This window comes from Alnus glutinosa, chromosome 9 (assembly GCF_958979055.1).
Source record: "Alnus glutinosa chromosome 9, dhAlnGlut1.1, whole genome shotgun sequence".
NCBI lineage: Eukaryota > Viridiplantae > Streptophyta > Magnoliopsida > Fagales > Betulaceae > Alnus > Alnus glutinosa.
The window spans coordinates 9,505,208-9,577,296 of NC_084894.1; the positions used below are offsets into that span (position 1 = coordinate 9,505,208).

At 35.8% G+C, this 72,089-nt stretch overlaps 1 protein-coding gene, 3 long non-coding RNA genes and 1 pseudogene across 4 annotated transcripts in view; 4 read left to right on the top strand and 1 right to left on the bottom strand.

Annotated features, from left to right (window-relative positions):
- Positions 1–5,838: 5,838 nt before the first annotated feature.
- LOC133878577 (protein DGS1, mitochondrial) lies at positions 5,839–20,071 on the top strand. Its single transcript, XM_062317145.1, has 14 exons — positions 5,839–6,160; positions 6,706–6,820; positions 6,930–7,133; positions 10,788–10,925; positions 11,870–12,031; positions 12,985–13,179; positions 14,301–14,401; positions 15,774–15,863; positions 16,710–16,782; positions 16,854–16,882; positions 16,970–17,093; positions 17,926–18,036; positions 19,527–19,627; positions 19,757–20,071. The coding sequence occupies exons 1-14, from the start codon at positions 5,934–5,936 to the stop codon at positions 19,875–19,877; spliced, it is 1,791 nt and encodes a 596-aa protein (XP_062173129.1). The 5' UTR covers positions 5,839–5,933; the 3' UTR covers positions 19,878–20,071.
- Positions 20,072–23,560: 3,489 nt separating this feature from the next.
- LOC133876741 (uncharacterized) lies at positions 23,561–31,577 on the top strand (annotated as a pseudogene).
- Positions 31,578–44,948: 13,371 nt separating this feature from the next.
- On the top strand, positions 44,949–45,986 carry LOC133878622 (uncharacterized). The gene is made up of 2 exons (XR_009901937.1): positions 44,949–45,439; positions 45,723–45,986. It is a non-coding gene; the product is annotated as an uncharacterized LOC133878622 (long non-coding RNA).
- An 8,374-nt stretch (positions 45,987–54,360) lies between these two features.
- LOC133878274 (uncharacterized) lies at positions 54,361–56,968 on the bottom strand. Its single transcript, XR_009901867.1, has 2 exons — positions 56,773–56,968; positions 54,361–56,037 (listed from the first exon to the last, which is right to left on the bottom strand). It is a non-coding gene; the product is annotated as an uncharacterized LOC133878274 (long non-coding RNA).
- A 13,735-nt stretch (positions 56,969–70,703) lies between these two features.
- Positions 70,704–72,089, top strand: part of LOC133877155 (uncharacterized) — a 4,229-nt gene continuing 2,843 nt past the window's right edge. The window contains exon 1 of the long non-coding RNA XR_009901666.1: positions 70,704–71,996. This is a non-coding gene — a long non-coding RNA (uncharacterized LOC133877155). The remainder of the gene's footprint in view (positions 71,997–72,089) is intronic.

Genomic DNA, 72,089 nt, shown 5'->3' on the forward strand with positions numbered 1-72,089 from the left:
TTTAAAGCCACCTCATTTTTGGAACGATACAATATGAACTTATAGAATTATTCCTTCTCACTATAGTCTCATACTTATCATAGTTACCTATTGCAGTTTTTTTTTTTTAGAAAAAAATGCTCTAGTGGTCCTTGAGATATGAACTTTTTATCAAATCGTTTTTTAAGGTTCAAAAGTTATCAATTTACTTCCTAAGGCTAGAACTATTATCAAATAGATCATTCTATTAAATTTTTAACGGAGTGCCATGGCATACCCAATTAGAAGACGACATGAGTCCCTTTTAATAAAAAAAAATATAAATACAAAGAACAAAAATTAAAAGGAAAAAGAAAACCACACTTTCTAAGAGTGGTTAGATCACCCCCAGATTAGCCAGAAAGGGTGGTTGAACCACCCCTAATGGCCTTGGAGTGGTGGTTTAGCCACACCCTCTGGCCGGCCTAGTGGTGACAGAACCATTCTCAAAAGCTCGGCGATTTTTTTTTTTTTTTTTGTTTCTATTTTTGTATTTGTATTTTTAGTTTTAATTTATAATTTATAATTTTATGTTTATATTTATATTTATTTTTATTAAACGAGACATGTGCCATCTTCTGATTATATGACGTGGCGACCCCATTGAAAATTTAACGGAAGATGGACGAAATGATCTATTTGATAACTATTCTAACCTTAGGAAATGAATTAATAACTTTTAAATCTTAGGGAACGATAAGTCCATACCTCATGAACTAATGAAGCATTTATCCCTTTATTTAAGTTAACAATAGAAATGTTATCCTCTGGATTTTACAACTAGCGGGCATAATCCTTTAAACCATTTAGTTTTTTTTCGTGTTTTTTTCTCTTCAATAATGCAGGTTTTCCTAGCAAGGTATCAATGGCTGGAATTTCCTATTGACCACTATAAAAGAGTACATTAACTTAGATTGTTAACTCCCCAATTTTATCATAGAAGGGGATTATCTAATTATGGTTCTTATTCTCTTAACATCGGGACCTTACATAAGATTAGAGGATTTTCTATGTAGTCTTATAAATCTTCTTTTCCTTGCTTGTTGACTCAAATTGGTTGGTAGCTAAGGTTCATCAAACCATAAATTTGTGCAAACTTATGCTCCATTTGTTTGAGCGTAAAATATTTTATAAAAAACATTTTCTGTATTTTTCGGTTTTTGGTGCAACCGAAAATGATGGTCAACGGAAATCATTTTTAGTTTGACTGTAAAAGTCTATTTAATTTTTGGAAGACAATTTACAATTTTGAAAATCGTAAATCAGTTTTTTTGGATTTAAACTCTTCATTCTTGCATGCACATTTGTGGGAATTTGCAACCACTGGGTATTGGAGTTTATTGGTAGCTTGAATCTATTGCCGAAAATCGCAAAATTTTGGTATCTGATTGCTAGAATTCGGTTGCACTGGTTGGATTCCGACGATGGTCACCTGAATCCGGCAACATTCGGCCACCGTCCCCGGATTCCGGCGGACCAGATTCTGGCCAAACTGGCCGGAATTTGACCAGTACGACCTGAATAAATGATTTCGTTGAAAATATTTTAGGTCGAAACAAACGGAACATTAATTTTGAAAAGTGGGCCACTTTCTCTCTTTTCTCGAGGAGCATTCCTATTCCTCCTCCCTCCCCTTGATTTTATGGCTAGACGGCAAAAAAAAAAAAAAAAAAAAAAAAAAAAAAAAAAAAAAAAAAACCGATGAGTCTCTTTTTCATTTTATTACCTATAAAAAGAAAAGAAAAAAGGTAACTGCCCAAAAAGAAAGTTATTTTGGAATTTACCTTGTTGAGTTTTAATGAGAGTAAAATTTCCCTGCAATTACTGGGGTTAGCAAAAAGACAAAAATGATGTTACTATTTTTTCAATAAAACAAAAATACTCCTATAAATTAAAAAAATATAGAAAAAAACAAAGTTTTAATTTCTTAAAAAAAGCAAAAATTTTAATTTAAAAAAAAAAAATAACTTTTCAATTTTTCTTTTAAATTTTAAATTTGGCCACCCTTGGTTTTTATGAATTTCTTTTTTAATTTCATTTTAGTTTTAGTTTTTTTTTTTTTGAATTATTATTATTTTTATTTATTAAGAGTATTTTCGTCATTGGGTAAACATTAACATTTTTTCATAGTTTTGGGGGGGGGGGGGGGGGGGGGGGGACATTGCCCAAATTAAAACTTTGGAGAGACATGATCAATTATTATTCATTTGGACTCGTGACCAAAAGATACAATTCTACTTATGCTTCGTTTGTTTCGGCGTAAAATGATTTCGGTATTTTCTGGTGTTTGGTAGTGGCGAAAATAATAGTCAACCGGAAAATGATTTATGTTTGACCAAAAAAGCTTTGTAAATTTCGGAAAATGATTTACGTTTTTTAAAAGCGTAAATCATTTTTCGAAGACGCCAGATGCATTCGACCCCTTTTAAACGACATAGTCGACCTTCACGTTAAAGCAATCGACCATCACGGAAATCTTGCCGGTACCGAAATCCGACAACCTCAGGTCAATGTTGCTGGAATTCGGCAACGGAATCCGGCCATCTTCGCCGGAATCCGGTCGGCCCAAATTCCGACGACCAAACTGATCGTATTCTGGCCACCTGGCCGGAATTTGTCCAGAAAGGCCAGATTCCGGCCAGCTGGCCAAATCTGGCCAGAATAGCTCGGCCAAAACGGCCGGCCGATCGGATCTGGCCAGAAAATCCCAGCCAGAACGACCGGCTAGTCGGATCTGGCCAGAATATCCCAGCTAGAACGGCCGGCCGGCCAGATCTCTGCCGATTGGCCAGGATCTGGCCAGAACGGCCGGATTCCAGTGGTTCTGGCAGTTTTTGGCCAGTATGCCGGAGTTCGACAGTTCTGGGCCGGATTCCGGCAGTTTTGGTCAGAATCTAGTATTTTTGTTGGAATCCGGCCAACCCAGATTTTGACAGGACTGTCCGGATTTCGGCCTTTATCCTGTAGCCAGAATCTGGTAAAAGTTGTCTGAATCCTGTCGGTCAGTGACGGAATCTCGTCTCCGGTGATTTTTATATTATTTTACATTAATATTTATATGTTTTGAATAAAAATATAAAAAATATTTGTGATTTTCCGTACACACCAAACACCGAAAAATGTTTTCGGCGAAAAATATTTTTCAGAAAAATGACTTCCCTGAAACCATTTTATGACGGAAATCATTTTACGTCGAAACAAACAGAGCAATAGTATGAAATAGTGTGGAATACCATTTGATGAACGTTCTTTGGATTTCACACACTAAAAAAAAAAAAAACATCTATTCTAATATAATGTAAATATATATACTACATTAATGTCCCCGGCATAACTTTCATGTCTCATCTTATGCAGTTCTCTCTCTTTCCGTTATTTTCATTTCCAAAGTCTTTTATGAAATTAGCAGAATGTTTAAAATTTACTTTATTAATCTAAAATAATTATCCTTATCAATTTTATTTTTTAATTCTTTTTAGCAATATAGGAAAAGGGGGAATAACAGTCAGGAAGGGAGGAAAGAGTACAAAGGGGAGCTGCATGGATAAAAACCAAAAGAACTATGAGGTAGACCATTTTGTAGCAAGATCTCGAGGTCTTTGGTTGGCTTGTCTCTGGACTTTCATTGCTTCCCAATTTCAAAATAAAGCCAGATTCAGGTGCACATCTCTGATTATCAGTTCAATTTGCCAGTCAGTGATGAGGTTTGGCCTGTTAATAGCCAAAATTGTAATAAGAGTCTCCCTCCGGTATAAGCTGCCTAGCATTGAGAGATAATGCCAAATTAGTAGCTAATAAGGCTGATTTAGCCTCTCCAACATATGATGTGTTTAATTTTTATGAACTAACAGCTATTATTTGACCTATTTCACTGCTGATAACACCCAAGGCAACAGGAACTTTAGATCTAACTGCAACATGAATCAAAAATATATATATATATATTTGTTTTATTTATTTATATTTTTATTAAATTTTATATTTTTTTTATTGTAATGGACACATGTTGACTTTCTATTGGGTGTGGCGTGACTGACTAAAGGAATCTATTAATTTGGGGATGGAAAACGTCCGAGTGACTGATTTGTAATTATAGTTTACCACAAGGACCTTCTATGAACTTTTTGAACTATGGTAATTATTTAGGCCAACTCCGAAAATCAATGGTGTAATTATCCCTTTTTATTAAATAAACTTTTCCTATAAAACAAAGGATTAATTGAAGGACAAAAATTAGCTACAAACCGGTTTAATAAGTTGACGAGTGTCCTAAAACATGTGAGATGCACATGTGACTTTAATAGGCTTTAATGGTGTTAATTTTCCAGTTTTTATTTTTCTATCTTTTTTTAAAACCTTTATTCTTCTAACCTAATCTCTCTCAAATAAACTTGTCTTTTAATTCTTCTAGCACCATTTTTCTTTGTTTTTTTCCCTTTCTTCTAACCTTTCTTCTTCTTTTTTATTTTTTATATTCTCTTTCCAATTAATTGGCTTTCACATGATGAGCAACTGAGCAAGAGTTTAGTTGTGAGAGATTTTTTTTTCCAAGTTTTTTCTTTACATTAGGTTTGTGATGGTTCTTAGCAGCAAATTTACTTGATGGTTCTTTTATGTTCATGAGTATTCCTTTTTTTTTTTTTTTTTAAACTAATTTTTGTCTTTTTTTTTTTTTTTAATTTTTTTTTTTTTGGCTTTTTCATGATAAACAGGTTTATTTGTGAGGGATTTTTTTTTTTTTTTCCAAGTTTTGTTTTTGTTTTATTTTTTTTGTTTTGTTTTTTGTTTTTTCAGTTAGGACAGTCCCCGCATGTTCTAATTTTTTTTTTCCTAAACAGAGCAATTTTTTTCTTCCAGATTTTTGTCCTAATTTTTTTTTCTTCACTTTTTTACTTGCTCGTCACGTGAAAACTAATTAATTGAAAAGAGAACATGTCCAAAAAAAAATGAAGAAAAAGGGTTAAAAGAAAGTGAAAAAAATTAACAAAGAAGAAGGGGGGTCAGAAGAAAGGGAAGAACAAGAAGAAGAGGCTAGAAGAAATAAAGGTTAAGCTTATTTGAGAGAAAGATTAGATTAGAAGAAGAAAGGTTTAAGAAAATAAAAGGGTTAAATACATATTTGTCCTTTATGCTTTACGACTTTTATTTTTTGTCCCTTCAGTTCACTTTTTATCAAATTTGGTACATGTGATGTATGAAAAGACGGAAATGGCACATTCGTCTGATTTTCCGTCCAAAACTAACGTCCACCTACGGTATTTTCTGTCATGTTGTTGTCTGGATGTTGTTGGAAATGATGTGTAAAAAATTAGGTTCTGGGCTTCAAATTTTTAGGAACCCAATGACGTGGGTGGACGTTAGTTTTGGACGAGAAAACAGACAGAGGTACCATTTCCGTCTTTTCATATACCACATATACCAAATTTGATAAAAAGTGAAACTGAGGGAGCAAAAAATAAAGGTCGTAAAGTACAGGGGGTAAATATGTATTTAACTCAAAAATAAAATAAAATAGAAAGTTAATATCGTTAAAATTAATTAAAAGTTACATATATATATATATATATATATATATATATATATATATATATATATATATATCTCACATGTTTTAAGACATTTGTTAACTTATTAAACCAGTTTTTTGTTAATTTTTGTTCTTAATTAAAATTGTTCTCGTCAACAATTGGTCAACCTAAATTAATCTATTTAACGACTTCATAAAGTAAATTTTTATTTTTTATTTTTATTTTTTTTTAAAAAAATCAATGAAAGTCAAAGCATTCAAAGGCCACCTGAGGCCTTGAAATATATGCGATGTAGCATTTCCGCTTATACATCAAATCAGTGATTCGGCGCGCCTCTACCTATCTTCTCCGGACAGAAGCCGAGAACGACGAAGCTACGGGAACTCAATGGAGGTGGTACCGGCGGAGAGCAACGAGTCCAAGGACCTCAAAACCCTATTCTCATTCTACTCCAGCTATCTCTGGAACCGAGTGGTCGGTTTCTTTCCCTCTTCGGGCTCAAACTTTCTCGGAAAAATCTCAAATCTCTATCGCCAAGCGGCTCGCGCTGGTTACCGGAGTCGCAGGAAATGTCTCCCCCTACCATTGCCTTCCAACTCGCTCGACTCTTCTCTGTATGCTAGCTACTTCTTTTTATAGTGCTTTTTCTTGTTTTTCTTATATCACTTGTTCGGTTGCCGAGAAAATGGAGGGAGAGAATTTTGAGGTTCGCATTCTCTTCTGTTTCCTTGGGTAATGAAAGATTCGACTAAATTCAGTCCTATTCTTGTGTTACATTTAATTGCTGTACGTGTTCATTCTCTGTTTGTTTTGTGTCAAGTTTTGTAATCGAATTGTAACATGCTGATGATTCATCGATTTTTAGTAGTCAGTACCTTCGAGATTTTTTGAATTTGTTAGATAGTAATTTTGATTGTTTACGAATACTGAAATGAATTTATGTGAACGGCATTTTAACTGAAGGTAAAGTTTGGGAAATTGTTTTACGTTAATTTTCCCAAAAGCAAGCTAATAAGAGATTTCCTATTTATGTTTTTTATGAAACACATCACCCTTTGTCAGCAAAGGAACATCCGTTTTCTAAGAAATTGAGTTAAATGCATTTGTTTCTTATTTTTGGGAAATATTAAACTATGGGTTAAATGCTTTACCTGCCCAGGGTTATGACAGAGGCGTCTAGAGTTTATGAGGTGTTGGAGGATATTTTGGAGCACATATTTTTGAATTTGCATAACATCCAGAAGAATTTGCAGTTTTGGCAATCTAGGGCGGAGGTTAGTAGACCATGCATATGATGTCCTCCAACTGATAGTTTATGTTACTTATTATCCTTTTTGTAGGGACATCTTATATATTCTCATTGTTTCTATGATATTATTTCAGGGATCAAATGCTCGTAAAATGTACTTCATGATTTTTGAGAGAGGGCCATGGGCTTTTATTGATGGAACTGTTCAGCTGATACGTAAATGTGTTGCTGAGGGCTCTTCCATGCAGCAGCTATGCCATTTTGCATCATATCACATATCTGAGAGAATAGATGTCTTAAGTTGCTTAAAACATGCGCTTGCTATTTTCTTGGCTCAGGTTTGCTCAATCTTATTCTTGGTTTCATTTTGTGCATTTGACTAATGATGGTCTCTTCATTAGTTTTACTTAAATTTGTATGTGTTCTTCATAAATAATCTTATGTTATTCATTTTCCTTTTGCGTTTGTTTTACTGAGAGCTTAAGCTTCCTATGATTCTGTTGCATGTGTAAAATATAATGAACATCTCTCATGATGTGTGGATAATGTCATACTACAATGTTCTTGCTCCCCATGATAGTTTTCCTTTCTCTTGGAGGAGTATTTGGCGGAATAAGGTTCCATTGAGAGTGACGTTCTTTGCTTGGTTGGCCGCATTAGAGAAGATCCTCACCACGGACAATCTAAGGAAGCAGCATGTCATTGTGGTTGATTGGTGCTGCATGTGTAAGAAGAGTAGGGAGTCAATGGATCATCTTCTCCTCCATTGTAAGATTTCAGTGCTCTTTAGAATACCCTTTTTAGCAATGTAGGGTTGTGGGTTATGCCTAGTCAAGTGGTAGACCTCTTCGCTTGATGGAGAACGCAAGGTGGTAGGCTTCAATTTAATGTGGTATGGAAGATGATATTGTATTGCCGTATGTGGTGTCTTTATAGGGAAAGAAACAATTGGAGTTTTGAGGATTGTGAGAGGATACTGGTGAAATGAAATGCTTTATTATTTAAGACACTTTACCATTGGGTAGCTGCCTTTGATTTTAATATTTCTAGCTTTAATGTTTTTTTTAGATTTTTTTTTCTTCTTCTAGTTAAATGTTTCTCTTGTATACATTTTGTGTACTTGGGTTGCACCTTTGTGCTTTTTCATGAATTTGCGATTACTTATGAAAAAAATGATGTGCGGATAATATTTAGACACAATAGTTAGAAGAAAAGCTTGAAAATGCTTCGAAAAGAAAAATTGAAGTGCATATCTATTATAACCGATGCATGTCATATTCTGTTCACCATATGAGCTGAATGATCTTAAACCAATACCGTGGTTTGAGAAATGAAGCAAGTGCAATGGCATCATTGGGGTTGGGGTTAGGAGTAGTGAATCACTTTTCTTCAAGAATTAAATGATAGGCGTATGCTAGAAACATCCAAACAATGTGCAGCCACACATATAATATGGGTGAGCAAGGATTCAATCTAAGCCCTGTCCTAGCCCCACCTTACCTTTATTGCCTAAGCCAACATCCATGGCAATGGTGTGCAAGTAGCTCACAAGGCTATATTTTGCCCATCTACATGTTCTTATTTCTGGATTTTGTACTTGTCTCCGAATTAATAGAACATTTGGGTCTCAATATGTCACATACAGTTATTGGCTTTTATCAGCAGTTACCAATTTTCTTGAACTATATAGATCACTTAATTTCTTGATTTACAATCTCTTCTTAATTTAATTAAAGAATGAAATTGGCCAGTGCTATGATAAACGTAGGTCCGTGAAAAATGGTAGAAGCTCAAACATCACTTATTGTATCAAGGGTGTAATTGCCAGTTCCTTTTGTTTTGCTTAGACAACAATCTGCTGTCACATATATTACTCGGAAAAATCAAATTCCCATCTTAAAGTGTAAATTCAAGGATAGAAACTTTAATTCATTTTGTAATTAATGCTTCACTAAATCAGAGATAGTTTCCGTTGGAGATGTGGTAATGTTGAAGGTTTGGCTCATATTTTTGGTTGTCGAGAGGCATCTTTGCCGATTAGTATTTGGGACTTCCTTTGGGAGTTTCTTATAAGGCTACATAGATTTGTTTGGAATGGTATTGTTAAAAAAATGAAGCGACGTTGGTTCGTTGGAAGAGGGTTTCTCTGTCTAAGGGGGGTAGGTTGACTTTGATAAAAAGTACTATTTCCAATTTGCCTACTTATTATTTGTCCATTTTTCCCATTCCTGTAGGTGTGGCTAATCTGATTGACAAACTTTGGAGGGACTTTTTATGGGTAGATTCGGTGACGAGTTTAAGTTACATTTAGTTAATTGGTCGAAGATTTGTTCTCTGATGCTATCCGGTGGTTTAGGGGTAAGAAAAATGGTTAAGTTAATTGAGCTCTTATGGGAAAATGGTTGTGGTGTTATGCTACGAAGAGGGAGGCTTTGTGGAGATCGGTGGTGAAAACTAAATATGATAGCATGAGGAGAGGCTGGTGTTCTATGGAGGTAGCGGGGCCTTTCAGAGTGGGAGTGTGGAAATATATAAGGAGGGGGCGGGGGAGTTTTCTCGACTTTTTTTGGATTTGAGGTGGTAGATGGGTTCAAGATCAGATTTTGGCATGATTTGTAGTGAGGGGACCAGCCTTTGAAGACATCTTTTCCGGATTTTTTTAGCATCGTGCGTTGTAAGGATGTATGGGTGGCGAATCATATAGAGTTCCTTAATAGAAATCTCCATTCAAATATATCTTTTTATTAGACTAGTGTATGATTGGGAGGTGGATATGGTTTCTTCTTTCTTTGAGCTTTTGTATTCTATTTGATTGAGGCAAGGCATTGAGGATAAAATATGTTGGATCCCATCCAAAAGGCGGAAGTTTGAAGAGAGGTCCTTTTATCATGTGTTGTCCACTCTTGCTAGTTCCCCATTTTCCTAGAAGAGTATTTTGGAGAGTCAAGGCTCCTTTAAGAATGACGTTCTTTGTGTGGACGTTGGCACTAGGAAAAATCTTTACTTTGGATAACCCGAGGAAGAGGAAAGTCATAATGGTGGATTGATGTTGTATGTGCAAGAGGAGTGAGGAGTCCATTGATTATCTTCTTCTTCATTATGAATTGGCAAGAGAATTATGAAATTCACTTTTCAATCTTTTTTTGAGTGAATGGATTATGTCTAGAAGGGTAATAGAGTTGTTGGCTAGTTGAATAGATTAGTTGGGATGCTGAAGCATTTTGGAAGTTTGGCGGATGACACCTTTGTGCTTAATGTGGTGTATTTGGAGAGCGGAATGCAAGGAGTTTTGAAGATCGTGAGATTTCAGTGGTAGAGCTAAAAAAATGTTATATTCAAATCCCTTTATACATGGATAACGGTGTATAATAGTATTCTTTTTCTGATTTTTTGGACTTTTGTTCCTCTTTTCCTCCCTAATAAGGGTTTTCAATTGTATACTTTCTGTGCACAAGGGTTGGGCCCTTATTCGTTTTCTAATGAGATTGAATTACTTATAAAAAAACAATGCTTAGTTTTCATAACATATAATTTGAAAGCATCGTACGCTATTAATCGAGGAACTATTCAGAGTGCTAGGCCATCCATCTTGTTTAACTTTGCTAGGGTACTTAAGGCCTGCAATACGACCTTGTTGAGCAGATTCTAGCCTATTTGGCATAGTGAGGTTTGCTAGTGTGTTTGAGAAACTGTTACATTGTGTTTAGCAAAGGTTGTGGTTCCACTCTTTCTCGCTTACTGCCCCTTCCCATAGCATACAATTTCGCATACATGCACACATGCACAATACAACATGCTTAACCCATATTTAATATATATATATAGACATATGTATGCTACCTACTTAGCTTCATTGTTATGTATTGTAGGATAACTACACAAATGTTTATTGCTTTTTTTTTTTTTTTTTTTTTTTTTTTTTTTTTTTTTTTTTTTTTTTTTTTTTTTTTTCAAGAGTGTATAATCTGCTTATGATTCAATTTCATTTACAGATTTACATGGAAGTCGATAGATTTGGGGAGGAGTTATTCAAGGATCCTGATAATTCACTGCCCTCGTTATTGGTTACAATTAATGGTTTATTTTCAAATTTGGAGGCATCAATTGGACATCTACATGCAATGTCTCAGGTGACTGTATGAACATAAGACCTATCCTTTTTCATGACTGTCCTTGTTGTGAATGCGGTTTGCTTTTTTGCATTGTTCACCATTTAGTGTGCAGGACACTCAGATAAATTCTGTCATTATTGCTATTAATATTTAGGGAAATTGCCCGAAAAGTCCCCAAGTTCTGCTCTTATGATGAATAAGAGTAGACGTTTCTAATTTTGACAATTAAAGGTCCAAGTTTTGGCTTTGAGACAAATAATTCTTTTTGCTATATTTTTCATCCAGCTTTTAATGGAAGACTTGCCGGTTGTCATCTTCTCCATGTTAGACAAATAAAAATGTGCCACGTGTATCCATATCCACATCATTATGCCACAAAGGCAATTATGCCAAAAAAATAGAAAGAAAAAAGAAAAATGAAAAAAGAAAAAAGAGAGGGTGGAGACCCCACAACCTCCATCCCTACAGAGGTGGGTGGGGGTGGGAGTGGGGGTGGAGTCACCCCATTCCCCTCTCTATGGGGTGGGGCCACCTCTTCCCACCCCCTTCTGCAGAAGTAGAGGGTGGTGGTGGGGGTGAATCTCTTCCACCTCCCACAGCCCATCTCTATCCTTTCTCTCTTTCTTTCTTTTTGTCCTTTGTTTGATTTTTAATTTTTTTTTGAGCACAATTGCTTATGTGGCACATTGACTTGGATATGGATATATGTGACATGTTTTATTGGTTTGATCTAGAGAAGATACCAGCTGGCAAGTTTTCAATTAAAAGCTGGGTGGAAAATATGACAGAATGATTTATTTGTCACAAGGCCAAAATATTGAGTTTTTAATTGTCAAAATTAGAAATTCAATCCCTTATTTGTCACAGGGCAATACTCAAATACTTTTGGGGCAATTTCCCTATTATTTACTTTGAACTTCTAATTTTTTTCCCCTCCTCCTTATACAATGAATACTATGCAGAGTGATTCTTCTCTTGAAGAGAGCTATTCAATCCCACTACTATTTGAGATGCTGCCCAAAGTAAATCAAGAAGGGTCCCAGTGGACTGATTCTGAAGTTAGAGTTGCTATCAACTTGATTTATCAAAATCTACGGAAGTTGGACTCTTATATATCTGATCTTGTAAGAGTTCCTGTGGTATTTTTATTTTTTGTATAGATTTGTATTGTTAAATCACCAATTATTCCAAAGTTCAAGCCTATGATGAGTATAATAATTTAATTAGTATTCTAATATTCCCCCGTTACGTCTAGTGCAACTTTTTTTCATTGAATGGGTCCATCATGTAGAATATTTAACTTAAATGGGGAGTATGATGTGGAGTCAACGTTTGAACTTAGGTTTTCTGGTCTGATACTAAGTTGAATAATGGGCGAAAAGAAAGGGAAGAGAGAGAAGATGGGAAAAAAGAAGAAGAGATGGAATGGCTGTCAGAGAGAGCAGACCTCAAATTAGGGTTCCCACTTTACTAAAGTATTATTTTATAATGGGGGGAGGAGCTCTTGTATATCAAACTCAAAGATTTATTTTCAAGATCTTGTATGAATGGCCGACTATCTTGGGCAATTTCCCGCCTTCCTTTTTTATGGATTTTTTTTGGTTCATTAGATTTTTGAGTGCCATAATTAGAGGTTTTATACACATCGTGTGTACTTGAAGAACTCATCCTGATCTCTGTTAAAAATACTTTCTACTTATCAAAAAAAAATTTCTACTTGAAGAACTCATCCTGATCAAAAAATATTTTATACTAGATATTGCAGGCTTTTTTATTTTTATTTATTTATCCCTATAGAAAAAGAGAGAAAAGTCTGCAATATCTGGTATATCTCATAGTGAGATGCCTTAAATGGACTAGACACATTCAATTTATTAGTTGAAGGATGGTTGTCAGGGCAAATTGGGATATTGTTAAATTTAGTTTGATTATTGTTGGATGTTTGATAGCAGAGTAATTATCCAAACTTGTTTCTTTCGGGGTAAATTTGGGTGATTGACAGGCTTATGCTATGGTTTCTTGTGTAGTTTGGTCAGGTTTGAGACATGTTGTGTGCTTGATTTTTAACTTCTCTTAGGTTGCCAAACATCGGAAACCCAGGAAGATAACTTTAAATTGGATCCACTATACATGTGGTGCAGTTGGCCTCTCTGTCTGTTCTATGTGGGTCCTACGCCACAGTAGTTTGATGGGAAGTTCTGACATTGACAGATGGATTCGTGAAGCGCGAGACTCAACAGTTAGCTTTTTCAATGATCATGTAGAGCAACCGGTATATTAATTCTTGCTGTACTCACTATTAGCTCCTTTCACATTGGATTTTTTTTTTTTTCTTTTTTGCTATTTATAATCATTGGATGTTTTGGTGGCTTGTAACTTGCTTTTGTTGTCATGAACGTATTATTGATCCCTTGAAAATTAAGTTTAAGATGTCAAACTGTCAGTTTTTTGTAATACTAGATGCACAGGTGGAGGAAAGGGCCACAAATGTCCAGTCCTAATAAAAATGGCCCATTGGAAAAGAGGTATCCCTTCCCTGCTGATGGTGAAGAATATTTGACAATCAAAGGGGTTGAGCAGTTTATTAAAAAAAAGGGTAGAGATTAAAAGGGATAATAGTATATCCATTAATTTTGTCTTTGTTGATATGGGCATTGATCTTACTAGTCACAACTGCTACTGTTGAAAGGGCCTCTTTGTCAATATGTATTTTCACAATCAATGTTGCAACCGGTGGGGGATTAGTAATTGAATGATATCCTTGTCGTGGTGTAAGGTTGAGAAAGATATATTCAACAAGACCCTTCGACCTTGAGGAAATTGCACAATTTCGAATTTTAAAAAAGTCATCAAGGGCAACTTCATAAATTATCATCAGACATTCAAATATACTTGATAAGTAATATTAACATTATATATTTTATACGGAAATTAAATGTTTGGTTATATTTTTATTTAATGCTTATTGAATTGGTTACCCCCCCCCCCCCACCCAATGTGGTTGTTGTGTGTGTGTGTGTTTTTTTTTTTTTTTTTTAAAGTCCCAAAATGAGTGTTCACTTTCTAACAGTGAGAGCTTACCTTTCCACTTCCTTATAATACCCCTAATTTTTTATTTTTTACAAAATTATGAAAAGACTCATAAAAAATCTACCACTAATAGTGTAAAGAGCATTTTGGGGAGATTGTTCATTCCTTTTCATTAGTGATCATGTCTTTCGAAATCTAGCCAGTCATTTTAGGACGCACCTCCGGGGTGGGGGGTAACTATTCTAAATTGATGCTAGCAATTCTCTCTCACTCTCTCCCTTCTACTTATCCTTTGTGCATTGCATTGTTCATATCTCTAGAGTGTCCAAAATTTTCAATATGATTAACTCAATCTTTTAACAGCTTCTATCTATTAGAGATGAACTTTTTGAGACATTCAGGAAGAGGCACAAAGGTGTTATGGAGCCTGAAGAAATTCTGTTAACTTCCAATTCCCTGCACAGGTTATTGTTTTTATTTTCCACATTGTTAATCTTTTTTCAGTTGAATATTGCATATAAATGTTCATCATGCATGTCTAACATTTATGTCAGTGATGACTAAGAGCATCTCCAGCAGTAGTGGCTATTTTAGCTATTCAAAATATACATTTTTTCTATTTTAGCTACTAGTTTTTCAATACAAACTCCAACAAATTATTTATTCAGCCATCTACTTTCTTTAAATATCATTTCTCTTGTTTTTTAATCCTACCTTTCTCCCTCCTCTTTCTTGTCTCTCTCTCGACGAGACCAAACCAAAGCAGCAAACCGGCAACCACCTAAGCAAACTAGATCAGACCAGCAAATCGGCAACCACCCAAGCAAAACCAGACCGGACCAGACCGGCCATTCCACTGATATCACCAACCCAACCAACCGAGAATCAATTAGTCAAGACATCCATAAAACCAACCTAGACTCACCCTACAGAACAGCCCAATCAATTCGGCCAACCCCCATGCAAACTCAAAAACAGGAAATACTCTTTCTGTTCAAAGCTCAAACCATCAGAATTCCAACAACAATAATCCAAGAATTTAGACCCCCAAAATTCAGTTAACGCATAACCACTGAAGATGGTGAAACGCCGAACCACCGAAGAAGACGGCGCTTCTCATGGGGAGGTAATCCATGGTCCCAGAAGCTACCGAGAACTACTGAAGATGGCGAAACTGGCAACTCTTTCTCTGCCATGAGAGGGAGTGAGAGGCGTGTTCACCGCCTCTACACGTCCTAGATCAATGCCACCACTCTCTCTCTCTCTCTCTCAGCGAAGTTTTATTTTGAAGCATTTGTTGGAGACTAAAAAGGACTGATAATACCTAAATATAGCTATTACCAGCCTTCTAGAGCATCTGCTGGAGATGCTTTAAAAGGGATTTGTAAGCATTGATGGCTACATGAGAATCTTGAAGTGGTTGTCCCCTTCTTTTAAAAATGTACATTGTATATAGTAGACGGTTATCTCTTAAAGCATTGCATCAAACTTCCATTTTTCCATCAAATGTCAAAATTAAAAAAAAAAAAAAAAAAAAAAATTGCCATTTTGTTAGAGACAATAATGAATGACTCTGGGTCTTTCTTAAGAAGTAAATCACTAGACTTCGTACAATTTGTTGCATATATCCTTTTCTCCATCAAACAGTTTCCCATTTGTTAACTGGACTACTCTTCATCATAGATTGCTTGTGGGATTGCATTGATTATTGACATCTGATTTCACAGTGAACATAATTTGGGATTAATAGATCTTGCTGTTACTTAACCTTAAAATATTTGTCTCCTTTTACTCATAAAAAAAAAAAAAAAAAAAATTTGTCTCCTTTGTTTGCAGAATGTTGTTGGCGTTCAGTGAGCAGACCAAAGGTCAAAAGATCCCAGAGAATGCATCAGATCAGGAAATGCTTGAAATAGTTATGGCCAGGTAGGTCTCTCGTAGTGCTGCTTCTTTTAGTTACTTGTAACGGGATTTGCTATTGATGAGGTGCTTAAACATGCTTGGAAAACGGCAGTAGAGGATAGTTTTGTCCTACTTGCTATTTTTAGGTTCTATTTGCTTGCCAGAACATTTTTCTTGAAACATCTTTCAATTTGTTTTGGGTATCAACTAGGATGAGAAAATAGGAACATTTGGCATAAAGTTGTTTTTGGCCAACTTACTTAAAAAAGAGCTTATAATTCTTCCCATCTACTAGGGGGCTTTGACACTCTTCCTCATTTTATAAATATATGGTACATGCATGTGCAAGTATTCATGACCTGTTGAATAGGCAGTGTCCTCTTAATTCGCATCACATGGATATCATCATTTACTGAAATTGACTGTGATTTCAAACCTAAGAGCTTTGGCTTGGCTGTCTTAATTTTAATCTGATCCATGCTCAATTGTGTCGAATTTATAAGTACAGATGAGTAATTAGACCCTTTTGAGTTAGAGGGAGCAGACCTACTGGTGTCAGATAACCAATGGGAGATATTACTAAAGCAATAGTTTTATGAGTGTTGGAAGTGAAGAAATTAACTGATTAATTCTTGATCATAGAAAATGTAAGCATACATTCAAGGTCTTTAGATCATCCAAGGATCAAGGCGATCAGGACAGATTTACTTGTCAATAATGTAAAATAATCCAAGCAATAAAGATTTCTATTAACCTCCATATTCTTGTTAATATTTTGAATTACGTTTTTAGGATGTGATGGTATTTGTGTAACTCTGCTGATTTCATCTTTTTATTAGAGGGATAAGTTCATTGATTTCTTGGATGTAGGTATGAAAAGGAACTTATGCATCCCATTCAGAACCTTCTTAATGGAGAACTTGCTCGTGCTTTGCTCATCCAGGTAATATACGCTATCGTCAATACTTGTTGTTTATGAATCAATAATTTTACATGTGTTTTGTTACATCACAGGTTCAGAAGCTGAAACTGGATATTGAGACGTGAGTTTCATAGGGTGGCTATCCAATTTTCTTGATAGACTAGTTTTGTCTAATGTCTTAGTTCCTAAAAATCATTTTTTTAAACAGGGCAATGCTTGAGCTGGATCAGATTCTTAAGGCGAATGAAATCAACTTTGCTATTCTGGCTGCCTTACCAGCATTCTTTCTCTCTCTTATTCTGCTCATGTTAGTGCGTGCATGGTTGAAACAGGTAGGAAGATTGTAAAGCTCTTTTATTTGTATTTTTTAAGGATAATCTAATAATGTGAACCATATTTGTTGCATGTCAGCATGCGTGCAGTGTATAATGTAGTTCATTGCACTGTTTAAATGGCAATGATTATAGCTTGCTGTATCTCTTTAGTTAAGATCTTGTCTAGTGGGTTGCATATTCAGTTTGAGAATATAATAATCTAGTGTCTAGGCAAGTAGCAAATTTTGAAATAAAAATTGTCAAAAGCTTTTAAGAATTTACCTTTCTTCTTCTTCTTCGTTTTTTTTTTTTTTTTTTTTTTGCCACAAATCATAATTCTTATTTCCATGGTTATATTTTTGGTGGAAATTGTACTCTTCCTAACGTTTCAAAATTGTTTGCTTTTACTACTGACAAGTTATGGATGCCTTTTGGAATGGAGGGAATGGATTGCCATTTTTGGTAACTGGATTATAATGCACTGGTACTCTAGTTATGAATTAAAGATGAAAGATGCATTGGGGGGTGTGTGGGGGGTGGAATTCAACATTCAACACTTTCCTCTTTTCATTTCACTTCAGTTTCCATCCAGTTGCATTGCTGGACATTCTGCAGGATCGTTGTTCATTAAAGAAGGCCTGTATGGCGTTGCTGAAAGAGATTCAAAGCTAGATTTTATTTTATTTTATTTTTGTCTTTTTCTCTTTTTTAATGGAGTAACCTGTACTACCCACTGGATGGAGTTATTAGACCTTTCCAAGTTCTGTTATTTCTACACTTGGGTTTCTTTTTCTTTTAGTTTTCCTTATTTAAGGGATAGTTTAATCTGTTTTTTGCTTATTTAAATCAGGATACCAGAGCAGAAGGAAGAGGAAGAATCGCTCGGCTCCAACGTAGACTGCTCCTTGTGGAGGTTGAGAAAAGGATTGTGCAGTACCAAATCTATGTTGACCAAGGGCAGGTATGTAGCTAAATGACTGAGCAATTCTTGTCGAAAGAATGTGTGCTTGTGTGGCTATTTGGCAGTGTGCTTTTGTGCGTTTTCCTTCACATACAAGTATACAGTGACAACTCTGTTGGCAGAATGCAGTTACATCAATGTAAGGTCTCCCATTTGTGAACAACAGATTACTCATGCTATAAGCCTTAATTTAGGAGTAGTTGCATATCATAAGAATTTATTTTTTCACTCTCATTTAAAGCCATTTTCAAACAAACCAAACAAAATATATATGTGCATCAAAATGAATGCGCCAAATGATAGAAACGGGCTGACACAAATCATATGCCTAAACTTATGCTATGCTTTATTTAAAAAAAGTAACAACAATAATAATTACGACGAGTCAATAACAAAGTATCGTGGCAATAAATATATCTAGTAATTACTTTTACAACTTGATTGCTCTTTAATTTCCTTGTTTGTTTCTTCTCCCTTTTCATTTCAAATAAATGCATGTTAAACACTTGTTATTTGATTTATGTCGGCTATTGTCAAATAATTTGTTAATCCTTTTTCTAAAAGTTCACCTAGTTGTGATGATAAAGCTATCTACCTGTTCTTCACAGTTTTTGTTTTTGTTTTTGTTTTTTTTCCTTTTTTTTTCTTCGAGTAGTATATATTAAAAAGAATAAAGTCCCTCACAAGCTCTACGAGAAGTATCTTCACTAAGTGATCCTATAAAGATTAAGTAACAAGTCTGAAATCCAAAAATAGGTATCACCTGAGTTTAGCCCATGGAAGCCATAGAATCTGATCCTTGATTGGATGCTCAAAAAATCTTATTTATCTTAATCTCCACTAGTGCAGTGAAACATATCAAGACTCCCCCGAATTAATTTTGCAATCTTACATGGAAGATTAACATAATCAATAAGACTGTTTATACCGAGTTTCAAATCACATTTTATATGAATTTAACGTATATCTCAATTAATAGCCTGAATCAAGTGTTCTCTTAAAGTCGTAGTTTTAGGTGAAAAGAAATTTTACGGAGCGCTACTATAGGCTGCTCTCAATCACCATGAATTACTATTCCCACTCCCAAGTTCTTAGATGAAAGGACAACTTTGGCACTTATCCCTGATACAGGTGGCTTCTCTGACAGAAATCTGCAACTGCATCATCCATCTTATTATGTGGCCAGATCTCATCCTCATAGGAAACAAAAAGACAAGCGAGAAATAATTCAGTGACAATATATGTTTGATAGGATAGTGTACTAACAAGTTTCAAGTATTCAGTTGCATGTTATTGAATATTCATTCTGATTTCATACCTGGTATTTCACAATTATTCTTCCAAGGTTATTTAGCATACTTTATTTGGATGGCAGTTTTTTTCTGACTACCTCTCCTTGCTTTAGTTATGAATCAAGAAAAAGACGTTCAGACACACTATTTGCTTCAGTTAATCCAGAAAATCTTCATATTTTTTAATGTATTTTACAGGAAAAAGAAGCGCAGTGCATGTTTGGATTAGTGTTATATAGCCTGGATCGCCTGTACCATGCGGTCGAGAGGCATGCAAAAGCAACCGGGGAATGGCAGTGGTTAGTTTTATTTGCCTGGTTTACAATCTATTTTGCTGAATTCTTCAATGTATTATATGCTTCCGGGAGAATTGTGAGAAATCATGAATTTGGACATTGAGCTAACCACTAACAGTATTTTGAAAACAGTTTGAGACAGGATATTATTGATCTAGGAAAGCCTGGCCTTCAAACTTCATATAAGCTCATAGTGACATCGCGCATGGACCGAATATATGACTGCTTGCTGCCTTCAGTGAAACGCCAATAGCACTTCACTTTTTCCCCTATCCTTTCGCTTTACAAATTGCTGTGTGATCACAATTTTGAGAGGTAATCTAGCATTTTAAATATCGACAATGGTTAAAATAATAAATTCACTTTGTATTACATGCTCTGGATAAAGAGCTTTGAGGAGTTTTTTTTTTTTTTTTTTTCCCAAAAATGAAAATAACTTTTACTTTATTTGTGGTCATGGGACATGATGTGTTGTGTGTAGCTTAGGTTATATGTTGCATCGCCTTTTATTTTTAGATTTGGCTTAGGTACTGTAGTATTTTCAATGGTCTAGGTCTAGATTTAATTTCACATTTCTTTCTGATAGAAAAGAGAGCGGTGATTGGTTTTGTGCTGTCCCACAAGTTAAGAAATTAACCATATAGTAATCATTTAAACTTGTTGCCCAAGGCATAACAATGATTCCTATCAAATTTCTTTTTAATTGTTTTAGATAAAGAAGAATATTGTAGATGTCTTTGGGGTTTTCAACCCTTTATCAAATTGCCTTGTTTAAATTTTATCAAATGATTAGGAATGCTTCACTATCAAATAGCTTTAATATCCCGTTTTCTTCCGTATTCAATTAACAAAAAAAAAAATAAAAAAATAAATAGCTTTACATACGCTGTAAGATATATATATATAAACAATAAACAAAAAAGCGTAAGCTGATGGCTAAATTATAGACGTGTACATATTGTTCAATTAAAATCTTATCAATGTACACAACCTCTGGAATTTCAAAACAACATAAACAAGGTTTTATGCTATTTTGAAAATCACAACTCAAAAATATGCAATCATGCCAAGTCGGTGCATTAATGTTGATCATAATGCATGAATAAGATATGCTCAATGCATGAGAATCAGTTATCATGGAAGAACTCAACCACAATTACCGAGGAGTTCAAATATCAAAAGCATGCAAATACACATCCCATGACACGACAATGCATGTATTAACTCACGATACATAATGGAATCTCTTAGAAGAGAAAAATACTAAGTGATTCAATGCCGAATTGCAACATAAATTTCTTTGAGGCATTTTATCAAACATGTAGTGTGCATACCACAAAAATGCAATCAGGGAATATGTGAGAACAAGCAAATCCATCCTCAATACATATGCATTAATGCTTTAAAAGACATGAATCAACCCAACAAAGCAACACAATGAGCAAGAATCACCTTAAAACCCAATCCAAAACCTAGATTTTGATTGTGAAAAGGTGAGAAAACTAGGGTTTCACTTGAAGCCATGTCCGGACACAACTGTAAGCTGTCTGGACACAAATGTTTAGAAAACACTTTTTCTTCAATTTTATCCAAAACAAAACACTCCTGAATGTAATGCCCATCACAATGCACAAGCATAATTTCTATCAAATCACTAGTGGTTTATGAAAATTAATCACACAAATTTTTAGAATGTGTAAAAATGACTTGACATAAAACCAATAACACAAAGCAATCATGATATCATCAACTCATTCATGAATTGTGTGTGTGCAAGATTTCACAAGCAAGTTTAAAACCCTACTGGATGTCAAGGTTGGCTATGCCAAAAAGCACCTCACGAGAAAGGTTGACAACTCAATGAGTCAAAAGTCAAATCTTTTTACTAGGGCCTAGATACCCTCATTCTATCTACTCTCTCTGAACATGAGCACAAAGCTTAAATCAATGTCCTTTGTGACTGTCTATTTCCGCAATGAATTTGGTCACAACTATTTCTATAGGGACAAGACAAGCACATTTAGACAACTTTTCATTGTTTTCCAATTTTTTGGAATTGTCTTTTTTACTCAAACAGTGCTTTCAGTTCTAGGTTAGGGTGCAAGAGTTTTTGGTCATAGGTTCAACTAGCGCATTGGTTTGATTGATAAGCTTGTTGACCTCTCTTGCATGGTTGCCTACCAAACACACACGCATGCAGCCAAACTCAAGCAGATGGAATCCAAACAATGTGCATTAACCAAAATATGATTCATATGACACATTAATCATGCAAAATAAAATAAGCACTCACATTCCATCAAGATCATCAACATCTCATGTCAAATTCACATACATACATCAAAATATGTGATACCAAATCATAAAAGTGTTAAGACAACAATCCTTGCTGTCCAAGACTTCGCAGATCATGCAGCCCTTGCTGACCAAGGTGTCGCAGATCACGCATACAACCACTTGCCTTGCACAACCAGCAACCAGCATCCCAATGATTACGCAATTTCTCCAAATCAGACTAACCACGATCATGTGGATCCCATGTATCCCGAGCCTGCAATCTCGTACTTGTGATCACCTACCTAGCATGGCAACAGCATCCTCACCAGCATTCATATTTTTACCTTATACAACCAACGGCTATATGCTGCCTAATTGAGCCTTTCTTTTCCTAATTGTATTGTATTTTCTTTCCTCATATTTTCTGAACTAGCTGTATAGGAATGTTCACAAACGTTCACCTTGTAACTTTCCTTTTTAGACAGATCTTGTAAATCACTATATATAGAAGACATAGTGCAGCTTGGAAATTAAGCTTCCAAGTTTGTTTTTCCTTCCTTGTTTTTGCATGATATCAGAGCTCCATTCGGTTCACACCATAATTCTCAATCCAATGGCAGACTCTTCCAACACTGAAAAATCCACTTCCGCACCCATTTTCACACCACCTGTTCATCCCCATACTGCTCCTCATATAGTCGAAAATGCTGCTGCACCTCCCTCCATACCTAACATCCATTCCCACATTGCTCCCAAAGTGCAATTTGATGAACAAAACTACATGACATGGGTCTTCCAGTTTCGACCCATTCTTCGCACGAATGATTTGATGGGTATTGTTGATGGCTCCGAGCCATGCCCACCAAAATTCATTCTCGGTCTAATAGTGGACTCCCCTGCACAACTGAATCCCGCATTCACCTTATAGGAAAAGAAGGATCAATACCTTCTCAGTTGGTTCATTGCAACACCTCCTAAAAAAGTGCTCTCTACTGTCCATGGTCTAGACACCACATGGCAAGTATGGTGTGTCTTAGCAAATCGTTATGCAGCTCCATCCAAAACTCGAATCCAGGAGCTAAGGCGCCAACTGCAAGGATTACGCCAAGGTAATAAGTCTTGTTCTGAATAAATGCATGCTGCAAAAAACTTGGCGGATCACTTGGCTATGGTTGGAAAGCCAATGACCGATCAGGACTTCATATCCTACATAATTTGTGGATTGACTCCACGCTACAATGCCTTCATCACATCTTTTGCCCTGATGACAAAGGATGAATCCATACCTCTAGAAGACTTTCAGACCTTACTAATAAGCCACGAACAGCTTCTCAACAACCAGAATGCTGATACTAAAGTCTCATCTTTTGCATTACATGCACAAAAGCCGAGTCACAGTCATCACAAGCTAAGATTCAACAATTCTGCAAGGCAAGGCCAGCCTCGGTTCTCCAATCCAAAGCAGAACCAGACTCGGTTCCCTCCTCAGGTCTCATCCCAGCAGTTCTCACCTCAGAAGACATTCTTCCCAGGAACTTCCTCACCGGCTCACCCCAAGGTAAGTCCAATTCTGGCCACTTCGATTCTCAAGATTCTAATCAACCTCTTTGTCAAATATGTGGAAAAAGCAACCACCAGGCCTTAGATTGTTTCCATTGAATGGACTATGCCTTCCAAGGTCAACATCCTCCAAGTGAGTTAGCTGCGATGGTCTCCCACTCCAATGCTGCTTCTGAGGAAGAAGACTGGCTTGCAAACAGTGGAACCAACAATCATATTATAGCAAATCTGGAAAACCTCTCCATCAACCAACCTTAAAATGGAACAGAAGCCGCCATAGTTTGTAAATGGTGGTGGGCACTCAATTACACACACTGGTTCCACTTCTTTTAAAACACCTAATGCTATTTTACACCTTAAAAATGTTCTTTGTTGTCCTCAACCTTCTGCAAACCTGCAATCTACACAGAAATTCTGCAAGGATAATAGTTGCTTCTTTAAACCAACTGACTCATATTTTCTTTGAAGGACAACCTAATCGGGGAGATCCTCCTACAAGGGCCTAGTGAGGGTGGCCTTTACCCAGTGAACTTGAAACACTTCTCTAAGAATAAACTCCACAGGCTCATTGCTTTCCTAGGAGCAAAGACCTCGTCCTCTACCTGGCATAGAAGACTTGGCCATCCACATTCCTAGATTTTCCAGCAAATAATAAGTTCAAATCAGCTTCTTGTAACAACCTCTAAGATTAATTCAGTTTGTATAGATTGTCAACTCGCTAAGAGTAGACAACTACCGTTCCCTAAATCACAAACTGTTACTTATTCCCCCTTAGAGATTGTTCATAGTGACATTTGGACATCCCTTGTGTTTTCAATAAGTGGATGCAAATATTATGTTATAGTTGTTTCCTCTCAAACAAAAATCAAACATGCTTGAGTGTTTTATCAAATTCAAATGCTTAATGGAAAACCTGTTATCTTGTAAAATAAAGCAACTTCAAACTAATGAAGGTGGTGAATACACCTCTCATCCTTTTAAACAATTCCTTTCAACACACGGCATACACCACAGAATCACATGTCCACATACCTATCAACAGAATGGGATTGCTGAAAGGATGCATAGACATGTTAATGAGTGCCAAATATTGTGTATTTGGACCCTTTGATTTACATTAGTTAGACCTTTGGCCTTGTTGTTTTCTGATGATTTGGTTAGTTTTTGTGTTTTTGTGTTTTGTAGGTCAATAAGAGAGGAATGACAAATTTCATGAGGAAATGCTTGGAAATTCGGAAGTCCCGAAGAGTCGATCGATCGAATATAATTCGATCGATCGAATTTTCCCAGAACTAACTGTTGCAGAAGCGCGCCAGAACGCCCAGTCAGGAGCTTCTCCACGACAAAAAGCAGTTCTTCCTCTGATTTTCGCAGCAGACACGCTGGTTTCGTGACCTTGGTTGTCTCTAGCAAGAGAGGAACCCTAGAGGGGGTTTAGAGGAGTCATTTTACATGGGTTTCTAACCTTAAGTTCCTTCTATAAAGCCATAGCCATGCCTCTTTGTTGGAGGGAGTTCTCAGAGCAGTAGCTAGGTTTAATTTTGTGCATTTTGTAGTTTATTTCAGTAGCTCTTTTCTTTAGACATTTGGCTTTGTAAAGTTTTTCTTCCATTTTCATGTTTGTTCTTCAAGTTTTTGTGGTGTTCTTAGTCATGGGAGGCTAGAACTCTCAACTAAGGTTGAGGATGAAACCTCTCCATTGATGACACTCACACTCTTGTAGTGCTACTTGCACATTTAATGTTATATCATTATGTTGTTCAAGTTCCATTCATTTAATGCTTTATCTTTTGCAATGAATGTGGTTGGTGGTAGAAATAGGACATTTGATATGTTTTAACCGATGGATACATTGTTTTATCGGTTTGAAAGACGATATCCATTGTGATTTATTCTTTGAATGGATACAATGGATGATTTGATTTCAAATGGGTACTCTTTGTGATTTGTCTTTGAGTTCGATTCATTTAATGGTTCTAAGGTTTATGGTTGAGAAACTTGAATGACACCCTAAGCTTAATGTTCTTTGGGTGTTCAAGTGGAAACCAAGAGTGTGAGTTGTTGGATTTGGTTTGGTAAATTCCCTAGCCTTAGTCCCTTTTTACATATTTCATTTCTTCCTCTTTAACTTAGCATTTTTGGTGCATGTTTAACCCTAAAACTCTTGGAACTAGGTTAGAATGAGGTTGATTAAGCAAAACACTAACTTTTGACCATTTCCCTGTGGATTCGACCTCGCACTTGCATAACGCTATATTGCAAACGATTTTTGCACTTGCGAGTACTCTTTTAAACTCATATCAAGTTTTTAGCGCCATTGCCGGGGAAATCGGTTCAAAAATTGGTTTTTGTTTGATTGATTTTGTTTTTCTACTAGTTAGATAGATTTTTGTTTCATTTTTCTGTTGTTTAGCTTCTGTTCTGTGTTCTAAGTTTCTCTTTTGTTTCTCCCGGATTTGTTTTTGCAGTTGCTGCAACTTTCTGAGTGCCCTGTAAAATCGATCGATCGTTTCATAAATCGATCGATCAATCAAACTTAACTTCGATCGATCTATTTTTCTGCACACAACAGCAGCTCGAAACCAGGTAAGTATTTCTTTTCTCTAGTCTATTTTGTTCATATTTTGTTTCTATTTTACATCATTTTACTGTTTGTCTGATTTCTTTTAGTTTAATTAAAATTTTTGTGTAGTTTTATGCTTCATATTACTGTCTATTAGTTTTTGATTTGTGCAAAAAAAAAAAAAAAAAAGAGAATTTTTGTTCTGTTTCTGTTTCTGTTTCTGTTCTTGGTCCTGCAAAGTTTCAAAGATTCGATCGATTGACCAAGGATTCGATCGATTGACAATTGATCGATCGACCAGTACATCCGATCGATCGACTTCAACACAGGAGGCAACTCTTGGATAAGTTTAGTAGCAGAAATTTTTGCCAAAACATTTTTTGGTCCAATCTTGTAAGTTTTAATTTTTTTCCCTTGTTGCTACCTTTGTGTCATTATATGCATTTGTGTTAGTCTTTATTTTTCTTAATTTGTTTGTGCTATTTTTCTTTTAATCTTCAAAAAAAAAAAAAAAAAAAAAATTTTTTTTTTTTGTTAGTGTGGGTCTACTTAGCTATCTAAAGGGCAATGTCAAGGTGAATTCTGGCAAGGAAAGGTCTTAGAATTTAAGTGTGTCTGGTGTAACCCCCCTCACCTACCTGGGAACTAGCCTAGATTGTACTTTGGAGAACTTTGTTCCCCATTTGCAAAGTCTTTTCTTTATTTCGGTTGTCTTTTTGTAATAAATAATTGTTTGTATGTTAGTGTATGCTTGGTAGAAGATCTTTGAATCTAGACTTGACATCTTTAGATCCCGAGATTGAAAAAACTCTTAGGAGAAGGCTTAGAAATTCTGTTGAGATGGGAGATAACATGCATGCGGGTAAGAATGAGAGGAATCGGGGAGAAAACGTTGATCATAATAGGACACTTAGGGATTTGTTTGCACCCGTTGCAACAAATTCTCCTTCATGTATAGTATTACCCCCAACCAATGCCACTCACTTTGACCTTAAGCCCCATGTCATCCAACTCCTACCCGCATTCCATGGCTTGGACCTCGAAAATCCTTATAGCCATGTGAAGAAATTCAAAGACATCTGTGCCACCTTCAAATTTCAAAATTTTTCTGAAGAGTCTGTGCATCTTAGGCTATTTCCTTTCTCACTCCATGATAGAGCCAAGGCATGGTTGGATTCAAACATGCCTGGTTCCATCACTTCTTGGGAGAACTTGCTGAACAAGTTCTACAACAAATTCTTCCCCATGTCCAAAGTCAATGAGTGTAGGAAGGAAATAAGCTCATTTACTCAAGAAGAAGATGAGAAATTTTCTGAGAGTTGGGAGAGATTTTAAGATATGTTGATTAAGTGCCCTCCACATGGATACGAGAAGTGGAGACTCGTGTAATTTTTCTATCAAGGATTAACTCAATCCAACCGTAGCATGATCGAGTCGATGAACGGAGGCGCATTTCTGAGTTTGAAGGGAGAGGAGGCGTATAGGACCTTGGATTAGTTATTCGACAATTCCCAACAGTGGGATTTTTCAAGCTGTCGAGATAAAGCTGCTCGCATTCAGAAGAAGGGAGGCATCTATGAGGTGAAAGAGGATATCGAGCTGAAAATGAAGATAGATGCCCTCACCAAGAAGGTCGATGCCCTAGTTGTAAGCAAGTCCATCAGCGCTGCCAACCCATTCCACGTTGATTGCTGTTCCATCTGTGCTAGTCCCATGCACTTAGCACAGACTTGCCCATCTTTGCCAGCTTTTGTCGAGGCACCAATGGAGCAAGTGAACGCTTTCAACGACTATAGGAAGCAAGCCAATAGACCCTTTTCTGAGACCTACAATCCAGGGTGGCGAAACCACACTAATTTCTCATGGAAGCAGAACCAGCCTATGACTCAAGGAGGAGTTCCTCACCAATCCCACACTCGATACCCCCTGGATTACATCAGCCGGTTCACCAGCAAAGTCGTCCTACCCAGCCAATACCATCATATCAAGCCTCTGCCTCTTCCTCACAATCCACCCTGGAAGACACTCTCAAGGCCTTCATACAGCTTACAGGGCAATCCATCAATGATGTGAAGAATGCTACCATGGTGAACACTCAAGCTATTGCCAAGATGGAGACCCAGATTGGGCAAATTGCTAGTCACTTGGGGGAGAGAGAGAAGGGAAAGCTCCCTAGTAAGCCTGTGCCGAATCCAAAGTTGCAGTTCCATGAGGGAAGTTCATCAAATGCAGTGCATGGGCAGGAGCATGTACAAGCTGTTGTCACACTTAGGTCAGGGAAACAACTAGACAACCAAGTGGTTCACCCTGAGGAGAACCCTGCTGCACAAGAAGGACAAGCAAGCAGGAGCGCAGAGAAGAGAGATGCCGAGCCATCTACATTAGCTCTGACTATAGAGACTCCTCCTAGGTCTTTTATTCTTACGGCGCCTTACCCTGACAGACTTCTCGCGCCCAAGAAAGGAGGAAAGTTCAAGGACATTTTGGAGGTGTTCAAGCAAGTGCAGATCAACATCCCGTTCTTGGATGCCATCCAGCAAGTGCCGTCTTATGCTAAGTTCTTAAAGGACTTGATCACCGTCAAGCGGAAAACCAATGTCCCAAAAAAAGTTTGTTTGACCGAGCACGTCAGCTCAATCCTCCAATGTAGGCTGCCTATCAAGTACAAGGACCCTGGATGTCCTACTATCTCTTGCACGATAGGAGTCAGCCACATTGAGAAGGCTCTGCTTGACCTTGGAGCCAGTGTCAATCTCCTACCCTATTCAGTTTAGCTGCAATTAGGGTTAGGAGAATTGAAACCCACCTCCATGACATTGCAGTTGGCTAACCGGTCAGTTAAGATACCACGGGGAATAGTGGAGGATGTTTTGATTAAGGTGGACAAGTTTTATTTCCCCATGGATTTTATAGTGCTAGATACTGAGCCGGTGCAGAACGTTGGAGTTCAGATACTGGTAATCCTAGGGCGACCATTCTTAGCCACGGCTAACACCCTGATCAACTGCACAGGGGTGATGAAAATTTCCTTCAGCAATATGACAGTGGAGTTGAACATCTTTGACATCAGCAAGAAGCCGAGGGAATGCGATGAGATCGGAAGTGCTTGCTTGATTGAGGAGATCATAGAGGAAGTTATTGAAGAATCAAGCACTGAAGACCCCCTAGAGGCATGCTTTGCTCAGTTCGGAGAGGATCTGGACTTGGATGTATTACTTGAGCAAGCCAATGCCATTTTGGAGTTTGCTCCTCTAGAGAGCAATGAGAAAGAGGAGGCAGCAGTATCTGAGCCTCTAAAGAAGGAACTTAAGCCCCTACCGGACAATCTCAAGTATAAGTTCCTCGGTCCAGCAGAGACTTTGCCTGTGATCATAGGAGAGGTTGTTAGACGTCTTGAGAGAGCACAAATAAGCTATAGGCTGGACCATAGAAGACATTAAGGGAATCAGCCCTTCGGCAGTGATGCACAAGATACATCTGGAGGAAGGCACCAAACCATCGAGGGAGCCACAGAGACGGCTCAACCCATCCATGCAAGAAGTTGTGAGGGGAGAAGTAATCAAGTTATTGGATGCATGCATCATCTATCCAATTTCTGACAGCAAATGGGTGAGCCCTATTCATGTCGTGCCCAAGCGAGCTGGAGTAACGGTCGTGCAGAATAAGGAGGGCCAGTTGGTGCCAACTCGAGTCCAGTCCAGATGGAGAGTCTGCATCGACTATCACAAGCTGAACACCGCCACCAGGAAAGGCCACTTTCCTCTTCCATTCATTGATCAGATGGTAGAGCGATTGGCTGGGCACAAGTACTACTGCTTTTTGGATGGTTATTCCGAATATAACCAAGTCCCCGTGGGCCCTGGAGACCAAGAGAAGACAACCTTCACTTGTCCGTTTGGGACGTTCGCCTACCGATGCATGCCTTTTGGGTTATGCAATGCACCCGCTACCTTTCAACGGTGTATGATCGGCATCTTTTCTGACATGGTGGAGCATTTTCTTGAGATATTCATGGACAACTTCTAGGTCTTCGGTTCAAATTTTGAGGAGTGTTTGCACCACCTCACTCTGGTCTTAGTGAGGTGCAAAGAGAAGAACCTAGTGCTCAATTAGGAGAAGTGCCATTTTATGGTAAAACAAAGGATCGTACTTGGGCACGTCATCTCTCATCGGGGGATAGAGGTTGACAAGGCAAAGGTGGATCTGATATCCAACCTTCCACCTCCACGAACGGTGAAAGAGGTTCACTCTTTTCTGGGCCATGCAGGGTTTTATAGGCGATTCATCCAAGACTTCCCCAAAATCGCCAGGCCCTTGTGTAAGTTGTTGGTAAAGGAGGCCCCATTTATTTTTGATGAGGATTGCAAGAAGGCATTTAGGGCCTTGAAGAAGATTTTGACGTCCACACCTATCATTCGGCCCCCCAGCTGGGGCACACCTTTTGAGATCATGTGTGACGCGTCAGACTACGCCGTTGGAGTTGTTTTGGGGCAGCGCATTGATAAACTCCCCCATGTCATCTACTATGCGAGTCGGACTCTGAACGATGCCCAGCTGAATTATTCGACCACTGAGAAGGAGCTGCTGGCAGTCGTTTTTGCTTTAGATAAGTTTCGATCCTACTTGTTGGGATCAAAAGTCATCATCTACTCGGATCATGCGGCATTGAAGTATCTTTTTTCCAAAAAGGATGCTCAATCTCGCCTCATTCAGTGGATTTTGCTTTTACAAGAGTTCGACATTGAGATTTGGGACAAGAAAGGTTCCGAAAATGTGGTGGCCGACCATTTCTCGAGGATTACTGTAGATTTCACTCAGGAGGCCACCCCTATCTCTGAGACCTTCCCTGATGAGCAATTGATGCATATTGCTCATACTCACTCACCGTGGTTTGCTGACATAGTAAACTATCTTGTCACCGGTCAAATGCCTCTGCATTGGGGGCGGCAAGATAAGTCCAAATTCATGGCCATGGTGAAGAATTTTTTCTGGGACTATCCTTATCTGTTCAAGTATTGTCCCGATCAGATCATTAGGAGATGTGTCCCCGAGCCCGACCAATCTAGTGTCATCTCCTTTTGTCACGATCATGCTTGTGGAGGCCACTTCAGCGCAAAGAAGACCGCTGCAAAGATTTTACAGTGCGGATTTTATTGGCCGGCCATCTTTCAAGACGCTCATACTTATTGTGTTTCATGCGAGCGCTATCAGAAGCTAGGGAGTATTTCACGCCGAAATATGATGCCCCTTAACCCCATTCTTATTGTCGAGATCTTTGATGTGTGGGGCATCGATTTCATGGGACCTTTCCCACTCTCTTTCGGCTATCTGTACATTCTGGTTACAGTGGACTACATGTCCAAATGGGTGGAGGTGGTTGCCTGCAAGACCAATGACCACAGAGTTGTGGTTCAGTTTTTAAAAGACACTATATTTGCTCGTTTTGGTACTCCTTGAGCAATTATTAGTGATGGTGGAAAGCATTTCTACAACCGGGTCTTTGAGCAGCTGATGAAGAAGTATTGCATCACGCACAAGGTTGCCACTCCTTATCACCCTCAGACAAGCGGTCAAGTGGAGGTTTCAAACAGAGAGATCAAGAGGATTTTGGAGAAGACGGTGAACCCATCAAGGGAAGAATGGTCTCTTCGTTTGAATGATGCATTATGGACGTACCGGACAGCCTTCAAGACCCCAATTTGCATGTCACCCTACCGTATTGTATACGGAAAAGCATGTCATCTGCCAATGGAGTTAGAGCACAAAGCCTATTGGGCCATTAAGCAGCTGAATTTCAATCTCACAAAGGCTGGCTCACTGAGGAAGCTTCAACTCAACAAATTGGAAGAGCCGAGGAACGATGCTTATGATTGTGCTAGGTTGTACAAAGCACGGATGAAGAAGGTTCATGACCAGAACATATTGAGATGATCTTTTGAACCTGGCCAAAAAGTCCTTCTTTACAATTCACGTCTGCATCTGTTTCCAGGGAAGCTCTGATCTCAATGGACAGGCCCATTCATTGTTTGTTCAGTATTTTCTTATGGGACCATTGAGATTGAGGATCCAAAGAATGGCAGTACTTTCAAGGTGAACGGGCAAAGACTAAAGCCATTTTTGGAGTTGCAGAGCCCGAAGGTTGAGACGACCCTTTTGGAGGATCCGAGTTGCTCGGAGTGATTGTCGTCAAGATGGAGAGTCTGGCTGAAGACTGAAAACTTAGCGCTTGTGGGAGGCAACCCTCATTATTTTTCCTTATCATTTGATCTTATTTCTTTTTGTTTTAGTTGTGATTTTCAGGACGATGTCTGCCGTTCAAGTTTGGGAGGAATGTTCTCTTGCAGTGTGCCCAGCTTGCATCACCCACTTCGGTATTGTATCTCTCGCCACATTGGGGACAATGTGTCATTTTAGTTTGGGGGTGGGATAGACATGTCTGTTTGTTATCATTTATTGTTTTTGTTGATATTTTGTGTTTATTCATCAAAAAAACTTTTATTGTTAGTTGAACGTGGTTACATTTTACTATGGTTTGTATATTATTGGTTTGTCTAACATGTTAAATTTTGCATGTCATTAAAATCTGAAATCTTTTGACTCATCTGTTGGATTATAGAGACTTGACATGTTTAAATCATTTATCACAAGCACGGTAGCATAGGATTTGTGAGGCATGAAATTTGATTTGAGAATGTGTGCCTTGAGACTTGTAGGATGACTTGTTGATGAAACCTTGGCTTATTATCAAAAAAAAAAAAAAAAAAAGGCTTAGAATAATATCACCAATTTGAGTTTTCATTGAGTAACCGAGCCCCTTGCCTCATTAAGCATTGGGTGTTCGAGTAAAAAGATAGAATTTTAGGTTGGTTGTTTGTTTGACTAGTTTGACTTCGTAGCCTTTTTGACTTGAGTAATTAAGCCCCTAAGGATGTTTTTACATCTAGTGCCCTAAAACCACTTGGTTTGGGAGTCACTGACCCAACACTCGTTACATGGGTCAATTAGAAAGCTTAAGGGAGTCAAGCATTGCACAGCCGACACAAAAATAATGAATAAAAGTAATTGCCCATTTAAGCCTTGGTTATATTCATCTGATGGAACTCCTGTGAGTTTTTGGATACACATGCTTTGAGAAAAATTGAAACCTCATGATTCTATGTTATTCACACCTTACACTTTTGAACATGTGCTGTCTCAATATTCCAACCATGAGTCGATCGATTTTTGATAACATGATGATGTGATATTCATTTTGTTAAACATGCTCATGATGTGTGAACCAGGTGTTAGAATGTGGATTTTTGCTCAATTGATAATACAGCATTTCAATGTTTGTGGGTATCATTTCTGGCAAACCCTCATGAGACTTCACTCGTCCACTAGGGAGTCCTAGGGGTTTAAAAGGCTTGTTGCATATGCTAAATGCAATCGTTTCTCCAACGAAAGAGGATTTATGTTTCATGCCTTAATTTTGTTTTTCATTTTGTTTTGCTAAGGGACTAGCAAAATGTAAGTTTGGGGGTATTTGATAAGTGCCAAATATTGTGTATTTGGACCCCTTGATTTACATTAGTTAGACCTTTGGCCTTGTTGTTTTCTGATGTTTTGGTTAGTTTTTGTGTTTTGTAGGTCAATAAGAGAGGAATGACAAATTTCATGAGAAAATGCTTGGAAATTCGGAAGTCCCGAAGAGTCGATCAATCGAACTCAAAAGTCGATCGATCGAATTTTGCCCGAAGTCGATCGATCAAATTTTCCCAGAACTGACTGTTGCAGAAGCGCGCCAGAACGCCCAATCAGGAGCTTCTCCACGACAAAAAGCAGTTCTCCCTTTGATTTTCGCAGCAGAACACGCTGGTTTCGTGACCTTGGTTGTCTCTAGCAAGAGAGAAACCCTAGAGGGGGTTAGAGGAGTCATTTTACATGGGTTTCTAACCCTAAGTTCCTTCTATAAAGCCATAGCCATGCCTCCTTGTTGGAGGGAGTTCTCAGAGCAGTAGCTAGGTTTAATTTCGTGCATTTTGTAGTTTATTTCAGTAGCTCTTTTCTTTAGACATTTGGCTTTGTAAAGTTTTTCTTCCATTTTCATGTTTGTTCTTCAAGTTTTTGTGGTGTTCTTAGTCATGGGAGGCTAGAACTCTCAACTAAGGTTGAGGATGAAACCTCTCCATTGATGACACTCACACTCTTGTAGTACTACTTGCACATTTAATGTTATATCATTATGTTGTTCAAGTTCCATTCATTTAATGCTTTATCTTTTGCAATGAATGTGGTTGGTGGTAGAAATAGGACATTTGATGTGTTTTAACCGATGGATACATTATTTTATCGGTTTGAAAGACGATATCCATTTTGATTTATTCTTTGAATGGATACAATGGATGATTTGATTTCAAATGGTTACTCTTTGTGATTTATCTTTGAGTTGGATTCATTTAATGGTTCTAAGGTTTATGGTTGAGAAACTTGAATGACACCCTAAGCTTAATGTTCTTTGGGTGTTCAAGTGGAAACCAAGAGTGAGTTGTTGGATTTGGTTTGGTGAATTCCCTAGCCTTAGTCCCTTTTTACATATTTCATTTCTTCCTCTTTAACTTATCAGTTTTGGTGCATGTTTAACCCTCAAACTCTTGGAACTAGGTTAGAATGAGGTTGATTAAGCAAAACACTAACTTTTGACCATTTCCCTGTGGATTCGACCTCGCACTTGCATAACGCTATATTGCAAACAATTCGTGCACTTGCGAGTACTCTTTTAAACTCACATCACATGTCATTAGATAGGGCTAGCTTTCCTTGCACAATTCCATTTACCTCTTAGCTCCCAAATACTTGGTGGAAGCTTGCCTCACCGTTGTATACCTCATCAACCGCATGCCCTCTTACACACTGTTGAATTCCACCCCATATACAAAACTTTTCAAAGCTAAACCCTCTTACTTTGATTTGAGAGTTTTCGGTTGTGCCTGCTACCCTCTCCTTCGACCATACAATAAACATAAGCTGGAATTCAGAAGTAAGCAGTGTATTTTCCTAGGATATAGCTCCAATCATAAAGGTTATAGGTGCATGGACCCAACTACCTCAAGAATTTACCTCTCCCGAAATGTTATTTTTAATGAAAACCTCTTCCCTGCCCAGACAAAGGCCACTACTACACTGCCTTTTGCAAAGGATAACTCCCCTTCAACAGGTATTGTGTTACTGCCTACTCATTTTTATTCTCTTAACTCACTGCCCACTGTTCACACATGAAACACTTCTGTCTCTCCTACTGATGCTGCAGGGATTTCACCACTTGCTGTTGAGCCTGACACACCCTCATCAGAGAACTTGGACATCAACTCTCTTCCACAATCGAAATCAGACTCTCCCTCAACTACAACCAACAGTTCTGTAGTAGAGTATTCTGCACCTGCCTTGCCGATCAACTCCACTCCAATAGACAACCCTGCTATTACTCTGCAGGATCCTCCACTGGTTCCTCCCTTATCCAACATCGAACCAATAGCTATGGTTCCTGTAACTCACCAAGACCTTTCTCACTAGATTAGTACCCTCACAGCACCCATCACTCATCGTGTCCCCAGATCCCAAACAAGCAACTTGAAACCTGAAACCTTCCCTGACTTTAAACTCTACACTGCCACTAAGCACTTGTTAAGGTCTCTTCTAGCTACCACTTTACCCTGTGAGCCAACTACTTACAATCAGGCTGCCTCCAATCCTCACTGGGTGTACAAACTTAAACAAAAAGCCGATGAGACCATTGATAGGTACAAAACCCACCTCGTTGCTAAGGGCTTCCAACAGCGTGATGGCATTGATTGCAATGAGAAATTTAGCCATGTAATCAAACCTGCCACAGTTCGATTAATTTTGGCACTTGCCCTCAATTTCAACTGGCCCTTCAAATAGCTTGATGTCTCCAACGCTTTCTTGCATGGGGTGCTCACCGAAGAGGTATTCATGGAACAACCACATGGGTTTGTCAACTCCCAATTCCCTAACCATGTGTGCAAACTTGGTAAGCCTCTCTATGGCCTCAAGCAGGCACCAAGAGCTTGGTTTTCTCGATTATCCGAGGCTCTTCTTGACAGGGGTTTTGTCAGATCTAAGGTGAACACTTCATTATTCTTACTTCATAAATCTTCTATCCATATTTTTCTTCTTGTGTACGTTGATGAGTGCTAAATATTGTATATTTGGACCTCTTAATTTACATTAGTTAAACATTTAGCTTTGTTATTTTATGATGTTTTTGACTAGTTTTGGTGTTGTAGTGTTTTACAGGTCATTGAGAGAAAAATGAATTTTTTCATGTGTAATTGCAGAGAAGTGGGGAGAAGACGAAAATCAGACAGCACAAGTCGATTGAGCGACTTTGATTCTGTTCGAGTGAAAAACCGCTCGAGTGCATTCCTCGCACACAGCGCCCGTGCACTGCGTCGCAGAAGCCTTGATGAATGCCTGAGTGCGCTCGAGCGCACCTAAAGTGCGATCGAGTGCACTTATGCTGACCTGGTGCGCTCGAGCGCACTTATGCTGACCTGGATATCTAGAAACCCTAGCTAGCTCTATAAATACCCCTCTTTCTCATTTCTTTCGGAGAGGACGCTAGGAGAGCGCCCTAGGCGCCGTTCTCACTGGTTTTTAGGGTTTCTTGAGTGATTTTCACCTAGAACTCCCATATTTTGTAAGTTTCTTTGATTTTTAATGGATTCTTGTAGTTTCTTTATGCTTTCTTTTGCCATGAGAGGCTAAAATCTCAACTAGGGTTGAGGATGAAGCCTCACAAATGAAGAGAAACTATATTTTTGTGCTTGTTTACACCATTTGAATTTATGAGTTTTTGATTTCTCATTGTTTTACTTCAATTATTGAGATTATTCTTGGATATCTATTGTGATTTCCAGATACATGTGATGATTTGAGATAGTTTCAATTAATTGATGGCTTGGGTTTTTATTTATCAAAATGTTGGATATTCGGTGTGTTTCATTCTACGGATACATTTGATGATTTAGTCAAAACTATATATCTTTTGTGATTTGTGCAAGAATAGATTCATTGAATGATTTAATCAATTTTTGAAGTAAAGTAGAACAAACCTAAGATTTGTATGGTGAGAACTTCAAATATGTGTTGATGAACATGAGAATATGTTGCTATGATTTGGTGGGTATGGATTCTTGAACCTTAGAACCCTATCTTTTGATTTATTTAGTTTATGTTTTCTTTTGTTAAAAAGCCCTAAATTTGGAACTAGGTTAATGTTAGTTTGTTATTGGCTGCATTCTGTTGGATAAAATCACTTCTATGTAATGATGCTTTTTATCAGGGATTCAGTTACTTCTAGAAGATTCTGCACAGATTCCAAGTCAAAGAAATCGAATCCCTTGCATCCGTCTGGATGACATGGTCATTTCGTCCGGACGCTCAGCTATCAAAGCATCATCCCTCTGGACGACGAGAACTTTCCGTCCAAACCTTCCTCTGTGTCGAGAAGCTTCAAACTGCTCCAGGTTGCATCCGTCTAGATGTTTCAGCAACACGGCCGGACATCTTTCAATGTTCGACAAGTCAAAAGATTTCTTTCCAAAACACAGGTATGGGAAGACAGCTGCAACTGTCTGAACGATGTGTGTTCCCGTCCGGACGCTATCCTTGATAAGGCAAGCCTTGCATACAAAGTTTAACCGTTCGGATGTCAGTCTCCATGGTTCGGACGCTCAAGCCTTAATATGAAAAAAGTTTACCACACAAGTTCAATCGTCCGGACGTCAGTCTTCATGGTCCGGATGCTCAAGCCTTAATATGAAAATTGCGTGCAATTGAAGTGCAAACGTCTAGACGCTAGGGCAACACCGTCCGGACGTGGCTCTATTCAGGAAAGAATTTCAAACAAATTTGGAAAGCCGATCACACAATTGTTCGTCCGGATGCCCTCAGCTACCGTCCGGACGCTGCTTAGGAAAATCGCATCAGACAGGATTTAGGTTTCTGTGGCCTATAAATAGAGACCCCTAGGCATGTATTATGTACAGAATTCGGTAGTGAATTCCTTGTAGCTTAGAGAGGGTGTGTAGGGAGATATTGAAGATCTGCTAGCTCTCTAGCGGTTGCTGGTGTGTGGTGATTTGTTCGTGTGAAGTCTATCTTAGGGGTTGGCTCTAAGGTAAAGGATTCCATTGAAGACCCCTTCAAGTAGGTGACTTGGTTGGGAGGTGTTCGTGTTGTGTTACACGTCAGAGTTCAAGGTACGACCACTGCATAAGGGTATGTGAGTGCTACTGCTTTGTAACTAGCTTTGTCTTCTGAATAGTGGATATCCTGGGTTTGGCTGTCCCAGAGTGATTTTTCTCTTAATTAAGTTTTCACTTTGTCAACAAAATATCTGTCTCTTTTAATTCCGCACTTTTGATATTTTGTTACATGTTGCACACACCCACGAAAAATCAGAAGTCTCTTTATTTTTCAGTTAAAATAGGATTAGTTTAAATAGAGATTAATTTTCGCAACTCAATTTCCTGTGGATTCGACCTCGCACTTGCACACACACTATATTGCAAACGATTCATGCGCTTGCGAGTATTTTAAAATTCACAACATACGTTGATGACATTATTGTCACAGACAATAATATGCTTGTTATTAATCATTTGATCTCAAGTTTGCAAGCAGAATTCAAGCTCAAAGAGCTTGGCAATCTCTCTTACTGTCTGGGAATCCATGTGCACTGGGATAATCAGCACGTGCATCTCAGTCAATCCAAGTATATCGTGGACTTACTGTATCTAGTCAATATGGGAGGAGCTAACCCATACTCAGCCTCATGTACCTTCGGCAAACGGCTCACTACTTCTGACGGTGACCCTTTGCCAGACCCTTCCTTGTATTGACATATCATTGGTGCCCTTCAATATTGCACACTTACACGGCCCGACATCTCCTTCATTGTCAACCAACTATGTCAATTCCTTCATTCCCCCACAATTGCTCCCTTCAATGCTGCCAAGAGAGTGCTTCGCTACTTGAAAGGGACCCCAGAATTTGGCCTCCGCTTCACCAAAGGGTCCCTACACCTCCACGCATACTATGACTCAGACTGGGCAGGGGACCCCTCTGATCGCCGGTCCATTGGTGGCTTTAGCGTGGTCCTAGGCTCTAGATTGATTATCTGGCAAGCCAAGAAGCAACCCGTGGTTTCTTGCTCTAGAACCGAAGTAGAGTACCGCTCCTTAGCCGTAACCACAGACGAACTTTATTGGCTAAGGATGCTCTTCATAGCATTCCAGGTCCGTCTCCCTGCTCCTCCCAAAATCTGGTGTGATAATATGGGTGCTATTGCCTTGGCCTTAAACCCCATATATCATGCTAGAACCAAACATGTAGAAGTTGATTACCACTTCATCCGGGAAAAGGTGCTTCACAAGGACATTACAATTAGCTACATCTCTACTCATGATTAACATGTTGACGTCTTCACCAAAGGGCTCACCTCTGCCCGTTTCCTTTTTCTCCGAGAAAGCTAATGATCGTTGCCCCTCTCATCAGCTTGCGGGGGGCTGTTAAGACAGTAGTCCTTACTGTCCAAGACTCCGCAGATCATGCAGCCCTTGTTGACCAAGGTGCCGCAGATCACCCATACAATCACTTGCCTTACGTAACCAGCAACCAGTATCCTAGTGATTACGCAATTTCTCCAAATCAGACTAACCACGATCATGTGGATCCTGTGTATCCCGAGCCTGCAATCTCGTACTCGTGGTCACCTACCTAGACATGGCAACCGCATCCTCACCAACGTTCATATTTTACCTTACACGGCCAACGGCTATATGCTACCTAATTGAGCCTTTCTTTTCCTAATTGTATTGTATTTTCTTTCCTTATATTTTTTGCACTAGTTGTATAGGAACGTTCACAAACGTTCACATTGTAGCTTTCCTTCTTAGATTGATCTTGTAAATCACTATATATAGAAGACATAGTGCAGCTTGGAAATTAAGCTTCCAAGTTTGTTTTTCATTCCTTGTTTTTGCAAAAAGCAACTAAGAATTTGATGCTCAAAACCTTTTGTCTAAGTGACAATCAACAGTTGGACCTAAATTTTATTTTGCTGCTAGTTTTATATACTCTAATTAGGGAATGTAAGTTAGTAATGTCTCGGCTTATATAGAGAATTATAAATTTGGGCGTTATAAGAGGTCCCTGGAGACACGCAAACCCTACCGTGAAGGGATTATGGGTACGGATAGACCATATGGAGATAGTTATGACCACTACTATACATATTATAAACTATTCTTCTCATTAGCATGTTTTCCTATTTCAAAATTGAAATATGTTGTCTCTAGGGTTATGCCTTAATGATTTCATAAATGCATTATGTTTCTTCTTAGCATAATTGTAGAGTTGACAAATTTTCAAAATCAAATAATGTAAACCCTTGAAATTCCGTAAACATTCTTTTGTGTAACAAAATTTGGCACATTACATGAGTTGATTCCATGATAACTTAGTAAGTCGTGGACTTACAAAATTGCTTTCTTTCTGATGAGTGCCAAATATTACATATTTGAACCCATTAATTTGCATGAACTAATCCTTTAGTTTTGTTATTTTTTGATGTTTTGGCTAGTTTTGGTTTGTTTTTTTTTTTTTTTTTTAGATTATTGAGAGAAAAATGGCATTTTTTCTTGTGAAATTGCAGAGAAGTGGGCTGACTATTTTTCCTCTGAATTGTGTGATCGAGTGCAGCATAATGCGCTTGAGCGCATCCCCCGCACACAGCGCCAGCAGTGCTCGTGCGTTGCGCTGCGGAAGCCTTACTGAATGCCCGAGTGCGCTCGAGCGCACTTATGCTGACCTGGATTCCAGAAACCCTAGCTAGCTCTATAAATACCATTCTTTTCTCATTTTTTTTTGGGGGACGCAAGGCAGAGCACCGTTTTCACTAGTTTTTAGGGATTTTGAGGTGTTTTTCACCTAAAACTCATATCTTTTGTAAGTTACTTTCATTTTAATGCATTCTTGTAGCTTCTTTATGCTTTCTTTTGCCATGAGAGGCTAAAATTTCAACTAAGGTTGAGGATGAAGCCTCACCCTTGAAGAGCAACTATGTTTTCATGCTAGTTTATGCTATTTGATTTTATGGGTTTTTGATTTCTAATTGTTCTACTTCCAGTCAATTATTAAGATGATTTCTTGGATATCTATTGTGATTTAAGGATACAGGTGATGATTTGGGATAGTTTCATTTAATTGATTGCTTGGGTTTTTATTTATCAAAACGTTGGATATTCAGTGTGTTTCGTTTTACGGATACATTTGATGATTTGGTTTAAACTGGATATCTTTTGTGATTTGTACAAAGAACGGATTCACTGAACGATTTAATTAATTTTTGAAGCATAGTAGAACATACATAAGTTTTGTGTGGTGAGAACTTCGGATATGTATTGATGAACATGAGAATATATTGCTATGATTTGGTGGGTGTGGATTCCAAAACCTTAGTACCTTTTATTTTGCTTTTATTTTATTTATGTATTTTTTATTTATTTATTAAAATCCCAAAAATTTGGAAATTGGTTGAAATAGAATTAGTTTAAATAGAAATTAATTTTCGCAACACAATTCCCTATGGATTCGACATCACACTTGTACATACACTATATTGCAAATGATTCGTGCACTTGCGAGTAATTTAAAATTTACAACACTTTCCACTTATAAAAAATTCATTTGTTTTACAATTTTAGCAGGTGGTAGTGCGAGTTGGAGGTTTGAGTCTTTCATCAAGATTGAGTTTGTGAAGCGAAGTCTTGTTGAGGCAGTGCTTTATTTGTAATTTTAGTGTTGATGCATCTCATTGGTGTTGTTTTGTAGTTAGCTAGCTATTGTTACCGTTTAGATATTTTGGATTGTAACTATTTAAGAGATATTATTGAGGTGTTAGTTGTAACTCAGATCATATTTTTCTGCATTCCATTATTTCATTCACTCTCATATGGGTTACAGGGTAGTATTCCCAGTTAATGACAATTTAATTAAGGGTTAAATACCTTCTTGATACTTGTGGTTTCAAAACTTTATTTTTTGGTACCTTAGTTCAATTTATTTCACAAAGGGTACCTGGGTTTTGGGAAAAGACGGATTTGGTACATCCGTCTATTTTTCCGTCCAAAATTTAACGGACTGCCACGTGTCTAGACTCTACTCTAAGGTGTTGACACGTGGCACAATCGAAAAAAAATTAAAAAAAAAAATAGAAAATAAAAATGTTTAAAAATTAATAAAAAATTGAAAATAATAAAAAAATCAAAAAAAAAAAATTGAAAAAAAAAATAGGGGTGGCTTAACCACTCCTAATGGCCAAAGAATAATAAAAAAAAAGAGTGAGAGTTTTGGCCCTTGAACCACCCCCAAGGGCCAAAACCCTCTAAAAAAAAAAAAAAAAAATTGTAAGGTTTTTGGTCCTAGGGGATGGCCAAACCAACCCCAAGGGCTATGGGGGTGGGTCCGCCATCCCCAACCCAGCCGGTCTGGGGGTGGTTCGGCCACCCCCAAAGGCCAAAACCCTCACCTTTTTTATTTTATTTTATGGCCATTGGGGGTGGCTGGGCCTCCCCCTTGGCCAAAATGGGGGTGGCTCCCAAAGGGATGGCTTAACCACCACTTTTTTTTTTTTTTAAAAAAAGTTTTTAATATTTGTTTTTAAGTTTTATTTTTATTTTTTATAATTTTTAAACATTTTTATTTTTATTTTTTTAATATTTTTAGATTGTACCACGTGTCAACACCATAGAGTAGACACGTGCAGTCCGTTAAATTTTAGACAAAAAAATAGATGGAGGTACCAAATCCATCTTTTCCCAAAACACAGGTACCATCTTTAGTATAAATTGAAACTGAGGTACCAAAAAATAAAGTTTTTAAAACACAAGTACCAAAAATGTATTTAACCCTTTAATTAATTTGAGAAGCACTACCAACAAATTTTCAGGTTAATTATCCTAATTAATTAATTTTAGGGGCGTTATATTTTAGTTGAGAAAGTGTTGTGGCCACTTCCAAAAAATGACTGGGGTGGCTGAACCACTCTTGCAGCTACGGTGTGTAGTTCATGCAATCCTAAGATCCTTAAGGTGGTGGCTGAACCATCCCCTAGGGTTGAGGGGGTGATTCGACCAACCATAAAAAACCAGTCTAGCTACCCTTCAACCCAGCAGTTTATTTTTTTAATTTTTTCTTTGATTGAAGGATAAATTGGACATTTCAAGTAAAACGTGTAAGTCAGGTGTGCAACTTTTTGTCCATTTTAGATCAAACACTAACAAAGGGTGTCAATTGAAAGGAAATGGCAGTTCAAGGGGTCAAATGCCACAATTGATAGTTTGGGTAGTTATCAGAAAATGGTTTGTCAGCTCAAATGGTGGTGGTAGGTACCCTCCCCCCTCGGAAATTTTATTTTTTTTCGTACAAGCTAAACGCCATAAAATATTTTTCAGAGAAATTATTATTATTTTTTTTTCTGAAAAATAATTTTGTTGAAAATATTTTATGACAAAAAACATTTTACGTCGAAACAAACAGAGCATAAGGCTTGTAAAAGGCACTATATAGGAAATCATGATTGTTTAATAATTGGAATAGATCGTAAAGGATATATATATATATATATATATATATATATATATATATATATATATATATATATATATATATATATATATATATATATATATATATATATATATATATAATATCTAACTCCTTTAAGTTTAAGAGATAATTTTTAACATATGTTTTGATTTATCACATATTTAATGAGTAAGGGGTAAATTGTTCAAATTTAAAGTGTATGGATTAATTTGATACCGAAGTCAAAGTGCAAGGGTGTTATTTTTTTTAAAAAAATCCCTATAGGTTAATATGAAGCAACCTAATGGAAGCTCATATGGCTATCGTATTGTTACATCTATTGTGAGTAATTCTTTCTTTTTAATGTAAATACCACCCTTATTTATATGTAGGTTCAAATATTGTCTTGTTGCTACTTTGATTTCTTAAAAGGTTATAAATTATATAATGTGATTATGAGGAACTCAAAGGAATAGGGGCAATTAAGGCATTTTGACACTTTATGTGAAAATAATTAAATTTATTTTCAATAACTAACTTTTCAATTACTTTAGCAAATTAATACTAAATTTTGTCTTCACCTCCTTTATTTTATTTTATTTTATTTTCTATCGTATTTAACCCTTTCTACACTCGCATGTCGATTCCTTCCGATTGACTTCAAAGAGATATGATCTTTTGCCACCCCAAAACAAAACTCTTGACCACCTTGCCCATGTGGCAAGGTGGTCCCCTAACTAGCTTTAGGGTTTTTTTCCTATAAAAAAAAAAAAAAAAAAAAAAAAAAAAAAAAAAAAAAGAGGAAGTAAAAGTAAAAGTTGCCACATGGGTAAAGGTGATCAGAAGTTGTGTCATGAGATGGCAATGTATCACATCTCGACTTCAAATACCTTGTCATAATTTTTAAGAATTTATTTGTGTTCTTTTGTTCGTTGTCTTTTACAATAAATGTGGATATTTTGACATGTTACTTTTACTTGTAATTTTCACCATTTATTACAATGAAAAATATTTTTCAAATGGAGGTTATGATCTAATATCTTGTGACTATTGGATGATGCCTCTTCACTTGTTCTTTTACATTAATTTTTCATTGTAGTTGACATTTGCAAATATTGAAATACTAATTGTGTAAAAAAATATTGTAAAACCTTATGGTCCAGCAAAAGACATTACTTGAAAGAAAAGTTATTTAACTAGAATATTATCATATTTCAAAAACCTACAATTATTAAACAACTATATAAGCGAATTTATGTATTTGACGTCCATATAAGAGAATTGATTTCTAGATTGGAAGTTAACATATGATGGCTATGAAATGTATCCAAAAACTTGTGTTGGTTATGATGGAGTTGATTCTCGCCATAATAATCGAAGTAAATGGCATTGAATCTACCCCTTTCTCTCTCGGTCCTACTTCACTTCCTATCAGCCTTCACGTCTTCCAACTTGATCAGAGTTATAATCACATTTGCCTTGAAAAGACAATTGAAAAATGTGAAATACTTGTAGAAGTAACAGATTTGGAGCAATGTATTATCCGTAATATTTTTCGGTGCCTTTTCAAAAACCCAATACATCTTGAATTTCCTAAACACAAATATCCCATTATTATGAGACATTGCATACATTATTGTTTTGGGGAATTGAGACATAAAGGCATCAGCAGTGCATCATGTTTATTAGATTGCTTTGAAGAGCAAATCACCAAGCATTAAGTGTCTATATCTAAAATTGATGAGCTCCAAGGTTAATAAAAGGTTCCCAACTACTTCTCTAGCTCTCTCTTAACGACATGAATGCACAAACTTATGGAGAAGATATTGTTATGCAATATATGTGGATAAATGTTCTCGTACATTGTCAAATAACACTTAAAATTTTTATATATTTTAGGATGGCAATGAAAGGTTCATAATTCGTATTTTTTATTATATTATTTTTTATCTCTGCCACATTATGACTTTTCCTCCACTCCCCTTGTTATATAATATATATACACAAAGGTTGTCTCACTTGTTTAATTTGTATTGATGGTTTCAGGGTATGTAAGATGGCATTACATGTTGGTGTGTGGCATCTTGGATAGTTGGATTGTATGGATAAAAGCTACTTGTTTTATTGCTTATTTTATTTATGTAACTCTTGGAAGGGGTTATGCCCTAAGAGCCAATTTCTCTTGTTTGACATTTGGTTTCTTAAATAAAGTTGTTTATTTTCTGAATTATATGTTAGGGATATTGCCTTAAATCCCAATTATTTTGTAAGACCTTTTGATTTAAATGAATATAGATGTTTGTTTGCTGATATATTTATGAGCATTAGGCATATAACCTATTTACATGTTTATCCTTTGTGATTGTTATTTATGATATACATGTAAATTAATGGTCCTTAGATTGCATTTAATATAGTCTATGGTGGGACTAACAAGATTATCACACAGAAGATCTTAAACCATAAACCTTGTAGTTTGCAATTTAATGTTCGGAGTCAATAATGGAATTGGGCATTCCATTTGCTAAGACTGTAATACATCAATCATGATTATCTATCTTGATCATGTGAAGTGGTGACTTCTGAATGATATGAAACTCCAAGACTTCTTATGACATTTGTTCTAAATTCAGAGAGGATCGCAAACTCAAATGCAAAGTGAATGTTAGTTTGATATATTTAAGAGTGAGACCTTACTACAATCAAAAGATTACATCTATACGTTATTTCGAAAAATGCTTTCGGATTAGCATGTGTTCAAAGAATTTATGTGAAAACTTAATCGATTGAAATATTGCGATCTCAAAACCATGCTTGTGTTTTGCAAATGGTTATGTACAATTCCTCATGTTAAGTGGTTGATTAAAGTGGGGCATGTTTTCAAACCTACAATAATCCATATTTTATGCCTTGGATTTGACGTGTGATGCTTTGATTGTATGCTATATGAATATTTCCATGCATTAAATCATCATGAGCATTCGATCCTTGTACAAGTAGTTGAACGGTTGTGAGGAATTTCTCACATAGACTGTGTTTTGACCCAAGCTTGATGTCTTCACACACACACACACACACACACACCTTGATTTGCATTACCTATGTTAAGGTAATCAATTTATGTTTTGGTTTGTTTTTGGTTAGATTACTAGCAACAGCTTTCCTAAATCTCATTCCCTTCCCTAAAGGTAGAAAAAAATTCTAAAAAAAACCCTTCAATAAACTCTCTTGGGGTACCCTAAACGAAGGGAACCAAAAGTCGAGGGTAGCACTTTTGGTTCCCATAACATTATTCTAATATGGGGAAAATACATTTACCCTTCCCCCCTCGGTGGAAGTATGACCACTTTTGCGTTTCAACCTCCAAAGTTCAAAAAGTGACATTCGACCCCAAAAACTAGCAAACTGTGACAAGTTAGCCAATCCATTTAGTTTTTCTATCTTTTTAGACGGAATCTCAGTCACATGTATTGCACGCGATGTTTAACCATGTAAAATTCCCAAAACGTGGCATGCGACTCTCATAAATTACCAAACTTTGACATATTAGCCCATCTATTAAGTTTTTTCATCTTTTAGATGGAATGTCTGTCACGTGTATCGCAGTGACTTCTAACCACCTAAACTCCCAAAAATGCCCTTGGGGTAAAGTGTAAAAAGAAAATAAAAAAGAGAACAAAAAAAAAAAAAAAAAAAGCTTAAAACCAAAACAAACGCAAACAAAAAACAAAAAGGGAAAAAAAATTGAGGATGGTTCAGCCACCCTCAAATGGCTAAATGGGAATGGCCGAAACTTAATAGAGGAGCTAACTTGTCACAATTTGGTAGTTGTGGGGGTCGAAAGTCACTTTTTTAACATTTCTTTCTCTTTCCTATAACATTTATTTAAAAGAAGATTTAAATGGTTTTCACTTTCCTCTTACTTTCCCCTAGAATTTAATTTAAAGAATATTTAAATGATATAGGAAAATGATAAGGGAAAATATTGTGGAGTTTATTTAAATAAGGAAGCAAAAAGTAGTTTAGTTCCTTAAATTTAAGAAAAATCTAAATAAAGCTGCTGCTAGTTAATTAATTAATTAATAAATAAAACAAGTTAAAAGAAAGTTAATGGTATCGTATCATATATATATATATAAAAGTCGAGTTCTTCCTTAGAATGGCATAGAATGGTGACACGTGGCACCAACCCATACTTTTTAGTGACTAAACCGGTCATTTAAGTACTGAACCGATCTATTTAATATATATATATATATATATATATATATATCTATTAATGGTACAAGTAGTTTCTCTCTCTCAATTAATGATATAAGTAGGACTCTTTAGTATTTTATATTTTTTTGTTGAAATCTAAATATCTTTCCATTTTGTTTGTGAAATTTTAGTTGAGCAATTCTTCATTTGAATGTTTATGAGATTTTTTTTTTTTTTTTGTTCATTTGCTTTTTTGAATCATATATATATATATAAAAGTCGAGTTCTTCCTTAGAATGGCATAGAATGGTGACACGTGGCACCAACCCATACTTTTTAGTGACTAAACCGGTCATTTAAGTACTGAACCGGTCTTTCATTAAATAAAATTGAACCGATCTATTTAATATATATATATATATATAGAGTAATGATTCACTACCACCTAAATATACAACTTTTCACCACCTTGTCTATGTGGCAAGGTGGTCCCCCCCTTAATTTATTTTTAAAAAATAAAAAATCTCAAAAAGTAGTGGGGGACCACCCTGCCACATAGGCAAGGTGGTGAAAAGTTGTATATTTGGGTGGCATTGAATCATTATTCATATATATATATATTAATGGTACAAGTAGTCTCTCTCTCTCAATTAATGATATATATATATATATATCTATTAATGGTACAAGTAGTCTCTCTCTCTCAATTAATGATATAAGTAGGACTCTTTAGTATTTTATATTTTTTTGTTGAAATCTAAATATCTTTCCATTTTTTTTGTGAAATTTTGGTTGAGCAATTCTTCATTTGAATGTTTATGAGATTTTTTTTTTTTGATTATTTGCTTTTTCGAATGTTTAGAATTATATAGGATTGAAATATAATAGGTATCACATCGACAATAAAAAAAATTCCTGCTAATTTTCTATTTTATGCTTTGATAATCAAAATCGTGGTTTTCTTCTTGCTATTTTTCTTTTTCATACTTATTTTCATTCTAAACTACACCTATGAGAACAAATATTTTAACATGTTTTAATTTATATGAATTAAACTAAAAATAAGGATCTTATGTTTTAATTCATTTGAATGTTTTATGGGATATTTGTTTTTCTTTTATGTAATTTTCAAGATTTTCACTTATTTTTTGGAAGTGTTAAGCCAAAAAAGACAAAATTTTATTTGATTATTGTGCACAAAAGGAGTATAAATGCTTTTAAAACACTAAAGAGTTAATTAAACATTAAATTTGAAATACTTTTTTTTTTTAATGTTCAAAATTATACGAAACACAATAGGTACGTATCACACTAACAATATCATAGATTCTTATTATTAATCCTATTATTAATGCTTTGATAATCAAAATCCAGGTTTCTCTCTTGCTATTTATTTTTTATGTTTCTTTCCATTTTAAACTACACATATGAGAATATTTTAAATGTTTTAATTTATATGAATTAAAACTAAAAATATGGTTATTTTGATAGTAAAATTTTATGTGATTTATATATATTCATGCAATATTCTTTGTGCAATGGAGAATTATGACACGTGGCGTGAACCCATAATTTTTAAACACTGAATCGGTTTTTTATACTTAAAAAACCGGTGAATTTTAAAGATTGAATCGGTTTTGTCATGATTTTAATAAATTTATTGTGCTTTGTTGAAAAAGATCATGGGTGTTAATCTTTATGAGACCAAAATAAGGAATTTTTCACATTATATTATTAAGTGCCATTATAGCTGTATTAAGTTGTGAGATTTTTTAAAAAACTTAAAATTAAAAACATGCATAATTCTAAGTGGTTAGATTTTTTTTTTTCTCCAAAATTTTATTTCAAAAATTTTCCTTATATGAGATTTCATTAAGTTCAAAATTTTAATGTGCAATATTATGGTTTCAAAATTTACGACTCTCCAAAATAAAAAGAAAATTTAAAACTAAGAACGCGCGTACTACATTAACTACCAATAATTAACTATATAGGTATTGCATGGATTAATTTTAAAGAAACCGTACAAGTAAGCTGAAAAATCATATTACTCTCTTAGATTGGTTATTTATACATCTCTCTTTAGGGTTTGAAACATCTTGAATTGTGAAATTAAGAGCATACAACAACGATATTCAAGAGAAGAACAGAGTGTTGAAGTAAATAATTTTATTTTATTTTTTATTTTATTTTTCGGTTTTGAAGAGGTTAAAGGACTTTGTGTTTTATGCATTTTTATAATTAGAATCTAGATATTCTTCTGCTATTTTTTTTTCTTTATACTTTCCATTTTCAACCATGTCTACCTATGTGAATAAATTTTCATAAAAAATGTTTTTTTCTCTGTATTTTTTTTTCTTAATGTTCAGAATTATTTGTGTTGTTTTAGTATTGAAATATAATATGTATCACACAAAGATTCCTACTAATTTTGTATTAATACTTTGATATTTAGATTAAACTATGTATTCTTCTTGATTTTTTTTTTTCTTTATACTTTTCATTTTAAATCATGTATACCTATGGGAACAAAGATTTAAACATATTTTAATGTATATGGATTAAACTAAGATAAAGACTTTTATAGTTTCAGATTTTTTTTTTATTTTCTTTTTGTTTATGTGATTTACTCCATTTTTAGCCATTTTTTAAAAGTGTTTTTATGCTTGTGAAAGCAAAACAAGCCATTATGTGATTGTTGTGCATAAAAAAGGAATAAAAATACTTTTGAAACACCAAAGAGATATTAAGCATTGAACATGATGTGAGGATTTATTTGATTGCGTTAAATGTTTAATGAAAGATTTTGTTTTATTTTGTATTCGTAAAAAAATATTTTGTTTAGTTTGTTCGGTATTTTTTTAAATGTTTATAATTACTTGGGTTTTATTTGTATTTAAATAGAATAGGTATCACACTAACAATATCATAGATTCATGCTAATTTTTTTATTAATGCTTTGGGAATTAGATTAAACCATGTTTTTTTTCTTGCCTTTTTTTTTTTTTTTTTTTTTTTTTTTTTTTTTTTCTTTATACTTCTTTTTTGTTATAAATTATTTATATGGGCACAAAGATTTTAACATGTTTTAATTTATATGGATTAAACTAAAATTAAGTGTCTTATTTTTTAGTTCATTTGACTATTTTTGTTTTCATTTGTATGATTTACTCGATTTTCAGCCATTTTGTTTAGTTTGCTATGCATTTTTTTTTTTTTTTGAGAATGTTCAGAATTATATAGGTTTTATTTGTATTGAAATGTAATATGTATCACACCAATAATATTAGAGACTCCTACTAATTTTTATTTTTTATTAATGCTTTGATAATCATAATCTACAGGTTTTCTTCTTACTTTTATTATTTTTTTTTTCTGCTTTTGAAAGCAAAATAAGGCAAAAAAAAATTATTTGATTAAGCATTAAATGTTGAGTGAAAATTTTTGTTTTATTTTGTCGGATTTGGCTTAGGTGCTGTACAAAAAATTACATCAGCATATTGACCATTGAATGCTGTAATATTTGGAATTTAGATTTTCTTTTTGCTATTATTATTATTATTTTATTTTTTTATACTTCTTTTCGTTATAAACTACACCTATCTGAACAAATATTTTAAAAAGTTTTACTTTATTTGGGTATGATATATTTTTTTTTACAAGCATTTTTTAACCTATAATAAAAAGTACGATAAAAATGTGTTTAAAATCTGAAATTAAATTATAATGAAGAATCCTGCGCATAGTGCGGGTTATGAGTTAGTTAGAATAATAAAACAGTAATGATAAGATCTAGTGTGATAAATGAGTATTTGTAAGGGTAAGCTGTAGTTAAGTTAAATAGGGGTCAAATGTTAATTAACAAATGGTAGAATTGAAAATAAAGTGGGTGTAGTAGTAGTATAGTTTAGAAAACTTTGAGGTTTAAAATAAAAATGAAATCTTATCCGAACCCATGTGTGGAGCTGGATTACTCTTGGGATATCTCTTATCTACTTATCTCATTATTTGGAATTAGGAAAACAAGAAAAACAAAAACAAGAAGGGGCTAAGCCCTTATTTGGTCCCCCTCTCCCTTTTCTTTTCCCCCAATTTTCTTTCTTTCTTCCATCTCCCTCTCCTTTGCTTTTGCCCAAGCCGAGAGATGTAGAGGGTTGATGTGTGATCTCTTGGAGAAGATATTGTTATGCAATATATGCGGATAAATGTTCTCATACATTGTCAAATAACACTTAACATTTTTATACATTTTAGGATGGCAATGAAAGGTTCATAATTCGTATTTTTTTTTTATTATATTATTTTTTATTCTCCTCCCATTATGACTCTCCCCCCCCCCCCCCCCCCCCCCCCCCCCCACTCCCCTTGTTATATAATATATATACAAAAAGGTTGTCTCACTTGTTTAATTTGTATTGGTAGTTTCAGGGTATGTAAGATGGCGTTACATGTTGGTGCGTGGGATCTTGGATAGTTGGATTGTATGGATAAAAAGCTACTTGTTTTATTGCTTATTTTATTTATGTAAGTCTTGCAAGGGTTTATGCCATAAAAGCCAATTTCTCTTGTGTGACATTTTGGTTTCTTAAATAAAGTTGTTTATTTTCTGAATTATATGTTAGGGATATTGCCTTAAATCCTAATTATTTTGTAGGACATTTTGATTTAAATAAAATAAAGATGTTTCTTTAATTTATGACCAATACGCATATAACTTATTTACATGTTTATGCTTTGTGATTGTTATTTATCATATACATGTAAATTAATGGTCCTTAGACTGCATAGAACATATTTTATGGTGGGAGTAACAAGATTATCACACAAAAGATCTTAGACCAAAAACCTTGCAATTTACAATTTAATGTTCACAGTCAGTAATGGAATTTGACATTTCATTTGCTAAGACTGTAACGCATTAATCATGATTATCTATCTTGATCGTGTGAAACAGTGACTTTTGGATAATGTGTTGGTGCATATACAATGCATTGAACGCACCATTGGAGTTTTCATTCCTTTCAAACACTCTTAAAATGAATGATGTAAATCTCAAAGACTTCTTATAACATTGATTCAAAATCATAAGAGGGTCGCGAACTCAAATGTAAAGTGAATGTCACTTTGATGCATTTAGAAGTGAGACCTTACAGCGGTCAAAATTCTCGGTAAGTTGGGGTGATCACATGTAGCATTGTGAAAACTCCATCCTCAATAAGGAATCAAAATCCTTTGACTAGATCAAATAATAGGAAATTTTCCCCTTAGATAGATTTAATGGATTAGTTATCTTAGTCCATGGCAAGGGCATTTTTGTAAAATATACTAAAATACTTATACTTGATGAAGTGATATTTCACAAGTGAGAGAATAATTATGTGATTAAATTGGGCACTCAAGAATAAGAAGTAGTGAATTAAAGTGACAATCTAATTGACTTTAATTCGACTACAAAATATTTTGTAGATGAATGAAATGATTAAAATATGAATTATCTAAGAGATTAATTCAAAATATTAAGTAAAGTTCAAATACAATTATTTAGTTGAATTAATTGTAATTAATAGTAGTCTGTGACAAATCATGAGATGAGCCTATTGAGGCTAGTTATTATTTATTTATTTACTTTCCTTTGGGTAATTCTTCAAGGTGATTTAATTTGACCACGATGACGGGCTTTTATTTATTTATTTGGATCATGTTTTATTTTAAAATATGGACCATTGTGAGACATTGGTCAGGGGTTCAGGAGTGGTACTGGGCTTGGATAAAACCCAGCCCAGCTACAAAGCTTATGGGGCGCATGGGCTAGGGGCGAAACCCTAGCCCCATGCGCCACACATAGTGGTGGAGGATAGGGTTTTATTCCTAGCCTCCCCTAGTACTTGTCCCCCCTTAGAGACTAAGTGTTAATTGGCTCTACGTCACGTCTCCATTATGACAAGCTTTGAATGGAAATAGGCTGAGAGTTCTCTATGGCTCCGCGTCATGTTCCAATTATGACGGGCTTTGAACGGCAGTTGGCATAGACTTCTTTGTGGCTCTTTGTCACTAGCCATTTAACATGGGCTTTGAATGGGACAAACCACTAACTCTGAAAAACCTCCAATGCCTTGACATTTTCATACGGAAGCCTTGGGTAATGAAAAGAATTACATATAAGATTTTGCACACCAAATGAAACCAATTTCTTGAAGCTAACAATGTCCCCCTTTGGCCATTCAGTGGAAAACCTTACTACAACGGAGACTCAATTAGAAATACTGGAAAAAAAAAAAAAAAAAAGTAACAACACTTGCAACCCTACCCAAGCCTAACAAAAAACAACTAGACCAAGGTAGATCAAATGTGCCTTGTACCTGTTCTTTGTAGATCAAAAGTAAACTCATTAAAAGCATTGAAATTTGACAAAATAGATCACACACACAAAGGGAGTGACAAAATAACATAAAGCATGCATGAATTTGAAATAAAGACATATACCTATTCAACTACTCTCATAAGAGTTCTACAAATATCATGAAGTCAGTTAACAATAGTCAAGATACAAAAAATATACAGAGGAGAACTTAAACATAGCTCAAAAAGTCACAAGAAACCACAACTAAAAAGGAAAAAATGTCAACACAAACTCCCACGGCAGAAAATCATCTCCCCCTCAAGTAGAGGTCATCTGCCTAAAAGAGTTTTCCATTACAAAAACTTCTCCCCCCTTTTTGTCACGAAGGACAAAGGTGGAAAGACCAAAGCACACTACTCCCCATCCCTAGGAGGGTCAACAATGAGGTCCTCAAGGAGATTCTGTGCATCTTGAAGAGGATGATGAAGAGGATTTGAACATCTTGAAACAAGTCTTTCAAAGTCGAGGTAGAGACCGAGGGATCCACAAACTCATACAATAATTGAAAAAGCTCCCTTACACGAGGAGAAACAATAGCTAAAATATCTTCATAAATATCATCATCTTGATATTCATCATAACATTCTTCTTGACGAATCCGCTAAAGAAGAGACTTCAAGGCTACATTGAACAAAGAAGTGACTATCAAGTTGAGTCTTCAAGGCAGCAACTTCCATCTTTAAATCGGCATTTTCCTTCTTCAAGTCATCCACTTGTCTTCCAAAGAATTCTATTTTGGCTTCAAACATCTATGCAATGTGATTGAGAAACTCTGTTGAAGAAAAAACATCAGATGCAGTGGGAGCAGTAGCAACAGAAGAAGAGGAAGGCTGAGAACCAAAAGGTTTCCCCTTAGACTTGACATCAAATTTGGCAATAGAATCTCGATCCAAAGGAGTGCAAATAAGAGCCATAGATGTCAGCAATGAGTTCTATGACACCACCATAAGCAAAGGTAAGATTTTCTGGTTCATAGATGTCAACAATGGGTTCTATGATGCATGAGCAAAGATCAATCTTACAACCCTTTATCAGAGCATGCAAGAACAAGGCTCTATTATATATGTAAAATCACTGTGCCATAAGATAGGAAAAGGATTGTTCATAATCATGTGAGCAAGCATGCGAGCAGGGAGTTGGATGGAATCGACAGGAAAAGATGACAAGCTATTAGTCCAAGAGGTAAGACCAAGGAACTCACCAAGCTCTTCACGAGAAGGAGCTTTGTCAGGGGGATAAGTGAATTTAGGGCAAGGCTCAAAGGGAATATTCCAAATCTTGGTCAAGGCAACAAGGGTTAAAGAAATGACCTTGCCCCTTGCATAAATTGTGAGAGAAGAGGTCTTTTCACTAAACCTAGAAATGTTCATGTAGAATTCAAGAACGATATCAACGTAAACAACATGAGGAGGACTGGTAAAACAACGCCAACCCCAACCCTAAAAAATTGGAGGAATGAACGAAAACTCATCAGAGGAGAAATCAAGAAGAGTGATAGGATGCTCAATGATTACCTTTTGGTTGCAAAACTGATCAAGGAAGAGCTGCTGCTTTTTCAACATTGGGAACCTTACCTTAAAACCTGAATCACCTACAATGGTTGCAGGTACATCCAAAGTCGGTGTAGGTCCAGCAGCCATTCTAGCCCTCTTGACAAGCAACTTTTCAGTCCTCTCTACTACTTGATTCTTCTTTCAAGATCTCTTCCAGCTTGGGTTTTTGTCCTTTTCTGTTATGGAGGAGATGAGGATGACATGATAACTGTAAGGAGAAACAAACACCCAAAGCATATAAGCCAACCAAGTATTTCCCGAACTGTGGGACATGCAAAAGGGTTCCAAGTCTAGATCTATCCAACCCAACTAGCTTAGACAAGGTCCAACACGCAATGAGAGATGCCCTTTGAAAAATGTACAAACAATCTACCGAGAGCATTGGAGCAAAACACAATAGGACATTAAAAAGAACCATTAGGGAAATGTACAATTCATGATCAATTGCACAATTCAAGTTCAAGATTAATAAATCCCAGTACAAAATTCAAATACAGTAACCCAAGGCAAACACAAAGAATACAATAAATCAACCAAACATAAAATGACCACAAAAGCCACAAATTTGAAAATTTTGAAGCCCAATCTTCCTCCAACAATTTACCACAAGAATAGAGCATGTGCAGAACCATGAACAAGCAAGTATTTACATCTCTAAACATAAAATACACAAATCAATCACCAATTTCTCAATTAGAGCAAGAAATAAGAAATCCCCAAATTAGAGAAAATCAAACCCTAGAATCCAATGAGCTCCAATCAATAAACTAACAATGAAATGTAAGGCAAGAGAAGCATAAGGAACAATCCTAAAACACATATGAGGCCACAGATGCACGGGAATTTTAGCAAACATCAACAAAATCAAAAGTCCCAAAACAAGAGTGTTTTGACAAATAAGAACATCAAGAACCAAATAAATGCGATGAGAATTCAATCATACCTTCGGAGCAATGAAATGAAGCACTCAAAAGCCAAGGAAGAATAGAAGATGCCGAAAAACTCTTGGGGAGGCCGAACATTAGAGAGAAAACACAAAACAAGAGTATTTTTGACAAAATGGGGAAGAATAGAGTTACGTCATCACACTAAAGAACTGTGAATTCCCGTCACGACGCAAGGCTGTTACGTCATCACACGAAATGAGAAACTTTAAGATGCCACATCAGACAAACCAATCATGATGACAAAAGGTCCCGTCGTGATGCCCAAAAGAACAAAAAAATCTTTTTAATTTCCCCTTTGCCCTTTTGAAAATCCAAAGACACCCCATCAAAACCAAATTAAGTGCACACAATAAATAATCATAAAAAAATGAGAATGATGAACTCAAAATAATCAGCAAGTGTAGCTCAATCAATTTTAAATATGTGCGCACATGATGGTATTTCAAACTCACACAAGGAATTGGAAGCAATGTCAACGCTAAGTGTAATAGCCTGCTCCAAATGGTATGATATTGCCCGCTTTAGGCTAAGTTCGCACGGTTTTGTTCTTGGCTTTTAGCTCAAAAGGCCTTATACCATTTAGAGAGAGGATGTTGTGTATAAGCACATCCCATTTCCTACACTTAGGCGATGTAGGACACCACAATCACCCTCTCTTGAGACCCAGCGTCTTTGCTGGCTAATCTCATGGGCTTGTGCACGCTCCCCCCATTTTAGGCTGGGTTTCGGCTCTATACCATATGTAACAGCCCGCCTTAAGTGGTATGATATTATCCGCTTTAGGCCAAGCTCGTATAGTTTTGTTCTTGGATTTTACCCCAAAAGGCCTCATACCATTAGAGAGAGCATGTTGTATATAAGCACATTCCCTTTCCTACACCTATGCAATGTAGGACGTCACAATTACCTCATCTTGGGACCCAGCATCCTCGCTGGCGACCTTCATGGGCTTGTACACTCTCCCCCCATTTCAGGCTGGGTTTCGGCTCTGATACCGTATGTAACAGCCTGCTCTAAGTGGTATGATATTGTCCACTTTGGGCCAAACCCACACGGTTTTGTTCTTGGATTTTACCCCAAAAGGCCTCATACCATTTAGAGAGAGCATGTTGTATATAAGCGCATTCCCTTTCCTACACCTAGGCGATGTAAGACGTCACAATCACCCCATCTTAAGACCCAGCATCCTCGCAGGCGACCCTCATGGGCTTGTACACGCTCCCCCCATCTCAGGCTAGGCTCCGGCTCTGATACCATATGTAATAGCCCGCTCCAAGTGGTATGATATTGTCCACTTTGGGCAAGCCCGCACAGTTTTGTTCTTGGATTTGAGCCCAAAAGGCCTCATACCATTTAGAGAGAGCATGTTGTATATAAGCACATCCTCTTTCTCACACCCAGACGATGTAAAATGTCACAGACATGTCAAGTCATGTGAGTGAAGCGATTCACAAGCGAGGACAAGACACACATATGTGAGGATGAGAGAGAGTCTCACATGCTAACTAGGCACAACTATGAGATACAAAAGTCAAACCCATTTTCCTGGGCCTAACCAATAGACTCACACACATATTCATTTTCAATTGTCCAAGCATGAATTTACAAATATGTCCCGTAGGGGTTTCACCTCTTACTGCAATGCTTTGACATTGGCTCTTTTTATAAGATTTGAATCAAAAAAAAAAAAAAAAAAATGAAGGGAATACCCACCATCATTCTTTATGTGGCACATCCCTAGCCATTATTGAGCTAGTTAAGTGATGGAGATATGCGTTATAGTAATCATTTAAACTTGTTGCCCTAGGCATAATAATGATTCCTATCAAATTACTAGGAATGATTCACTATCAAATAGCTTAACATATCCTGTCTTCTTCCGTATTCAACTTGGAAAAAAAAAAAAAAAAGGCTCTACAAATGCTGTTAAATTTTTATTTTCTTAACAATAAACAAGAAAGCGTAAGAAGATGGCTAAATTATATATAAAGTGTTATGAGCAAAAAGAAAAAAATTAAAAAAAGAAAAAGGAAAAGAAAGTCAAGAAAAGCTAACCCAACTGATGGGCAAATGGGTGGTAGCTAGGAGGTTTCAATGGCTCTACCGTGATTGGGTATAGGCACTTAATTTATTTATTTTATTTTATTTGTTTATTTTTTGTTTAGTTTTTGAGAAATGAAGCCCCAAAATTGAGTAAAATAGTCTAGTTTGTATCAGTTTGGTTTTTGAAGTCGGTTGGTTCAATGAAAATTGTCAAAGTCTACCTATCGTCGCCATCATTTTGGTTGTCAAAATCTGGCCAATATGGACTACTTTTTTTAATATATAGTATTAATATTTGAATCCAATAATTTCTCCCAAACATTAATAATTATATTTAATAAGTAGATATGGTTGGAGTGATTGCGATTTAAAGCCCGTTTTGTCTCAACTCTCTATATCTCTCAGACACGATTTTTAGAGCCTCCATAGAGATCCATAGAGAGTATTAAGGGTCTATTCCTAAGACCTTGGTGTGATACTACACAAGGTTCTTGAGTGTTGTTCCAAGAGCTTGTTCGTGTGAAGATTCATGGATGGGAATTCAAGCTATCGTGCTGTGATTGCACAATCAAAGCTACAATTGAAGTCTACATGTGGTGATTGGTAAGGAGTTCACTTTTTGAAGGACGACCAACTAGGGAGTTGGAGCTGAGACATGTGAGGAGCGGGTCGTTCTACAGATTGTCTTGGTAAAGTTACAAAAGGGGTTGTAAGTTTTACTATTGCCTGTAGTTAGTTCTTTTGTTAGTAAAGTGAAATCTTGGTTTTGGCTTCTCTGAATAGGTTTTTCCTTGGCACAAGGTTTTTCTCTTCGTCAACAAAAATATTGTGTTATGTGTTTGTTGATGGATGCTTTGGCTTAATATTTGCATATCGTATTCATACAATTTGATCAACATTGATGCGCTAACTTGGCATGATTACTTATTTTTGAGTTATGATTTTCAAAATAGCATAAAACCTTATCAATGCACACAACCGCTGGAATTTCAAAACAACCAAAACAAGGTTTTATGCTATTTTGAAAATCAAAACTCAAAAATATGCAATCATGCCAAGTTAGTGCATCAGTGTTCATCATAATGCTTGAATATGATATGCTCAATGCATGACAATCAGCTATCATGGAAGAACTCAACCACAAAATTACAAAGGAGTTCAAATACCGAAAACATGCAAATTCACATCTCATGACATTGCAATGCATATAATTAATCACGATGCATAAATGGAATGTCCTATAAGAGAAAACTAAGTGATTCAAAGCCAAACTGCAACATAAATTTCTTTGAGGCATTTTATCAAGCATATCATGTGCATACCAAAAATGCAATCAAGCAACAACATGTGAGAACATGCAAATCCACCTCAATACATATGAATTAATGCTGTAAAAGACTCATATCAACCAAACATAGCAACACAATGAGCAAGAATCACCCAAATCCCAATCCAAAACGTAGATTTTGATTATGAAAAATAAAAATCCCAAAGTAAAGTTCAAGAAAGAAACTTACTTACCAATAATCGGATTTGAGGTTGGATGGATGTATGATGCAACAATCACTTATAAGCAAGCCAGACCAAGTAATGTGAGAGAGAGGATGGGAGTTTCAAAACTAAAAAGAGAAAAATGACAAGTTTTTGTGTTTTAAAAGGAAAAAATGCTTTAGCTCCTAGGGGGCATGTCAAGACAGGTCAAAAAAACAGGGTTTCACTTGAAGCCATGTCTGGACACAATTGTAAGTTGTCCAGACAAAAATGTTTTAACAACACTTTTTCTTCAATTTTTATCCAAAACAAAACACTACCCCTGAGTGTAATGCCCATCACAATGCACTAACATAATTTCCATCAAAATACTCTAGTGGTTTATGAATATTAATCAAACAAAATTTTAAAATGTGTAAAAATGATATGACATGTTAAATCACTTGATGGACATAAAACCAATGACACAAAGCAATCATGATATCATCAACTGATTCATGAATTGTGTGCGTGTGCAAGATTCTACAATCAAGTTTAGAACCTTACTTGATGCGGAGGTTGGCTATGCCAAAAAGTGCCTCACGAGAAAGGTTTATAACTCATTGAGTTAAAAGTCAAATCCTCTTACTAGGGCCTAGACACCCGCATCCTATCTACTCCCTCTAAACATAAGCACAAAGCTTAAATCATTTTCCTTTGTGATTGTCTATTTCCACAATGAATTTGGTCACAACTATTTCTATAGGGACAAGACAAGCACACTTAGACAACTTTTCATTGTTTTACAATTTTTTGGAATTGTCTTTTTTACTCAAACGGTGCTTTTAGTTCTAGGTTAGGGTGCAGGAGTTTTTGGTCCTAGGTTCACATGGTTGCCTACCAAACACACACCCATGCAGCGAAACTCAAGCAGATGGAATCAAAATAGTTTGCATTAACCAAAATATGATTCAGATGACACATCAATCATGCAACATAAAATAAGCACTCACATTCCATCAAGATTATCGACTTCTCTTGTCAAATTCACATACATACATACATCAAAATATGTGATACCAAATCATAAAAAAACAATTGAGAATTTGATGCTCCAAACCTTTTGTGGAAGTGACAATCTCACAAACCTTTTTCCTTTCTTTAAAAAAAAAAAAACGAAGAACAACGCAAAAAAGGTAAATATGCAAACTAATGCAAGACACATAAAATAGGAAAACAGAAGAAACAAAGAAGGAAAAACTAAATGCAATGCATGCAAAAATAAATAACCAAAAAGAATGCATGAAGGCAATAAAAATAGCATGATCTAGAATGCATATGAGTATGCATGAACCTCAATCCTAGGCATGCCAAGGACCAACTGATCTAGGTAGGTCTAATCACATAGGGTTTAATGGTAGCTTCCTTAACCTTACCACATGACGAGAGTACAAACATTACTTTCTTATCCCAAGGTCTTTGTAATTTCAATTGAAAGCAGTTTGGTTTAATGTGACCAATCTTGGCACAATGATAGTAAGTAGGAACAAGCTTGATGAAAGTTTGATTCCTCAAGGAAGTCTTGGACTTGCTTCACACAGTCATCCAAGCAAACATTTTTCCCTTATCTAAGTAGGCTACCTCGGCTTCTTTAGCTTTCATAGGCATATCACACAAGAAATCCCCCAAATTTCTCCCATATTTTGTCACCAAATGACAAAGGAAAGACAAGCAACTAGATATATGAATCTAGTAAAAAATGTCACAGTGTAGCAAACTAGTAAACCAACATAAAAAAAAGGGGAAAAATACATTTACCCCAGCAAAGTTGTACCCTTTTTTTTTCCCTCCAATATTTAAAAAATTGCAATGAACCCCCACAAAGTTATTATAACATGCTATCCCCAAGGGATAGCTCAATCGGTTGGGGACCACGCCTCATGAAGCGGAGGTCACTAGTTCGAATCCCTCCTCCCCCTTTTGTGTGGACGTGTCAAAAATAAAAAAGTTATTATAAAATGCTTAGGATATATTTAATAATTGTGTATATATCGTTATGATGCCTATTTTCAATCAAAAGATAAGAAAATAATAATTAATAGATGTTTTATTATTTTTCTAAGAATAATATAAAACTGATAATTGTGAGCGCAAAATAAAAATGCAGAGTTCGGTGAAGCAAAGTTTCCTTTTTAAGAAGTCTACGGAAACTTGTAAGTATATTACTTACTTTGACTTGATACATATTTTTAAAACTTGATATTTGTTTTATAATTGAGCTGGATTATTTTATACAGTAATATGATTATATGTACTTTTGATAGTTTCACATGTTTTAAGACGTTTTATTATCAATTATTTATAAAATAAAATGAATTGTTTTATGATTATGTCATGAGATTGCATGATTTATGAAAAAGAAAGAAAGAAAGAAAAGATTTGTAAAAGAATAACGATAGTGCATACTATTGCATAATGATGTGAATAAAGAAATTGATAATGTTATGTTGAATACTAATGGATAACCTGTAGTTACGAGGGTTAAGAATCATAATGCTTGTAGTTACGAGGGAAAAGAACCGTAATTCCTAAGCTTCAGGGGAAAATAACTGAAGCATTACGAAGAAAATAAGAGACTGCATTATTTGAGGATTTATATGTTTTATTGGTAATTTATGTTTGTTTTCTTGCTTTAGATATATACATATGCATAAGTTCCGTGGTGTGGGATGTGGGACATGTGTATATGTTTATAGCTAGCAAAGGTTATATGTAGTAAAGACCTATCTAAGAGAAAAGTCAAAGAAATTTTTATATAATATTAAACAAACTCTACCATGCTTGTTTTATCCTCTATGGTTTTTATGTGAAAATCAACTCTTTCTACAAAAATTTATGTAGCTATTATTATAATCACTTATAGAAATATTTTCTTAAAACCAGGCTCACAAAAAAGAGGAAAGGAAGTTTTATACTTACTAAGACTGTAGACTCACTTATCCGCCTCCCCATAATTACATAGATAATGTTGAAAGGTAGGAAGAGGAGGATGAGGATCCATAGCTTGCTTGGGTAACTATGGATGATGTTAGGTTTTTAGTGTTGGTAAATTCGGTTTCAAAACTTATTTGGTTGTAAGTTTTAGTCTACTTGTTAATTTGGTGAAGAATTTTTTTCCAAGACTGAATCCAACTCAAATTGGAAGACCTAGAAGATGTGGTTAAGCCTAATCAATCAAGGAAAGGAGCAAATCGGAATTTCATTAAGTGGAGTTAAAGTTGGAATTGTCAATTTCAGATTGAGTACGTCTCCATATTTTAACCATAACTTTTGGCTCAAGTATCTAATTGCGGTGAAATTAGCGGTGTTGGAAAGCTAACACAAACGGAAACAAATATCTCTCAAGTAGATTTTCCCTAATTCGAAAGTTTACTATTTCAAAATTGCCATGCAATATAGTACCCAAAATCTAGGCAAATTGTTTTGAAATCCTATTCCAACTCAAACTAGGTTTTCTTCAGAGGTTTATTTAAAGGGACTTCCATGCACAGATTTATTAAAGATTCTATTCTAGAATTTAGTGTGCTAAGAGAGGGTGTTAGACCTGGACTGTTAATGTTAAATCTCTCTTAGAGTTTTGGTTATTGATTAACCATTAACCTTGAACAATTGAAGCCAATCAGAGTTCCGATTAAGGAAATCAAGAAGAACTCTCCGGAGGTTCTAGGAGAGAAGCAGACAAGTGAATCACTTGTTGTAATTCAAAAGTGTGACGACTGCAAAGGTTTTGTGAGTATTAACATCTTGTAATTCGTGAATTCTTCATTATTAGATTGATTTCTTGGGTTGGCTACCCCGTAGTGGTTTTTCCTTTTGAGTTCAAAGAGTTTCCATTTTGTCACCAAATATCTATGTCAATTACTTTATTGCTTTCCATATTTTGGTTATTGTTTGCTTGTGGTTGATTAAATTTTGAATTCCGCATTATATATCATACACTTATTCAACCCCCCTTCTAGGTGTTGTTTGGAGTCTAATTTATATTTTCAGATGATATGGATGAGGCGGCAAGATCGCCTCTATTTTGTATTAGACAAATGCTGATTAGTTTACCTTTTGAGTTACATGTTTTCTTTTGTTATGTATTTAATACTTTTATGTAAAGAAAAATAAAAATTAAGTGCAGCATGTGGCACTTATACTAAACGTTGTTTAATTATTTATGTAATATGGCAACACAAATTATTTATTAATAGATGTATATTTAGCATCTCTGATGTTCAACCTAAATTTTATTTCGCTGCTAGTTTTATATACTTTGATTAGGTAATATAAGTTAGTAATGTCTCGACTTTTATAGAGAATTATAAGTTAGGCTGTTATAAGAGGTCCCTTGGGACACAAAAACCCTACCGTGAAAGGTTATGGGTACAAATAGACCATATAGAGGCCAGGACATGTATGACCACTACTGTACATATTATAAACTATTCTTCTCATTAGCAAGTTTTCCTATTTCAAAACTGAAATATGTTGTCTCTAGGGCTACGCCTTAATGATTTCATAAACACATTATGTTTCTTGTTAGCATAATTGTAGAGATGACAAGTTTTCAAAATGAATTTATATAAACCCTTGAAATTCCGTAAACATTCTTTTGTTTTGTTTTGTGTTTTTTTTTTTGTAATAAAATTAGGCACACTACATGAGCTTAGTTCCATGATAACTTACTAAGTCATGGACTTACGCAACTGCTTTATTTATACCTATAAAACATTCATTTGTTTTACAATTTTAGCAGGTGCTAGCGCAAGTTGGAAGTTAGAGTCTTTCATCAAGATTGAGGATGTGAAGTGAAGTCTTGTTGAGGCGGTGCTTTTTTTTTTTTTTTTTTTTTTTTTTTTTTTTTGTAATTTTAGTGTTTATGTATCTCAATAGTGTTGTTTTGTAGTTAGCAAGCTGTTGTTATCTTTTATGTTTTTTGGGTGGTAACTGTTTAAGAGATATTATTGAGGTGTTAGTTGTAGCTCAAATCATATTTTTCTACATTCCATTATTTTATTCACTGTTATATGTGTTACATGGTAGTATTTTCAATTAATTAAAAGTTAATTAATTTGGGAAGCACTACCAACGACTCTCTAAGTTAATTATCCCATTAAATTAGTTTTAGGGGCATTACATTTTAGTTGAGGAGATGGTTTGGACACTTCCAAAAACTGACTTTGGGGTGGCTAAACCACCCTCACAACTACGGTGGGTGGTTCAGGCAACCCTGAGATCCTTAAGGTGGTGGCCGAACCATCCCATAGGGTTGAGGGGGTGATTTAGCCAACCACGAAAACCCAATCTGGCAGCCCCTTCAACCCGGCCGTCAGTTTCTTTTTTAATCTTTTATTTGATTGAGGGATAAAATGGACATTTCAAGTAAACTGTATAAGTCAAGTGTGCAACTTTTTGCCCATTTTAGATCAAACACTAATAAAGGGTGTCAATCGGAAGGAAATGGTAGTTCAAGGGGGTCAAATGCCACAATTAATAGTTTGGGTAGCTATCATCGTGGTGGTAGGTGTATTTTCCCCCCAAATTTGATATGGTTACAATTAAGGCTTGTAAAAGGCATTATATGGGAAAGAATGACTATTTTATAATTTGAATAAACAATAAAGGATATACATATTATTTAATATCTAACTCCATTAAATTTAAGAGATAATTTTTAACTGATGTTTTGATTTATCACATATCTAATGAGTAAGGGGTAAATTGTTCAAATTGAAAATGTATGGATTAAATTGATACCGAAGTCAAAGTGCATGGGTGTTATTTTTTAAAATTTTTTTTTTCCTATATGTTAATATGAAGCAACCTAATGGAAGCTCTTGTGGCTATCATATTGTTACAGCTATTGTGAGTAATTCTTTTCCTTTTAATGTAAATACCACCCTTATTTATATGTAGGTTCAAATATTGTTTTTTTTTTTTTTTTTTGACATGTCCACACAAGAGGGGGGAGGGGAGATTCAAACTAGTGACCTCCGCTTTATGAGGCGTGGTCTCCAGCCGACTGAGCTACCCTTTTGAGACATAGGTTCAAATATTGTCTTGTTGCTCCTTTGATTTCTTAAAAGGTTAAGAATTATATACTATGATCATGAGGAATACAAAGGAATAGGGGCAATGAAGGCATTTTGACAATATATTTGAAATAGTAATACTATATGCAAGACTCATATCCCCTAAAAGATGACTTAGCTTTTAAAATCATCATTGAATTTGAGAGAAAAGAGTATTGGATTTTGATTCAATGATGATTTTAAAAGTCAAATCACCTTTGGGGGCATAAGAGGGGAATATGAGCCTTGCATATTGCATTACTCTGATGTAAAAATAATTAAATTTATTATGAATAACTAACTTTTCGATTAATTTTGCAAATTATTTTAGCAAATTAATACTGTCGCATGTGGATTCCTATCGTATTTAACCCTTTCTTCATCATTTTTAAGAATTTATTTGTTTGTTCTTTTATTCGCCGTCTTTTACAATAAATGTGGGCATTTTGACATGTCAGTTTCACTTGTAATTTTCACCATTTATATCCCCTTTGTATAAAATGAATTTTGTGATTATCTAAACTCTATAAACTCCAATATTATATAATTAAAACTTCTTCTAAACTACTAATTTCTTTCAAAATATTGTTCAAATGGAGGTTATGATCTAACATGTTGTGAATATTGGATGATACCTGATCTTCACTTGTTCTTTTACATTATTTTTCCAATGTAGTTGACGTTTGCAAATATTGACATACTAATTGTGTAAAAAAAATTGTAAAACCTTATGGTCCAGCAAAAGACATTGCTTGAAAGAAAAGTTATTTAACTAGAATGGATGATACCTCTTCACTTGTTCTTTTACATTATTTCTTCATTGTAGTTGACGTTTGCAAATATTGACATACTAATTGAGTAAAAAAAAATATTGTAAAACCTTATGGTCCAGCAAAAGACATTAGTTGAAAGAAAAGTTATTTAACTAGAATATTATCATATTTCAAAAGCCTACAATTATTAAACAACTATATAAGAGAATTTATGTATTTGACGTCCATATAAGAGAATTAATTTCTAGATTGGGAGTTAACATATGATGGCTATGTCATAATCACATTTGCCTTGTAAAGACACTTGAAAAATGTGCGAAATTTATAGAAGTAACAGATTTGGAGGAGTGTATTGCCCATAATCTTTTTCAATGCCTTTTCGAAAAACCAATACATCTTGAAGTTCCTAAACACAAACATTCCACTATTATGAAACACTGCATACATTATTGTTTTGGGGAATTGAACCATAAGGGCATCAGTAATGTAGCATGTTTATTAGATTGCTTTGAAGAGCAAATCACCAAGCATTAAGTGTCTATATCTAGAATTGATGAGCTCTAAGGTTAATAAAAGGTTCCCAACTACTTCTCTAGCTCTCTCTTAACGACATGAATGCACAAACTTATGGAGAAGATATTGTTATGCAATATATGAGGATAAATGTTCTCGTACATTGTCAAATAACACTTAAAAATTTTATACATTTTAGGATGGCAATGAAAGGATCATAATTCGTATTTTTTTATTATATTATTTTTTCTTCTCTACCACTTTATGACTTTTCCCCCACTCCCCCTGCTATATAATATATATACACAAAGGTTGTCTCATTTGTTTAATTTGTATTGGTGGTTTCAGGGTATTTAAGATGGCATTACATGTTGGTGCATGGGATCTTGGATAGTTGGATTTTATGATAAAAGCTACTTGTTTTATTGCTTGTTTTATTTATGTAACTCTTGTAAGGGTTTATGCCCTAAAAGCCAATTTTTCTTGTATGACATTTTGGTTTCTTAAATAAAGTTGTTTATTTTCTAAATTATATGTTAGGGATATTGCCTTAAATCCCAATTATTTTGTAAGACATTTTGATTTAAATAGAATAAAGATGTTTGTTTACTAATATATTTATGAGCATTAGGCATATAACCTATTTACATGTTTATCCTTTGTGATTGTTATTTATGATATACATATAAATTAATGGTCCTTAGATTGCATAAAATATAGTCTATGGTGGGACTAACAAGATTATCTCACAGAAGATCTTAAACAATAAACCTTGTAGTTTACAATTTAATGTTCGGATTCAATAATGGAATTGGGCATTCCATTTGCTAAGACTGTAATACCTCAATCATGATTATCTATCTTGATCAAATGAAGCGGTGACTTCTGAATGACGTGAAACTCCAAGACTTCCTATGAAATTTGTTCTAAATCCTGAGAGGATTGCAAACTCAATTGCAAAGTGAATTTCACTTTGATGTATTTAAGAGTGAGACCTTACTGCAATCAAAAGATTACATCTATGCGTTATTTCAAAAAATGCTTTCGGATTAGCATGTGTTCAAAGAATTTATGTGAAAACTTAATCGATTGAAATATTGCGATCTCAAAACCATGCTTGTGTTTTGCAAATGGTTGTGTACAATTCCTCATGTTAAGTGATTGATTAAAGTGGGGCATGTTTTCAAACCTACAATAATCCATATTTTATGCCTTGGATTTGACGTGTGATGCTTTAATTGTATGCTATATGAATATTTCCATGCATTACATCATCATGAGCATTCGATCCTTGTACAAGTAGTTGAACGGTTGTGAGGAATTTCTCACATAGACTGTGTTTTGACCCAAGCTTGATGTCTTGAGACACACACACACACACCCCTTGATGTGCATTACCTATGTTAAGGTAATCAATTTGTGTTTTGATTTGTTTTTTGTTAGATCACTAGCAACAGCTTTCCTAAATCTCATTCCCTTCCCTAAAAGTAGGAAAAAATCCTGAAAAAAATCTTCAATAAACTCGCATGGTGTACCATAAACCAAGGGAACCAAAAGTCTAGGGTGCCACTTTTGGTTCCCATAACATTATTTTAATATGTGAAAAATACATTTACCCCCCCCCCCCCCCCAGCGGAAGTATGACCACTTTTGCGTTTCAACCTCTAAAGTTTCGACCCAAAAAACTACCAGATAGTGACAAGTTAGCCAATCCATTAAGTTTTTTAGTCTTTTTAGACGGAATGTCAGTCATGTGTGTTGCACGTGATGTTTAACCAAGTAAAATTCCAAAAACGTGGCATGCGACTCCCACAAACTACCAAACTATGACATATTAACCCATCTGTTAAGTTTTTTCATCGTTTTAGATGGAATGTCTGTCACGTGTATCACAGTGACTTCTAACCACCTAAACTCCCAAAAATGCCCATGGTGTAAAGTGTAAAAAGAAAAAGAGAACAAAAAAAAAAACCTTAAAAACAAAACAAACGCAAACAAAAAACAAAAAGGGAAAAAAATTGAGGATGGTTCGGCCACCCTCAAATGGCTAAATGGGGGTGGCTGAAACTTAACAAATGAGCTAACTTGTCACAATTTGGTAGTTGTGGGGGTCAAAAGTCACTTTTTTAACTTTGGAAGCTAAAACGCAATAGTGATCATACTTTGAAGGGGAAGGGGTAAAGTGTATTTTCCCCTGTTGGCATTTTTGGGTGTTTAGAGGTTAAAAGTCATGTGCAACGCAAAAGTGGTTGTACTTCGGTAGGGTAGAGTGTATTTTTCCCTTTTTAATATAAAAAATCTTTCTCTTTCCTCTCTCTTTCCTATAGCATTTATTTGAAAGAAGATTTCAATGACTTTCTCTTTCCTTTCACTTTCCCCTATCATTTAATTTAAAGAATATTTAAATGATATAAGGAAATGATAAGGAAAATTATTGTGGAGTTTATTTGAATAGGGAAGCAAAAAGTAGTTTAGTTTCCTGAATTTAAGGAAAATCTAAAGAAAGCTGCTACTAGTTAATTAATTAATTAATAAATAAAACAAGTTAAAAGAGAGTTAATGGTATTAGAATAATAAAACAATAATGATAAGATCTAGTGTGATAAATGAGTATTTGTAAGGGTAAGCTATAGTTAAGTTAAATAGGGGTCAAATTTTAATTAACAACTGGTAGAATTGAAAATAAAGTGGGGTTAGTAGTGTAGTTTAGAAAACTTGGAGGTTTAAAATAAAAATGAAATCTTATCCAAAGCCATGTGTCAAGCTATGGATTACTCTTGGGATATATCTTATCCACTTATCTCATTATTTGGAATTTGGAAAACAAAAGAAAAACAAGAAGGGGCTAAGAACTTATTTGGTCCCCCCGCCCCCTCTCCCTTTTCTTTCCCCCCAATTTTCTTTCTTTCCCCCCATCTCCCTCTTCTTTTCTTTTGCCCAAGCCGACAGATGCAGAGGGTTGATGTGTGATCACTTGGTTATTTATCTCTATTGATATGACCCCTTGGTTTATATTGCATAGACTTGATCATGACTTGTTTGCCATATAGTTTGGTTGTTTTCATGATATATTATGTGAATATTGGCATGTTGTTTTAAGTTGTTGATTTTAACCTTAGTCCCTCGGTGGCAAAAAGGTGGGAGAAATTATTTGAGATATTTGATTGTTCAGTTTGAGTTGTTGCCTTATGTACAGGGAGATATAAGTCAAATATTTGATTGAGTATATATGTTTTGAGTTATATGCCATGGATATAGGGGAGAGTTTATATGGTTTGTGACATGGTTATATTATTGAATGATTTGTTTATATATAACCATCTTTATCCCTATGCGAGTAATGAGCTTGTTGAGTGTTTTAGGTTATCACTGAAGGTACTTCAAGCTGGCTCTGATCTACTTATGGTTTTATAGAATAGGTTAGTCTTGGGGGAATATATGTAACTCATACGTGTCTGTAATGGTTTTGTCACCAAATGGCCAAAGGGGGAGTTTGTTAGGCTTTATAGATTGGCTCATTCAGTGTAAAAAACTTTATTTTATGTTTTGTGGATAAAAGGGTAGTTCGTACTTAAGTTTGCAATCAAAGAATAGGAAGATGCTATTGAAAGAAGACAAGTACAGAGCTAGATGTCCAGACATGGAGAAGCAAAGTCTGAACAACCATATGTAAAGGCTCATCCAGAAAGAACTTGATACCTGAAGTGTCTGGACGGTCATGCAAACATTATTTTCTCGGGTTCAATGGTGTCCGCACGGACAAAGGACATGTCCAGACAGATGGGGTTCCAAAAACATCCCGTTGGTAGGGATGTCCATACAACAATGCGAACTTCGTAGATATGGAAGAGGCATGTTTGGACGGGAATGACTACATGTCCGAACAAGCAGGGCAATTAGGGTTACAAAACCCTAGTTGCGTCTGGACGCCACTATTGCATGACTACAGTTTTCTATTTAAAGACTGATTTCTTTCCAGAGTTTCTCATCTCTCAGGCACACGAAATTTTAGAGAAACTCCAAGGAGAGTTTGTGAGAGATCGGGTTCGAAGAGCTTGGTGTGACACTACACAAGTCACTTGAAGATGGAACTCCAAGAGATCATTGTATGGATCAATTGGAGGGTTGAAGAAGCAAACAGAGTGCTGTTATTACACTACATCAACAAGGAGACAACGTGCTAGGACTGAACACAATAGTCTGTTAGTGGGATCAATAAGAATTTGGCTAGATGAAGTTTGGCCAACATGGGACTTGTTGGAGTAGAGACTGTGTGAAGAACAAATCATCCTATAATGGTATATGGTAAGGTTACTGGTACTATAATTTACATATATGTGGTAGTGTGGTCTTTGCTATTAGTGGAATCCTGGGTTTTGGCTGCCCTAGAGAATTTTT

Excerpts from the sequence above, each read along its gene's own strand:
- LOC133878577 (XM_062317145.1), top strand. The coding sequence starts at position 5,934 with ATGGAGGTGGTACCGGCGGAGAGCAACGAGTCCAAGGACCTCAAAACC. Across the intron at positions 10,926-11,869 it reads ATCTACATGCAATGTCTCAG|AGTGATTCTTCTCTTGAAGA; the intron begins GTGACTGTATGA and ends AATACTATGCAG. Across the intron at positions 19,628-19,756 it reads GCAACCGGGGAATGGCAGTG|TTTGAGACAGGATATTATTG; the intron begins GTTAGTTTTATT and ends TTTTGAAAACAG.